The following is a 71,268-nucleotide window of genomic DNA, read 5'->3' as shown; positions in this document are numbered from 1 at the left end:
CACGTACTCCCCCATCACCTCCTGTCGGTCTGACACATCGCCTCCCCGCTGAAGGACCACAGTGAGACCGTTGGTCTTCACCAGATCATGTCTCTGAGTGGGAGACTTGTCCTGAAGCGATGGGTCGTTTTTAATCCTCATGGCCTCATCAGAGGGGTCCTGCCGCAGATGGACCCTTCCTGTTTAGCCACAAATACAACTGAGAAGCTTTCATTTAGTTCTAGAAACAATGAGCTGTACTTACGTTTGATATGTTTGTCTGTTAGTCCGAAGATAGAGCCGTGATAAAACTGTGTGTAAAGGTTGTTTACTGTAGTCTGTGTGATGCTGGGACGTTTGTCACTCAAAGGGGAAAGCAGGGTCTCCTTACTGGTATGGAAGGTGAGAAACAGCGCCCCCAAAATCACGCTTGTGGCCAGAAATATATGACACCCGTAGTGATAAGAACTACCATAGAGAATGAATGGGAAAAGTTAAGAGATTTAAGGCTTACTATTTTCGGGTCCCGGTTCACAGGTTCGGGCCAGCCGCGTATACCTGTAGAAGACATTTTCATGACCAGAAGCCCTTCCAACATGAGGCAGTTTGATTCCCACATTACCCAAACTAAACCTCCAGTATTTAGTTCAAATGATGAGCTACAGAATGTGTCCATAATACAAAAACAATGATAGTTTATTAGTAATTGCATTAATGCATAAACACAAAGTGCATTCAAATCAAAGAATCAAGATTTATCTTGAAGTAATTATGCAAATAAGATACTAATCTCCAAATATTATGCTTTAGTTTTACTGATATTAAGGCACAACAATAGTTTTACAGCTGAGCATATATAAATGTTTGAATATTTAATATTCTATGTATTACTACCCCTAAAGTAAAGACAGTCAGAGTGATGCTTTCAAGATATTTTATTGAAAACAGCTGAATTTTGAAATGCACAAAACCAAAATGCCACAAAAACATCACATATAAAAGAAATGAACAGTAAATTAAATATACAGTAGATGGTGTATCCATACACATATTTACAAGTGCTGAAACAATATACAATATATTCTAATTCAATAATAGTATTTATTCTGGTGCTTTAAATATATACATTCTAATTCAATAGTATTTATTCTAGTGCTTTAAATATATACATTCTAATTCAATAATAGTATTTAGTCTAGTGTAATAATAATCATATTTATACTAGTTTGGTGAGTTGGTGGTCACTTCCTCTCTGAGATCCATCTGTCCCTCTCAGCCTCATCAAAGTCAGACTGTGAGAAGTCTCCCCAGGTCATCTCTGTCACCATCCCCTGGTCCTTGTACAGGGAGAAGACTCTGGAGGGGCAGTAGATATACTTCCCTGACACCCCGGGGAAGCTGCTGTGCACATGAGGGCTGCTGGGGCCCTGCTTCACAGGCTGGTGACAAAACCTGCACAGGCGACCTGTTGGCAGCTGCACCGCTGACCTCTCCTCTGCCACCTTCCTCCACTCAGCCCCCCTCTGCTTGGCGGCCTCCAGCTCCCGCTCAAAGAATGGAGACGCTGCAAAGTCCTCAAAGGACATGCGGGGGTCTTTGAGGCCTTCGCCTGCATATGTCTTAAAAACTTTTGTGGAGCAATAAAAGTACTTCACCGTTGGACTCTGAAAAAAAAAAGTGAACTGAGGAACCGTCGCCAAGGTACCGTGATTTTGGCTGACCACAGGCTAAACAGTTCCTCGTCTTCTTCTGCTGCTGCTGCTTCTCCAGGATCTCTGCCACAATCTTCTCCACTGTAACCCGGCTGAGTGACTCCTCTTGAGGAGGAGCCACAGGTGGGGGAGGAGCCACAGGTTGAGGGTTTTGACAGGCACACTGACCGTTTGGCTGCCGGTGGTCAAACTCTGCCACAGCTGCTGCGTCTCCAAGACCTTCTGTGGGCTGGTGTTGAGGGAGGAGCTGGTGTTCTTTAATTGGGCCAGATGTTTGACATATCTGGAGATATGTTGGCATGTGGTCGGGTGAAATAGACTATTGGGGTCAGTGCACGCCCTCTGGACCATGGCAGCGTAGTCTTCAGCGTGCGTGCAGCTCGGTGGTGCTTCCCCAGAAGCCCGTCGATGGCAGCTCTCGTGGCCTCTGTCCACCGGCCGTGGTCCAGGACCTGGACTGTACCTCCTGTCTTGATAGGTCCGGTGCGAGTGGCCCGAGGAGAGGAAGACGACAGGACGACAGCCAGGCTCCACATAGTGAAGTCCAAACCTCTCCCCCGTGTCTCTGTTGGTTATCTGCAGAGACAAAATGTTCCGCTCTGCTACCAACAAGGGGTCGAACACGGCTGGCAGCTCCACACCAGGCAGCTTCAGGTCAACAAGCCTCTGAACGGTCCAGCGAGCCCCCCCTGTCATGGTCTGGGCCTGGAATAGTTCACAGGACACCCGGTTCCCTGTCACCCACTGGGCTTGGTGAAAGTGGAAGCCCTCCTGCTGAGAAGTGCCTCTCACAGGGATCCAAATAGGTTCAGCAGCTCCCTCGCCCTTGTTGTGATTCAGCTGAAGGGTTCCACCGTACCTAGAGAGGGTTCCCTCCCCCACCTCAGGGTCGCTCAGGCAGCCTCTCAAGATGTGGACCCGCTGAATCCTCCATATTTACAACATGGAGGCCTTGAAGAGGAGCAGGTCGTTAGCATCTTCTGCCAGGTAGAAGTGGTGTAGTACATCTCCTACTCTGTGCAGCAGCTCTCTGGGCTGTTGAAGGCAGGACCTTGAAGGCAGCACAGAAGTCCCTAAAAGATAGAAAATACATTCACAGCTGAAAACATCTCATTTATTTTGTACAACTTCAGGTTAGTTATCTTCATACTGCAAAATATATTAAGACTGAAGTTTTCCATCTATTTGTGTTTTTTGTTGTTTGGACTACGAACACGAAGAGTCAGATTACACCAATAACTGAACAATAAACAAAACTATATCATGTCCAAGTCAATAGAAACCAGTTCTTCATGCCGGTCCCTCCACTGGTATCTGGTCTTCTCAGACCCTCATACATGAGATAAAGGGACCGATCTCACTCTGACTGCAGCATCACCAGATCAGGATCATCCAGTTCTCGTTCATTATGGAGGAAGACGTGGTGCCGGACGACAACACGACTTTCCGAGGCACTTTGCGGGTGTGATCTGCCCTCAGTGCCGGTCTAAAGGACAGGTAGCAGCAGAGTGAGGTGCTTGCTGGACCAGACAATCCACCAGGTAGTGTGAAGACGTGGACGCTCCACACCAGCCGTCGGCATCAGCGTATCCACCGAATGGAGCAGGAGTACCTGCCTGTCTGAGGAGCCCAGTGATGGTTCTCTGGCCGTAGACTCCTGTCTCAGCCAAACACAATGTAGTTTATATACAGAGCTCCTCACGTTAACGTTGATCAGCATTATATAACACACACACACACACACACACACACACACACACACACACACACACACACACACACACACAGACAGACAGGAAAACAAAGTGTTCAGTGCTCACCTTTCATAGCACTTGAAACCATAAGAGACATATATTGTAGTATTTACCCATTTAAAATGCACACTGTTAATGCTGAAACACATACATACAGCAAATAAACACAACGTCACATACGTAACCTAGATGTGCTAACGCTACGTTAGCTAACAACAGACAGAGTTACAACCTGACAATGCTAAACAACAAAACGTAAATAAACTATAAAAACAGTTTAGCCACAAATACAACTGAGAAGCTTTCATTTAGTTCTAGAAACAATGAGCTGTACTTACGTTTGATATGTTTGTCTGTTAGTCCGAAGATAGAGCCGTGATAAAACTGTGTGTAAAGGTTGTTTACTGTAGTCTGTGTGATGCTGGAACGTTTGTCACTCAAAGGGGAAAGCAGGGTCTCCTTACTGGTATGGAAGGTGAGAAACAGCGCCCCCACAATCTCGCTTGTGGCCAGAAATATATGACACCCGTAGTGATAAGAACTACCATAGAGAATAAATGGGAAAAGTTAAGAGATTTAAGGCTTACTATTTTCGGCCCCCGTCCGCGAACCCGCGGAAGGTCTCCGGTTCGAGACCGGGCGGAAACATTGTTTGCTTTTCATCATAGATTTTCAAAAAATACGACTTCCAAGCACTGAAATATGCCAAATTTGTCTCTGATTATATCCTCCACTATAATAATGAGATCGTTAAATAAATATACAGAATCTTAGACCACTGTGAAAAGTAGATTTATTGTTTTGGAAAATAAAATGAAGTCACGTTAGCGGCTTTGAGCAACCAATCTACATCCTGTTTACACCGGCGCCCCCCTAATACAATGGTAGGGGAAACACTGTATTTAATTTAAGTCAATAAATAAATATCATCAGTTTTTCAATATCTTATTCTTTATTCCTGTCCTACAGGTAGCTTTCTTTCTCCAACAGTTATTCATGTTCATATTTATTACATAAATAGATCAAAATGTTGAGAATAGGGTAAAAATAAATCAGAGCGGCAGGTGTAACAGAGTTCATGATTCCACTCTCCATATTACTGTGAATTTAAGTTATTACTAATCAATACCATTTTCATATTATATTCTTCTATATTTCTGTGACTATGTCACTAACACTGTTTTATCATTAGTTTTCCGCTGAGACTCGTGTGAGCCAGAACCAGGTGGAGGTTTAAAACAGTGAGTGGGTTTCTGTACACTCTGACAGAAGCCAATCAAATCTGCTGATGAGATAAACACAGCACTAAGGCATCAGTGTCAACATCCACATGAATATTAAAGTCACCTACAATAATGACGTCATCTCTTTTATAGACTTGATGAGAACTCTGACCTGGGGCCCGGTACACTATAACGAATAGAACTGGCTCTATTGTTTCCCAGGTTGGGAGTGAAAGACTAAGAACCATGAGTTCTGATTTAGTTTAGGTTTAGGGTTAAATAATAGACTTTAGTAGCTACTTAAAAAGTAAAGAGAAGAATTGAGGCGCTCAGGAGAAGAGTTTCTGAGGGGAGAGTAACTCTCTTTGGTCGTGACTTCAGGCTTTGAACCTTTACGACCTTTTAATGTCCAAAGATATACATAAATATATATAATACACACTAAAGGACAGGGAGGAAGCAGAACAGATCATAGGTCCTCTTTAATGCTTCAATCATAATACAATAAAATAATAATACTTCAACTGTAACAGAGTACTTCCACACTGTCGTATTAGTACTTTAACTGTAACAGAGTACTTCCACAATGTCGTATTAGTACTTTAACTGTTGCAGAGTACTTCCACACTGTTGTATTAGTACTTTAACTGTAACAGAGTACTTCTACACTGTCACAGTCACAGTTACACACAGACTGCAGTAGTTCTAGTAGTAGTAGTCAGTAGCTGTACCTGCTGATGTTAACACATCTATCAGAAATAAGAAGAAGACACCGACAGCATTCATCTGATAGGAACAGCTCAGCCCGTCATGGAAACACTCCTTTAATCTGCAATCAGTCAGCAGCTTCTTGTGAAATCAGATAGAATCAGTTTTACACTCATGAAGCCCCCCCACACACTCTATGAATAACTTAGGCCTGAGTTCTACTGTTGCTTTAAGAGACAATGTTGACTCCTCTATTCTGGAGAGAGTCGTCATCAGGCTGTTGGAGAGACAGAACCTCTGCAAACACTGCTGGTAGTACTCACAGTATTAGTACTTTAACTGTAACAGAGTATTTCCACACCGTCGTATTAGTACCTTGACTGTAACAGAGTATTTCCACACTGCCGTACTTGTACTGAAGTAAAGGATGCGAGTACTTCCATCTCTCTCAGGAGAAACTTGATAAAGAGCAACAACAGAGTCAGTTTGAATCAGGAGTTCACTGAATCATCAGAAGTAATAAATCACTAGAAAATATTCAGTGAAGGAGAAACAAACTGACGACACATGATGTAAGATCACCAGAGCAACACACAGGAAGGTGCTGGATGTGCTCACAGAGATATTGATCTGTTGATTGAAGGTCAGATGGACCAATGGGTTCAGAGCTGAACACATCCTGTAGCTTCATGAAGGACTCATGATAACAAAATGACTACAGAGAGACATAATGCAACTACAGAGAGACTCAAACAACCATGAAAGTTAAAGAAAACCACAAACATGTGAAACAACTACAAGAAAATAAGAAACTACTATAATAAGACTCAAACAAACACAGAAGATTCAAAACTATAAAGAGAATGAAACTCCTATATTTCTATTTATCTAGCTCTATAGATCTATAGTTCTATGGTTCTATACTTCCATGAGCCCACATGCTGTACAGGACAATAACTAAACAGATTGGTGTCAGACCAAAGTGAGAACAAGACACCAGAGTGAAAAAGTGTCTGATCCACTGGTCACACTGGAAACATGGTGGACAGAAGAAGCTGATCATGTGACAGAGACTCTTCTCTGTAAAACTAAAGACAGATAAGCCATCAGTAAAGCTCCACCTCTTCCTGTACGCAGATATACACTGAGGACAGCACACACACACTCAGACGGACAGAGAGACGGACAGAGAGACGGACAGAGAGACGGACAGAGAGACGGACAGAGAGACGGACAGAGAGACGGACAGAGAGACGGTCTACCTGGACGTCATGGATCACCTGTTGATGCTGATGCTGTTGTTGTGGAGCTCAGGTAGGACTCTGATTAAGAGAAGATGTGTTTTATTACAATATTACTGTTGTATCTTTAAATCAGAGAACACACACACACATACATACACACACATACACATACAGACATACGCACATACACACATAAGCACATACACACCTACACACACACACAGATACGACAACACACATATGCACACACACGGACACACACACACACACACACATTCACACATATGCAAATACGCACACACGCATATTCGCAAACACACACACATACACACATACACATGCACATACACACATACACACATACACACACACATATGCAAATACGCACACACGCATATTCGCAAACACACACACATACACACATACGCATACACATACACACACGCACATATGCAAATACGTATATTCGCAAACACACAAACACATACGCACACACATACGCACACACACATACGCACATACACACATACACACACACACATACGCACACACACATACGCACACACACGTACACACACATACGCACACACATATACGCACACACACACTTACATACACACGTACGTACGCTCATACACACACACAGACATACACACACACACACACACACACACACACACACATACGCACACACACACACATACATACGCAGTATGCGAGTGAGGTCGTATTGTTGCATCAAATAAAAAAGTTTCATAATAAATGAATAATTCTTGGTGAATAATAATAATAAAGTGATTAATTATTGACTGCATGAACTGTACCAGCCTCCATGTTAAAATAAAAACTCCTCAAAAGTTTCCTCTTAGTTTATAAAACGTGATGTTTCCTCAACGAACACATTCAAGTTAAAATCCAACATGTCAATCAAATCATAAGTTCTTGATTATGTTTGTAGTAAATGAATATTCATGCAGTCAATGTGTACTCAGTAATGATCTCTGTGTGCAGTGTGTTATGCTGTTGGTGGTGGAGTCCTCCATAGATTCAGACTCATGACTAATAGACAGGAAACGATGCAGCATGTGATCAGTGAGGCTGTTTGTAGTCTGATATCAGCCTCACTGGTTCCTGTTCACTCTCCTACAGACGGATCAGAGCAGCATTGAGTTACTGCTAATGCTGACTCAGCATTTACTGCTGCTTCACATTAAAACACCTCAACAAGACAATCACAATGGGGGCTTTTATTGTGAAGCACTCACAGGAAACACAATGTGTTCATCACTGAGTACTGAGAGAGCATCATGACTCGCTGCCTCTGATTGGCTGAACCATTTTAAAGCCTTTTCTTTGCTGCCTGATAATAATCAATATAATATGTTGTTATTGTGTCTTCTTAACTTTGGACATTTCTCTGTTTTTAGCCCCTCCCCTCACGATGCTCTGCCTTCTGAAGGAAGTCCTTGTTAATAACAATTTAAATAAAAATAATGATAAATGTCTTGTTTTGTCGTATTGTCACAAAAGAATATGACCCTTTAATCTCCTCTTCTGTGATTGGCTGAAACAGAAGGAGACGTGTAAACCAGTGGCGGCTGGTCAATAGAGGGCCATGGGGCCTGGCCCCCCCTTGAGCCCCCCCAAAAAAAGAAGAAAAAAAGAATCATGTGCTTTTATTTTGAAGGGCATTTTGTATGCAGCCTGTCTGCTCATCATCTCCGCTTGTGTGCACGTTTCAGAACGCGCAGCTAGTGAGGCCGAGGCGGGTCTATGGAGCAGTTTAGCCAATTGCTGATTAACAATAGAAATGAGTGACGTACAATTTAGCCAATCAGCGTCCTCAAATAGATTCAGCCTGCGCGTTCTCGTCAGGAGAAGTCTCTACAGGCGAGCGCGAGCGCGAGCACTACTCCTCCAAGACCCGTTTGAGAAGTTTGAGGAGAAACTTCAGTTAAAGATCTGATCCCAGATCAGCCTGACCTCACAATCAGACAGCAGACTAGCGGGAAAGAGAAGCAGAACATGAAGCTTCTCTACTAGCTGCACCACACAGGTTTGGCTAGCTGGATGATGTCATGCTAACAACTTATTTATCTTTTTACAACAACGAGGACACATCCAGCAGTTAGGGAGTGAGGGAGGAGGAGGTAAGGAGACATGAGAACACCAGGGTAGGGAGTGAGGGAGGAGGAGGTAAGGAGACATGAGAACACCAGGGTAGGGAGTGAGGGAGGAGGAGGTAAGGAGACATGAGAACACCAGGGTAGGGAGTGAGGGAGGAGGAAACTTCTACATAGTTTCATCAACTTGGTCATGGAAGCATCAACATTTAATAGAGATGGTAAATTAACAGTGAAAACTCATCATAGCTTGTATCTATATGTGTGTGTGTGTGTTTTATATTATCCTGAATATTATTATATGATATATATTATACTGTGTATATATATTACACTGAGTTGCCTGTGAGCGTGACTACAATAAGACGTCCTGACGTGTTGGTCAAAGTGTTATTTTCTGCTTTTTTTCATGTTGGAATAAATGTTAAATATTTAACTGCAAAGTAGTAATGTGTGTTTGATACCTTGATGTTTTTGCATTAAATCATTCTGGGATGTTTGCTGACATTGATTGGATGGCCCTACAACATGTTCCACCAGCCTCCACTGATCTAAACACAGTCTTGTTTTTAAAGCAGGTTCAACTGTCTGAATATTAATGTAACAACATCACAATTAGTTTTTGGTGTAAATTGCAAATACATTTCTATTATATTTACTTAAAACAACAAATATGTGTCTATTTCTCCAGGACTCCAGGCTGAAGGAAATCACACATCAACAGGTAAACAGAGAAAGAAAAGAGAAATAAAGAACCAGTGAAGCAGAACCAGCATTCATGTGTTAGTTTATATTTTATTAATTAAATTCATTTCTTTACTGACGACTCTCTTGTTTCTGTTCAGAAGCTGTCAGGTTGGTGGGAGGAGACAGTCGCTGTGCAGGAACACTGGAGGTGAAACATGAAGGAGACTGGAGACCAGTAGCTGGCTATGAGTGGAGCCTGAAGACAGCAGCTGTTGTCTGTAGAGATCTGGACTGTGGCTCTGCTGTTTCTATCAGATGGAGAGAGGAGTCCTCAATGAGACCTGTGTGGAGGATCAACTCTGACTGTGTTCAGTCTGGATCTGCTCTGAAGGATTGTGTCACATCAGATTCCTTTTCCTACATCCTGGATCTCACCTGCTCAGGTAAGTCCATCAGTGACATCATCAGTGACATCATCTCTGACAGTAATGTCTGCAGGTGGACACACATGCAGCAGCTAGAATGGCAGCAGACTTGTCTGATGAGCTGCTGCCTCAGTAGATCAGGTGCTGAATGCACCAAGATATCTTTACATGTGAAACCTCCATGTCTGCTGCTTCAGGAGTCCTCTGGGCCGACCAGCAACCAGCCTGAAAGGACTCCTCCTTCAGCTCCACAGCTTTCTTATTCACTGGTTCACACCAGCAGCTTCTTTGGTTTCCACCATAACAGGAACTGACCTGTAGCGCAATCTGAAAATCTCCCCCTGACGTCTGTGTCAGTGATATCCGGTTCATCCAAAGACGAGCATTGTGACCAATCAGATGTAGAGATACACTGGAGACTGGGTCCGCCCACTTACTGTCAAAAAGAAAAACTACTCGAGAGCGAACAGGTTAAAGCTTCTCGAGCGACTTTTGCTCACGCGAGAGTGAATTTTGCTCGTGGAGTGATATAAAAGCGCTCGTCAAAGTCAAATACGCGCTCGGCTGTTTGATTTTCGTGTGCTCATGGGTCTCATTTGCTCTCTCGGATTTTGACAGTGATTTGCCTTCATAATGTGCAGTGTTACAGGTTACACTTTATTATTATTATCTTGAAAAGATATGCAGTGCAAAACAGGTTAATTGCAGCCTCAAGAAGCTATTTTTTGCCATTTTGTTACAATGTTGTTAGGGCGGTGAGGCATGAACATGTTTCTGCCTCCACAGTGGGGCTTGACAGAAAACGTTTGAGAACCACTGCCTGAATGTTTCTGAGTAAATGTAATACTGCAGGCTGAACACTGAGCCGTCCTCTTTCTGTACCTTTGTTTACGTCTCCATGCGTCCACTGGTCACCTCGTGTTCAACCAGTGGCGGCTGGTCAATAGAGGGCCATGTGGCCTGGCCCCCCCTTGAGCCCCCAAAAAACAGAAAAAAGAAGAAAAAAAGAATCCTGTGCTCTTATTTTGAAGGGGATTCTGTATGCAGCCTGTCTGCTCATCATCTCCGCTTGTGTGCACGTTTCAGAACGCGAAGCTAGTGAGGCCGAGGCGGGTCTATGGAGCAGTTTAGCCAATTGCTGATTAAAAATAGAAATGAGTGACGTACAATTGAGCCAATCAGCGTCCTCAAATAGATTCAGCCTGCGCGTTCTCGTCAGGAGAAGTCTCTACAGGCGAGCGTGAGCGCGAGCACTACTCCTCCAAGACCCGTTTGAGGAGAAACTTCAGTTAAAGATCTGATCCCAGATCAGCCTGACCTCACAATCAGACAGCAGACTAGCGGGAAAGAGAAGCAGAACATGAAGCTTCTCTACTAGCTGCACCACACAGGTTTGGCTAGCTGGATGATGTCATGCTAACAACTTATTTATCTTTTTACAACAACGAGGACACATCCAGCAGTTAGGGAGTGAGGGAGGAGGAGGTAAGGAGACTTGAGAACACCAGGGTAGGGAGTGAGGGAGGAGGAGGTAAGGAAACATGAGAACACCAGGGTAGGGAGTGAGGGAGGAGGAGGTAAGGAGACATGAGAACACCAGGGTAGGGAGTGAGGGAGGAGGAGGTAAGGAGACATGAGAACACCAGGGTAGGGAGTGAGGGAGGAGGAGGTAAGGAAACATGAGAACACCAGGGTAGGGAGTGAGGGAGGAGGAGGTAAGGAAACATGAGAACACCAGGGTAGGGAGTGAGGGAGGAGGAGGTAAGGAAACATGAGAACACCGGGGTAGGGAGTGAGGGAGGAGGAGGTAAGGAAACATGAGAACACCAGGGTAGGGAGTGAGGGAGGAGGAGGTAAGGAGACATGAGAACACCAGGGTAGGGAGTGAGGGAGGAGGAGGTAAGGAAACATGAGAACACCAGGGTAGGGAGTGAGGGAGGAGGAGGAGGTAAGGAAACATGAGAACACCAGGGTAGGGAGTGAGGGAGGAGGAGGTAAGGAAACATGAGAACACCAGGGTAGGGAGTGAGGGAGGAGGAGGTAAGGAAACATGAGAACACCGGGGTAGGGAGTGAGGGAGGAGGAGGTAAGGAAACATGAGAACACCAGGGTAGGGAGTGAGGGAGGAGGAGGTAAGGAAACATGAGAACACCAGGGTAGGGAGTGAGGGAGGAGGAGGTAAGGAAACATGAGAACACCAGGGTAGGGAGTGAGGGAGGAGGAAACTTCTACATAGTTTCATCAACTTGGTCATGGAGGCATCAACATTTAATAGAGATGGTAAATTAACAGTGAAAACTCATCATAGCTTGTATCTATATGTGTGTGTGTGTGTTTTATATTATACTGAATATTATTATATGATATATATTATACTGTGTATATATATTACACTGAGTTGCCTGTGAGCGTGACTACAATAAGACGTCCTGACGTGTTGGTCAAAGTGTTATTTGCTGCTTTTTTTCATGTTGGAATAAATGTTAAATATTTAACTGTAAAGTAGTAATGTGTGTTTGATACCTTGATGTTTTTGCATTAAATCATTCTGGGATGTTTGCTGACATTGATTGGATGGCCCTACAACATGTTCCACCAGCCGCCACTGTGTTTAACGTCACATTGCAATGACTTGTGGGTAATCCCCTGAGGCAAAGTCTGCATCTAAAGCTGACTCACAGAACGGGTTCATAAAGGACTCAAAGTGTCTGAGAGACTCAAACACTGGATGGTTGACAGTGGGACAGAACTAAACCCTCAGGGACTTCACGGAGCCTCAGTGTGTGAGTCCGTGAGGGTGGAGGTTGGGATTGGGCCTCTGCTGGTCTACAGTTCCAGGCAGATTGGTTCCGCCCTGTTTCTTTTCTGAAGACTCAGATTGTCAGTATATGAATTACTTTACTGCTTTACATGTGATTTTATTTACTAATAATATGTTTCAGTCCTTTATATTGTTTCTATTGACATAAAAGAAACATCCTGTTTGACTTGACGCTGTGTTTTCTCTCTCTTTCATCTTCTATCATCTCTGCAGACTCTGTCAGGCTGGTGGACGGGACGAGTCTGTGCTCAGGCAGACTGGAGGTGAAGTCTAACCAGACTAACCAGACTAACCAGTCTAACCAGTCTAACCAGACTAACCAGTCTAACCAGTCTAACCAGTGGTGGTCCTCAGTGTGTGAAGAGGACTTTGACCAGCAGGATGCAGAGGTGGTCTGTAGGGAGCTTAGCTGTGGGGCTCCTTCAGTCCTCCAGGGGGCGCTCTATGGAGAAGTGGAGGCTCCGATGTGGACCAAAGAGTTCCAGTGTGGAGGCCATGAGTCTGCTCTGCTGGACTGTAGAAGCTCAGGCTCAGATAGAAACACCTGCTCACCTGGTAAAGCTGTTGGACTCACCTGCTCAGGTAGAAGAGGAGCTGCAGCTTTGATCTGGTTCATTTCTGTTCTACTGAAACTCACTTTGTTCTTTACTGACTGTTAAAGAAGCCCAGACCTGTTCTGTAGGCCACTGAGGTGTCGTTCCCTCCGGAATGACCTGGTTGACGCGCTAGCGTGGGGCGTCTAGATTAGCTTTGACATACATATTCACTGACCAGTTTGTTTGATGAGAGCTTGTTTATTTTCCTTTGTTTCCACCGACATAAACACACCAGTTCGGGAAACTGTAACGCATAAAGCGGTCAAAAACCGTTTGCCCTTCCGGGGTCAAACACCTGCCAACACCAGTGAGTTACCAAAATATATAGACAGAGCACAGGACAATAATATAGCGCCACCCAATGTATACCCGGAGAATAACACCACATTTGGCTCCTACACACCGGCCCCTAATTGTTAACCCAGACAGACATAACAATTCAAACAAAATACAACAAAGGAGCCAAACATGTTAAATTATGACCAAGTGCTTTACAGACAAATCAGTTTACACTCTCTGTAGCAAAGAGAGTTTTCTGACTGGCCTTTCAATGATGTTATATTTAGTCTGTAACCTCACAGAGCACAGTAGTCCATTTTTGTCCATAAAACTTTCAGAACCTTGCCAAGTGGACATGAACCACGAGGAGCTGAAGGATGCATGATTACCATAATACCTCCAGCAACCAAACTCTTTTTCCTCTGGTTCCATTTTGCCTCTCTTGGAGCAAGGGTAAGTACCTCTTACCCATCTCTTCCAGAAAGATCTGAGAGGTACTGCATCTGCTTCCATCGTCTTCTACCATACTGGTCATGAGGCTTGAACACTTCAGGTGGCAAAGCTGAGTTACCCATAGGAAGATCTGCCATCTTTTGTTCTGCTCTTCCATTGTGGCGTCTACCAAAACTGCATTCAGCAATGATCTTTTTGACAGCAGAATTGGCCTTGGTGATCCAAAACCTCTTCCTCACCGTGGACAGTGTATGAGTCCGTCCACCATGGCCCAGATTCTGGTGTACATGCTTGAGAATGAGCATAGATCCCTGTTGATCCTTGCCGAGGATGAGTGGATGTTTGGGTTCATCATGCATTGCTCCTCTGCTCAACCTTCCTCCAACTCTCAAGAGTTCGCTGTTCAACGATGCTCCTTGGAACATGGTTCCACCGTCGAACACCACTTGAAGGGATCCCTTCCTCGGATGGTGGAAGCTATGGTGGGGGATGTACCACACCTTCCCTTTTCCACAACGCAGTTCTTGCTGAGGAACTTGTTCGGCGTAGGCCTTACTGATGAGTTTATTCATGTAACCTGCATACTCCTGGTGTAAATGCTTATTGTTAAGAAATCTTTTTCTCAACCCCTGAATCCTTTGTTTAGCCACAGCAAAGTTATTGGGCAGATAGACCTCTTGGTTCCTGAAGGGCAACTTCAAACAATATTTCCCATCCTGAAGTACTGATGAGCGCTCCATGGTTTCCAGAAACTTGAGATCTTCTCTGGACATTTCCTCTTCCTCCGCCTTTTCATTGAATTCGTGATTGTACTGATTGGTCAGCATTTTTTCCAGTTTGCACACAGTTATCCTGTTCACCGTAGCAGAGGAAATCTCTGCCCCTAAAGCACCACTATTTCCATTCAGCGGACCATTAACAACCCACCCTAGCACTGTCCTGATGGCGTACGGGCCATTTTCACGGCTGTTAATGACCTCCCAAGGTTCCAACATCTTGGGAGCATCAGTTCCAATCAACAGGTCCACGCTTGCCTTTATGCTTGGGATGTGTACTTGTGACAAATACGGCCAGTTAGTGAGGTCTTCAGGTGTCACCATGTTGTCAGCAGTGACTGGCATGCTCCTCTGAGTTAGAACATCTGGTAAAGTATAAAATTCATCACTGTCCAGACCAGATATCTCCAAACCACTCAAGGTGTACGCTGGAACAATCGCTTCCTGCCCCATTGTCTGTAGCAAGAAGTTGGTTCTTTTGCCTGTAATATTCAGCTTCTGCATTAGATGTTCTGAGCAGAATGTGGCTGAACTACCAGGATCCAGGAAGGCATACGTTTGAATAATGTGATTTCCCTTTGCAGATTTCACCTTTACAGGGAGAATCGATAGTCCACAACGGTCCTTACCGGCCCCTGTATATCCACATGTCTTCACTGAAGTTGGCTGGTCATTAGGTGGTTCCTTTAACTGTTCCAAAGCTGGTATTTGTCCTTTGATATGAAGCACAGTAGGATGAGTTTTACCACATTCTTTGCAAGACAAGCGCCTTTCGCAGTCCCGGCTCATGTGACCAACACACAAGCATGCAAAGCAAACTCTCTGTTCCTTCAGAAAGTCAAGCTTTTCCTTGTGCTTCATTCCCTTGAACTGCTTGCACTCCTCCAATGAGTGATTATGGGCACAGCACAGGCATCCAGCCTTTTCGGCCTTCCCTGTATCTGCTGTTGGTTCCATAGCTTCCTCAGGCCAGTCCATAGAGGTTACTGCGGTGGCAACAATATTTACCGTCCCTCTGTTGCTGGGTTGGGATTTACACCTGTCGTAAGTCCTTGTCCCAGTAACACCGGTTGATGGGTCCTGTATGTCACCAAACAGAGGGTCAGAAAGAATTCTGACACGACGCTCAATGAATGTGACCAGATCCATAAAGTGAGCTCTGTGGTTAGCCGTCTCTACAATGCCATGAGCTGTGGTCCTCCATTGATCCCTCATTTTGAATGGCAACTTTGCTATGATGGCTCTCATGTGTACAGGCATATCCAGTTCCTGCATGTACTGGAGCTCCTCCATGACATTGCAGCAGCCACGCAAGAATAAAGCATACGCTTGAAGTGCTTTGCCATCCTCAGATTTTATTGTTTGCCATGCCAAAGCCTTTTCCATGTATGCTGCTGCAATTTTATACTGATTTCCAAAATGTTCCTGTAGAAGTCCTTTAGCCACTGCATAGCCACGCTCCGGAGCCATATGCTGGCAGCTGCGCACCAGCTCTCTCGGCTGTCCTCCTGTAAATTGTTCCAAGTAATATAAACAATCTGCTCTTCCTGCCTTTTCCTCTACTCCTTGTTCAAAGGCTTTGATAAAGGCTCTGTACTGGAGAGGGTCCCCATCAAATGTGGGAATTTGTCGTGGTGGCAGAGATGATGAACGCTGCTGGTGCACCAGAGCTGCTGTTATGTCATTTTGCCTGTGCATGATGGCAAGTATGTCTCCAGGTGGATTTAGATTGATTTGATGGTGGTTTGTAGAATGCTTTTCTTCCTCCTTTAACTGGGCCGTCGTCAATTGGTACTGGAACTGATGCGTTCCCAGTATATTCTTATCCTGCTGTTGTTCACTGGGACTGCATTGAGGTTGCGAAGTAACTTTAAACCATTGCTCAATTTCCTTTGGTCGCACATCCGTTGATCGTGGTTTATCAGGTGGTAACGGCCAGTCTGTCAAGTCATTTTGTGTCTTTGCTTTTCCCTCCGGTTTGTATTCCTTTGCCAAAGGGTTTAAGCAGTTGACAGATTCCCTTTTCCTTTTTCCCCGTTCAAAATAGGAAGCCATGCCATCTGAAGGTCCTTGAGAACAACTTTTAAAATCAGAGGCCTGATATACTGCCAACATAGCATTGGAAGCAGCTAGTTTGGCTTCCAAATCAAGCTGCTCTCTTTTCCTCCTCAGCTGTTGCTCCTGCTCCTCCAAAGCATGTATTTCTTTTAAAGCTGATGCGCGAGCGATAAGTGCGGCTCTACTTGCCTCCACCCTTATCCGTGCAGAGGACGTGGTACCGGATTTACCACTTGTATTACTCCTTTGACTTGAGTGTTTACTACCAACATTAGAAACACTGTCATTTGGATTAATACCATCCTCAACATTACCATTTTCATACAGAGTACCTTCATTGAATGAAACCCACAGTTTTGTACCAGCAATACATTCATCATTAGACATCATTTTTTCTTTAAACCATGTTACATGTTTTTCCCTCTCATCACAAGGCAGAAAACCCAACAGAGATTCATGCATGCATTTTGCTTCATCACACACCTTAATCAGTCCTCCAAGAGCATTTGATACCTGTGTTTTATCATCCCCAGACAATAAATATTGTATTGATTTTCTTATGGTGTTTGCTTTATTTAGCTTAGCTTTTCTACTATTTTGCAACGTTTCTAATTTGTTAGCAAGCGCCTTTGCAGTGCGCTTAACTACACGTTTTTGCGTTTCAACACCACCAGACATAGAGCTGGGTTTACCCTCAATTAACACAGCAGTCCCGGTAGTATAGTCCAACACCGCCTCGCGGTTCTCCATGATAGAATGTCAAAATGCAAAGTCTATTGTTCTTGTCCGCACGCTTCGGCAACCAAGCGTTGGGTTTATGTCCAGTTGTGTGTGCACACAATGTAAATGGCTAAAAACAGAGTAGCGCTACGCATACCTCTCTGTGCGTTGGGCGCCGTGCGATGATCCGGTGGTCAGATGCTCCACGGCCGCGTTAGCATTAGCTCCGTAGCTCCGTCCTCCAACCTTGCCAGAGACCCGAACAGCTCCGAGCATCCCTCCTCGTGCTGGATTCCTCTCTGTGCATTGGGCGCCGTGCGATGATCCGGTGGTCCGATGCTTCACGGCCGCGTTAGCGTTAGCTCCGTCCTCCAACCTTGCCAGAGACCCGACCAGCTCCGAGCATCCCTCCTCGTGCTGGATTCCTCTATGGCCGCGTCCCGGACGTGCCGATGTTTTCCAAAACAACGATCCACCTTGAGCCAGGTTTTTGACTAATGTTAAAGAAGCCCAGACCTGTTCTGTAGGCCACTGAGGTGTCGTTCCCTCCGGAATGACCTGGTTGACGCGCTAGCGTGGGGCGTCTAGATTAGCTTTGACATACATATTCACTGACCAGTTTGTTTGATGAGAGCTTGTTTATTTTCCTTTGTTTCCACCGACATAAACACACCAGTTCGGGAAACTGTAACGCATAAAGCGGTCAAAAACCGTTTGCCCTTCCGGGGTCAAACACCTGCCAACACCAGTGAGTTACCAAAATATATAGACAGAGCACAGGACAATAATATAGCGCCACCCAATGTATACCCGGAGAATAACACCACATTTGGCTCCTACACTGACGACTCTCTTGTTTCTGTTCAGAACCTGTCAGGTTGGTGGGAGGAGCCAGTCGCTGTGCAGGAACACTGCAGATGAAACATCAAGGAGACTGGAGACCAGTACGTGATGGCTTTGACTGGATCCTGAAGACAACAGCTGTTGCCTGTAGAGATCTGGACTGTGGCTCTGTTGTTTCTACCAGACGGAGAGAGGAGTCCTCAAAGAGATCTGTGTGGTGGATCGACTCTCAACGTATTCAGTCTGGATCTACTCTGAGAGAGTGTTTAATGCCAGATTCCGTTTTGTACAGCCTGGATCTCACCTGCTCAGGTAAGCCCATCAGTGACATCATCAGTGACATCATCTCTGACAGCAATGTCTCCAGGATGTTCCTTCCTCTGTCACAGTGACAGTCAGTGGGTTTCCACTGGACTGAACTGTAAAGTTATCAGGACAACGACATCCTGAAGTGTAGAGAGGTGGACTTGTTTCTGGAAGCTCCAAACCTCCATAGACACACACACACACACACACACACACACACACACACACACACACACACACACACACACACACACACACACACACACACACACACACACACTGAACATGAAGACAATGGAGTGAGGTCGTATTGTTGCGATCAAATAAAAAAGTTTCATAATAAATGAATAATTCTTGGTGAATAATAATAATAAAGTGATTAATTATTGACTGCATGAACTGTACCAGCCTCCATGTTAAAATAAAAACTCCTCAAAAGTTTCCTCTTAGTTTATAAAACGTGATGTTTCCTCAACGAACACATTCAAGTTAAAATCCAACATGTCAATCAAATCATAAGTTCTTGATTATGTTTGTAGTAAATGAATATTCATGCAGTCAATGTGTACTCAGTAATGATCTCTGTGTGCAGTGTGTTATGCTGTTGGTGGTGGAGTCCTCCATAGATTCAGACTCATGACTAATAGACAGGAAACGATGCAGCATGTGATCAGTGAGGCTGTTTGTAGTCTGATATCAGCCTCACTGGTTCCTGTTCACTCTCCTACAGACGGATCAGAGCAGCATTGAGTTACTGCTAATGCTGACTCAGCATTTACTGCTGCTTCACATTAAAACACCTCAACAAGACAATCACAATGGGGGCTTTTATTGTGAAGCACTCACAGGAAACACAATGTGTTCATCACTGAGTACTGAGAGAGCGTCATGACTCGCTGCCTCTGATTGGCTGAACCATTTTAAAGCCTTTTCTTTGCTGCCTGATAATAATCAATATAATATGTTGTTATTGTGTCTTCTTAACTTTGGACATTTCTCTGTTTTTAGCCCCTCCCCTCACGATGCTCTGCCTTCTGAGGGAAGCCCTTGTTAATAACAATTTAAATTTAAAAAATAATAATTGTTTTGTCGTATTGTCACAAAAGAATATGACCCTTTAATCTCCTCTTCTGTGATTGGCTGAAACAGAAGGAGACGTGTAAACACAGTCTTGTTTTTAAAGCAGGTTCAACTGTCTGAATATTAATGCAACAACATCACAATAAGTTTTTGGTGTAAATTGCAAATACATTTCTATTATATTTACTTAAATCAACAAATATGTGTCTATTTCTCCAGGACTCCAGGCTGAAGGAAATCACACATCAACAGGTAAACAGAGAAAGAAAAGAGAAATAAAGAACCAGTGAAGCAGAACCAGCATTCATGTGTTAGTTTATGTTTTATTAATTAAATTCATTTCTTTACTGACGACTCTCTTGTTTCTGTTCAGAAGCTGTCAGGTTGGTGGGAGGAGACAGTCGCTGTGCAGGAACACTGGAGGTGGAACATGAAGGAGACTGGAGACCAGCAGGTGACCGTTACTGGACCCAGAAGACAGCAGATGTTTTCTGTAGAGATCTGGACTGTGGCTCTGCTGTTTCTACCAGACAGAGAGAGGAGTCCTCATGGAGATCTATGTGGAGGATCAACTCTCACTGTGTTCAGTCTGGATCTGCTCTGAAGGATTGTGTATCATCATCATCTTCCTCTTCCTACATCCTGGATCTCACCTGCTCAGGTAAGCCCATCAGTGACATCATCTATGTGCCAATCTACTTCATGTTGTGGTCCAGTTCCTCCCTCTCTACATCCTGGGAGTCTCTAAAACACTCTCTGAGGTGCTCTGTCCCTTCATGAGCCTTCACCTGTCTCTTCCTTATCCGGTGTACCGTTAGATTCTCATTGTCTGCTTTCAAACGTGACTTGTTGGCACGTTGAACTCTACTGGCTCAGCACCTGGTGCTGCTGAAGTGGAGACATGTTTCTTCATCAACTTCAAGGCACATCTTCTGAGGTGTGGATACTTGTGTTCATCAGTACGTCCCATAACTCTTCATTCATGCAGGTGTTTCCCTTGATTTGATCTCAGTGTGAATGTGCAGTGAGAGAATCTCTTCCTCAGCAGCAAAGCTGTCCAGGTGGAACACTGACACTATTTAGCTCTCAGTAAAGCTCTGCTGATGTTCTCGTGTTGCTCCTCATAGAAGTCAAGCTGCACAATGTCTTTGTCCTGATGTTTCACTTCCGTCTGCATGTGAGGAAAGTTCACAGCGTTAAAGCCTACTTGACAGCAGTTGTGTCTTTTGAACGTGTTTCCTTCACTGATCCTGTTGATGACATGTTCTTCATAGTCCTGCAGCTCTAAACCAGCTTCTTGACCAGTAAAGGGAGATCTGTCACACACACTGAATCCAGGAGCCACTGGTAGTCCTCTAGCTGTGCATCTTCTGCATGGAATGAAAGATTCACAAAGTCTCACTGAATGTCAACACCAATGTTCCTCTGCTCAGCCATCTTACATCAGTGTGCAGCAGCAGGTCTCTGTGTTCAGAGCCCTTCTCCTCCAAGTGAGTCCACAATACCGTTCTCTGTAGAGTCCTGGTCCCAACACAACTCACAGTCTTCAAGGCAACACCCCTCCCTTCTTTCATGTTGAACATCTTCCACCACAACGCTTGCTGGTGAATTCTACATGATGATGAAGGAAGTCGAGGAACGTTCTCTGTGTAGCACAACATGATGAACCCAGCAGCACTGATGCGTCTCTGAGCTTCTGTGCACCGTTTCATAATGACGCTCCAAAGTCTCTGCTTTGGAAAGACCACGCTCACATCGCAGACAAGACAGACGCTGTTCAGATCTCAGTGAACTAAAAAAGAATCCTCCTCCCAGTCTGACTAAATATGTTCAGTTCATGATCTTTAGATATTTGTGTTTTGAGCGAACTTAGCTAGCTGGTTACTGATTATTATTATTATTGTAAATATTATTGACTTATTGTATTATTCAATTTAATCTCTGAATTATTGTTTCATGACATCTTGTTATTTAGTGTCTGGTGTGTTTTGTCTCTCTCTCTTTCATCTTCTATCATCTCTGCAGACTCTGTCAGGCTGGTGGACGGGACTAGTGTGTGCTCAGGCAGACTGGAGGTGAAGTCTAACCAGACTAACCAGACTAACCAGACTAACCAGTCTAACCAGTCTAACCAGTCTAACCAGTCTAACCAGTGGTGGTCCTCAGTGTGTGAAGAGGACTTTGACCAGCAGGATGCAGAGGTGGTCTGTAGGGAGCTTGGCTGTGGGGCTCCTTCAGTCCTCCAGGGGGCGCTCTATGGAGAAGTGGAGGCTCCGATGTGGACCAAAGAGTTCCAGTGTGGAGGCCATGAGTCTGCTCTCCTGGACTGTAGAAGCTCAGGCTCAGATAGAAACACCTGCTCACCTGGTAAAGCTGTTGGACTCACCTGCTCAGGTAGAAGAGGAGCTGCAGCTTTGATCTGGTTCATTTCTGTTCTACTGAAACTCACTTTGTTCTTTACTGACGACTCTCTTGTTTCTGTTCAGAACCTGTCAGGTTGGTGGGAGGAGCCAGTCGCTGTGCAGGAACACTGGAGGTGAAACATGAAGGAGACTGGAGACCAGTACGTGGCTATGACTGGATCCTGAAGACAGCAGCTGTTGCCTGTAGAGATCTGGACTGTGGCTCTGCTGTTTCTATCAGAAAGAGAGAGGAGTCCTCAGAGAGACCTGTGTGGAGGATCTACTCTCACTGTGTTCAGTCTGGATCTGCTCTGAAGGATTGTGTAACATCATATTCCTTTTCCTCTTCCTCCATCCTGGATCTCATCTGCTCAGGTAAGTCCATCAGTGACATCATCTATGACATCACGTCATTATTCAGGGTCCATCTTGTTCAACGGAGGGTAAACATGAACTTTCATCATCTCTCTGTGTTTACAGAGCTGCTGCTTCAGCCAATCATCTCTGTGTCCTCCTCAATGTACGGGGTCTCCGAGGCCCAGCAGCAGGGGGCTCCGGTGCTCAGGCGCTCCACCTTCACCATCTGCTGCTCCATCCAGCCACAGTACCCAGGAGGCTCCTTCCAGCTCACCTTCACCTCCTCCAACTCAGCACACAACTACACCCAGCCAGCTGTCAATCACTCTGCCCACTTCCTGTTTCCTGCTGCAGGGTCCGCCCACCAAGGAAGCTACAGCTGTGTTTATCAGCTCTATGTTTTTAATCACACCTTCTCCTCTGAGAGCCGTCTGCTCTCCATCACTGTCTTAGGTAAGCTGACTGTTTACATGCAGGTTTGAAGATGATTGGTCCAAACTGACTGAAGGTGATCAGCTGACCACAGAGTCCATGTTGTTGTTTCTGGAATGACTCTGTGACTCCTGTCATTGTGTTACACATGTCATAGAGTAACCAAACCTAAACACAGTCTATCAAAGGCAACAGCTAACAATCTACTGTAGCACAGAGCAGGTCTGGTTACCAGGATAACTCTGGTTCTCTGAGAACTGAAGCCCCTTCTGAGGTGACCAATCACAAAGCTCCACTGCCACCACATCAGTCGTAACACCTCTTAGCCCCCAACTCACCATTTTCAAGTGTAGTTCCTCCACCAATCAGAAGCAAGAAGGGCGGTGTGCTCCGATCCCTCACTCAGAGAACCAGGGTTATCCTGGAGACCAAACGCTGAGACAGCCGTTAACGATGGCGATTACGCTTTCAATCGACTCTTCACTAAGTCCCGCCCCTCTAGCGCTGACTGGCCAATCACAGCGTAGCACGGTCCAGCTCTGACCCGGAGCTCTGGTGATGAAAACAGGACGTAGGTGATGACATCATTGTAACATGAAACCAAAAGTAACCAGATCAAATGTAACAATGTAACAAAAACACAACGCTTCGTTCTGACTGGCTCTAAAACTGAACATTTACCGCTGAAGACTTTAAACTCTGTCTGAAAAGTGACACCGTCTCTTTAGACCCTCGAGTTCATGGAAACAGTTTTTAACTGAAGTCACTTGTTGCTTCCTGTTTCTACCATCATGTTGGTCTCTTTTAACTACGAACACGATTGTTCCAGGCAGCGACATCTGCTACTGAACAGAGAAGCCAGAGCTTCATGTGTTAAAGCTGCATTCTCTCTAGTGTCCACCAGGGGGCGACTCCTCTGGTTGTATAGAAGTCTATGAGAAAATGACTCTACTTCTCTCTTGATTTATTACCTCAGTAAACATTGTAAACATGAGTTTATGGTCTCAATCTCTAGATTCAAGTCTTCTTCAATACAGCATGATGTTCATTTAGTAAATGATGGTCCATTTAGAGTCACACAGACCATAAAGCAGGGGATGCTTTAGGGGCGGGGCTACACAGTGATTGACAGGTCTCTACGTCACTCCTCCTCAGTCCAGATATGGTCACTTCCTGCTCACTGGTTGTAAATAAAACAAGATGGCGACGGCCACAGTCCACAAACCAATGAGTGACGTCTTGACGAATCCGTCCACTTCTTCTATAACGTCTGTGGTTCAAACAGTGAACAGGAAGTAAACATGAAGAGTAAAACGTGTCAGTGATTGTAGATTTCAGGGTCAATGGGAGCTGTTGGACTCATGATGTCGTGTGATGATGACTGTCCATGTGTTTGTTCAGATCCAACACCTCTGATCATCAAAGCGGTCGTCCTGCCGCTGACTCTGCTGTTGGTGACCATTGCCCTTTACGTCTACTGTAAGGTACGGACACACGTCTGTTGTTTAGACCAGCCACTGACATGAAGCTCTCGCTCTGTGTTCAGTGAACTGAAGACAGGACTGTGCTGTCATGTCTCTGCAGGAAAACAAGGGGCGGATGCCGTGCAGACAGAAGAACGCTGAGCTGGTTCGTTATAACCTGGGTGTTCCTGCAGCTGAAGAAGAAGAAGAAGAAGAAGAAGAAGAAGAAGAAGAAGAAGAAGGAGCTCAGGGAGCAGAGTAGCTCCTCCAAGGAGCTCATCTCACATCCAGATGATTTCTACCACACAACCACCACCAGCTCCCTTTGATACGCATGTTCCCTTAAACCAGAAGGCTGAATATGATATCACATTATTATGGGCTGTCTGTCTGACTCTCAACAATGTGTTGGTCTCTCCACACGTTCTGACTTCCTGTCTGTGGCTCTCAGCTCCAAGCCCATTGGTTCCTGCTGAAGACGTGAATGTTTAAAATCACCTCACAGATATAAAGTTTCATTTAAAAGTAGACTTGAGATCAGGTTTACCAGAGTCCAAGCAGGAAGCAAAGACTATGAGGAACAATGTTAATGTGAGGTATTAGAATAAACATGAAACATTGACATATCTTCTACATTCTGCAGAACGAGACTCAATGTTCACAATCTGCTGTTTGTCCTTTAAAACATAGAATGAGCTTCATGACTTCACTTTAGCTCCTTGTGGTTCACATGACTCTTTTATTGTAGTGAGCAACATTTATCTCAAAGATAATCAGAATAATACAAATATGAACAACGTCCCGCTGTGATCAGCCCCTAAAACTCATTTATTTCAGATTCAGAAGTTTTTACTATTTTGCTCATTGTTGTTCTTAATCATTGTCGTTCATTTTGTAATGAAGGATTTTGCTTGTTTTTTATAATTAGTGTTTTACTTAAATCATTTGCATTTTGCTTTGTTTTGTAATGAAGGATTTTACTTATTTCATTAGAATGTCGCTTATTGTTGTACTTCATTAATGTTGCAATCAAGGTATTTACATTTTTTCATAGTTCAGGATTTTGCTCATTTCATAAGAATATAACAAATTGTTGTACTTCATAAATTGACTTAGTTTTGTAATTAAGGAATAAAAACAAATGTAATAAAGTATTTTGCTTAAATCATGAGCGTTTCACTTTATTTTGTAATTCACGAAATTTCCTTTTTCATTAGGATTTTACAATATTATGTAATTAAGGATTTTGCTTATTTTCACAACTAAAGATTATTCTTATTAATAATTGTGTTTTTCTTATTTCATAAGTGTATCTTAATTTTCTAAATGAGGGTTTTTAATTTATTTTATAAAGATAAGGTAGACGGTGCTTAGAAACCTGAGACAGGAGAGACAGGATATGGGGCGGCAACACCAGCTAAAGGAATTAGAATCAACAGAAGAACAGCTGATAGTCTAGTTCACACAGTGGAGATGGTGAATGCTCACTGAAAGGAGTACTGAGCACAGGTTAGGGTTCTGTTAGCTTTCTTAAGGAACACGGGTTTTACAGGGTCTGATTGAAATCCAGGGATAAGGTACAAGGGCGCTGGTTAGAGTGGTTTTTTTTTAATGCTTTTTTAATTTAATTTTGTTTACTTTTATTACTATTTTGTTTTGTTTTGTTTTGGTGTAGAGATTGTACGTCTATTTTCTGATCCACACTCTGGAGCAGAAGGTGGCGGTAGGCACCTATTCAAGTTGGTTGCGACCCGCCAATCAAATTTAAAGAAGAAGAAGAAGCCTTAAGGGGGCGTGTCCCTGTGTGTTACCGTTAACCGGCGGCCCGTTGCAGCAGCTCGTGAGAAACCGTAAACTTCACCAACCCACCGGTTTGTTTCCGGTGATCGGTAAGAGCTGACATTGAGCCTCTCTGACTAGAACCCTTAAAGCTAGCTTTACTCTGAGAGGACGCTAACGTTAGCATTAGCATGTTGTGTGTTTGTAGCTAACTTCACTCTCCGTTAATCTGGTTCTAGTATCTTATTAAATGGAGTATATTGGACTAAACTGTTGCCTCAAACGGATAAAAAAGAAGCCGAAATAACATGTTTATTAGTAATAAGTCTGAATGAATGCGTAGTCACGTCTGTCCGCAAGAATACAAGAAATACACTCTTAAAACGCTTGTTTTCTGAACTGAGTCGGATCGATCAGTGCTAGGCTACATGCTAACGTTGTAGCATCAACAGTCAAAATAATGCTATCTATGCATAAATAGAGCAGTTACGTAATTGTTTATGTACCGTAGATCATTTATGGTGTATTCATATAACTATACATGTGTACACGTAGTAACGTCCGGTCTGTGTATAAATATGAAGTACTATCATAAAACTATCATGAAATACTTTCTCCTCCATTTCTGTTTCATCAGTGACGTCAGGAGGAGACGCTCATCGTTGATTGGCTGTCGCGTCACAGCGTCACGACAGTTTCCCGCTCAAGTAAACGTTTTTTAAATTAATTTCACGTCTTTGCTTCGAAATCACAAAAAATCTTTTGTAGTTTAATTAGTACTTTAGGTTAGTTTTTTTAATCCACTTTCTTTAGAGTTTATTTACCATTTTTGGTATTTTGCCAGAGTAAAATTTTCGTGTGTGTGTTGAACAGTTGTGAGCTCTAGAATGAAGCATCAGCAGCTCCTGGGTTCTAAACTGGAACATGTGGTGTGTTCACTGACAGACAGAGAGGAAGTGATGATGTCTACAGCTGCTCTGAGAGACCAGAGAAGGTTCTGTGTTTCTCTCCGTGGATCCTGAGACGTCCTACAGGAAGTCGGGCGCCGTTGATGACGACTGGCAGCGTGAGGTCAGAGGTCAGAAAGAGACGGTCTGGTTTTCAGAGAGTCAACAGGAAAGAGAAGAAGAGTTGATCAGAGACTAAACGTCTTGAGGACAAACAGCTGCTGAGTCTTATTAAACTTTACACATCTGGAGACGTGTCGGCATGTAATGCAGTACTTTTACTAGTACTGGACAAATCTGAGGTACTTTACTTCATGCTGCTTTCTACTTCCACTCCATTCATCTGACATCTTTAGTTACTTTACAGACTTGTATAGTCATAAATATATATATATATATATATATATATATATATATATATATCTTTTCAGTTTATAAAATATGTTGAGTCATGAATTAATCTCTATCAGTTAATACAAGTACAGCTGAAAATATTAATCAATTTATCATTTACAGAAACTAATATCTGAAACTATTTTGATGGAAGATGATGATTTGAAGTCGATTTTCCTACAAAAACATGTTTTAATATTAATTTATTAATAATGTATTAATGTTTTTTAGGGTTTAGTAGACGAACATTGTGACGACGTTTCTCTTTATTTTCACTATTTTAAAAACCAATCGATCAATAAACGTTAATAATCATCTTTAATCCATAATGAGTTAGATTAAAAGAAACATTTATTGATTCCAGAGATTTATTATAAATAAATAAATAATAGTTACGTAAAACAAAGAGAGAATATAATCAAAAATATACGAGAATATGGAGACAAAATGTCAAAAGTACATTTTTAAGAAATTATTATTAGTTAGTTTTAATTAATAAAATATCTCAAAACATCAAACAGTAAAATCCTATTTTTACATTAATAATCTAATAGAATATATATATCAGTACTTTTACTAAAGTATAGTTTATTTAATAAATCATCTTTCATAAAACAACATCACCAAGTGCTTCACAAGATCAAGATGTTAAGACGATGAAACAACAATAAAACACAAAGAACAGACTTTAGTTCTAAACAGTGAGTCACAGCAGGAGGCCACACGGAGCTCAAATGAGTTTGTAGCTGTTTTTAAAATAGCACATCTGAATACTTCCTCCTCCTCTGGTCATGTGGGAGGATGAAGGAGGCTGTTGGGCTTCTTCCTCTCTCAGCTTCATAGGAGTCAGACTGGATGAAGTCTTCTCCTCCACCGTGCCCTGGTCCTCTCCTTCCTCCACTCAGCCCCCCTCTGCTGAAGGCCTTCAGCTCAAAGAACGGAGACGCTGCAAAGTCCTCAGAGGACATGCGGGGCTCTTTGAGGCCTTCACCTGCGTTTGTCTTCAAGACTTTTGTGGAGCAGTGAAAGTACTTCACTGTCGGACTCTAGAAGAAGAAGTGAACCGAGGAACCGTCTCCAGGGTGCCGTGACTTGGGCTGACTGCAGGCTAAACACTTCCTCCTCCTGAGGAGGAGCCACAGGTGGGGGAGGAGCCACAGGTTGAGGGTTGTCGGTGGTCAAACTCTGCCACAGCTGCTGCGTCTCCAAGACCTTCTGTGGGCTGGTGTTGAGGGAGGAGCTGGTGTTCTTTAATTGGGCCAGATGTTTGACATATCTGGAGATATGTTGGCATGTGGTCGGGTGAAATAGACTATTGGGGTCAGTTCACGCCCTCTGGACCATGGCAGCGTAGTCTTCAGCGTGCGTGGAGCTCGGTGGTGCTTCCCCAGAAGCCCGTCGATGGCAGCTCTCGTGGCCTCTGTCCACCGGCCGTGGTCCAGGACCTGGACTGTACCTCCTGTCTTGATAGGTCCGGTGCGAGTGGCCCGAGGAGAGGAAGACGACAGGACGACAGCCAGGCTCCACATAGTGAAGTCCAAACCTCTCCCCCGTGTCTCTGTTGGTTATCTGCAGAGACAAAATGTTCCGCTCTGCTACCAACAAGGGGTCGAACACGGCTGGCAGCTCCACACCAGGCAGCTTCAGGTCAACAAGCCTCTGAACGTTCCAGCGAGCCCCCCCTGTCATGGTCTGGGCCTGGAATAGTTCACAGGACACCCGGTTCCCTGTCACCCACTGTGCTTGGTGAAAGTGGAAGCCCTCCTGCTGAGAAGTGCCTCTCACAGGGATCCAAATAGGTTCAGCAGCTCCCTCGCCCTTGTTGTGATTCAGCTGAAGGGTTCCACCGTACCTAGAGAGGGTTCCCTCCCCCACCTCAGGGTCGCTCAGGCAGCCTCTAAAGATGTGGACCCGCTGAATCCTCCATATTTACAACATGGAGGCCTTGAAGAGGAGCAGGTCGTTGGCATCTTCTGCCAGGTAGAAGTGGTGTAGTACATCTCCTACTCTCTGCAGCAGCTCTCTGGGCTGTGGCACCTTTGTCCTGCAGAGCTCTCTCGTGTGCTGCTTGGTGTTGGCAGGTTTCCAGAGGTCTCCTCTGAGGTCCTCCAGCAGTCCCACAAAACGTGCTCCAGAGCTCCAGGGTGCAGGACCTTGAAGGCAGCACAGAAGTCCCTAAAAGATAGAAAATACATTCACAGCTGAAAACATCTCATCATTTATTTTGTACAACTTCAGGTTAGTTATCTTCATACTGCAAAATATATTAAGACTGAAGTTTTCCATCTATTTGTGTTTTTTGTTGTTTGGACTACGAACACGAAGAGTCAGATTACACCAATAACTGAACAATAAACAAAACTATATCATGTCCAAGTCAATAGAAACCAGTTCTTCATACCGGTCCCTCCACTGGTATCTGGTCTTCTCAGACCCTCATACATGAGATAAAGGGGCCGATCTCACTCTGACTGCAGCATCACTGGATCAGGATCATCCAAAATTTTAATGTTTTTAATAGTGGTATTAAATCGTGGCTAAAGGATAAACAACATTGTTCTCACACCTAACACCCCTGTAACCACACTTGCACTTTGTGTATGAATCTGTATTTGTATTTGTGTATGTATCTGTGGATATATTTTCTTTCTCTGTTCCTATTTTCTATTTTAACTTTTTTATTTCCATTTTAAAACTTCTTTTTAAAAAGAAAAAAAGCCTCCTGTGGACAGGTGTTGTAAATTAGCATTTTGCTACAAACACTTAACACAGTGCATCTGGGCTTTGTGCATAAATGTATGTTACAATTCTAATGCTACTGTGATGTCCATATCAAATAAAGAGAAATTGAAAGAGAAATTGAATTGGGGCTTGTCAGCATGCCAGTGCTTCCTACAACTCTTGCAGGAGAGTCGTGAAGATAAAATGTAGTACTGACCGCTGGTGCCAGTGATCACTCTCGGCCTTCCAACGCCGGACGAAGCTATCTGAAGGTTAGGACAACTGTGAAGACAGGGCAGGGTGTAGTTGTTCCTCACCCTCTCCATGAGTGTGTGCTCAGGCTTGTTCTCCAGAGGTCCTCTGAGGTCCTCCAGCAGTCCCACTAAAGCTGCTCCTGAGCCCCAGGGTGCAGGACCCTGAAGGCAGCACAGCAGTCCCTTAAACATAGGAAATACATTCACAGCTGAAAACATCTCATCATTTATATAAATGATCTTTTAGCATATTATTTATCTTTGTATTAAATTGTGCAGATAAAACTAAAAGTCGTTATATTATCAATATATCTCAAAATGTAGATTTGTAAAACCACTCCCTGTTTTTATTTTTATTTCATTTTCACTCTTTTTTTTAAATGTATTTTCATGTTATTGAAGAGAGTAAAACAAAGACGTAAAAACGAGGTCTCTTTTAGTGAGAAACAGCGCCGCCAACATCCTGTATGTGGCCTAAAATAGTATTACATCCATAGTGCTGAGAACTACCATAGAGAATGAATGGAGAACGTTAAGAGAGTTAAGCTCTGCTGCTGAAACCGTGAGACGGGTCTTAAGAATAGGATTAATTACATCTACTTTGAAGGACTGCGGTACATGGTTATAATCTTATCATTGAAGATGTTCATGAAGTCATTACTACTGAGATCTAAAGGAACACACGGCTCAACAGAGCTGTGACTGTCTGTCCTCCGTTCACGATATCTCTTGTGTCCCTGAACGCAACTCTCCACCGAGTTTCCGTAGTGTAGTGGTTATCACGTTCGCCTAACACGCGAAAGGTCCCCGGTTCGAGACCGGGCGGAAACAGTTTTTGCTTACCAAGATATAATTAAGGCGAAAAAGCAACGAACTAAAATAAATCGTCAGTTGTCATGTTGTTCTCCAGTGGCATGTATTGATACACTACCCAGTATTTAACACCATCGTTGAGTACATTGGCAAACTGAACATTTTTTTTTAAACTGTATTAAGTACATTCAGCATGTAACCAAGATTATTTTCTGTAGCCCCAATTTACAGATGTTCCCTTAACGCCTCGCAAGCCCTTTTTATTTTTCTTAACATATTTAAGAGTGCAATACAGGAGTTTACAATAGAGCGCATGTGCAAGGGAAACGTATTAAATATCACGCAGTATGGTTTATATAAACTATATTAGATGCTGTCTGCGTGCATACGTGTTAACGGTGTCTGAACAGTGTGTCTGTTTTATATACGGTTCCTGAACGCATCACCCACAGCGTTTCCGTAGTGTAGTGGTTATCACGTTCGCCTCACACGCGAAAGGTCCCCGGTTCGAAACCGGGCGGAAACACATATTGCTTTTTTTTTATTTTTACATATTTACATCGACACCAATTTCCAAAAAACACCGTGAGAGCTACGACACAGATAAAACATGAATAAGCTCTTACGAGTATAAACATTTATTAAATTACATTCAAATATAACGTTACACGTGGGCATTAATCAAACATTTCTCAACAACACATGCAAAGACTGACATCTTACATAAGGTTAATTAAGATAAAATGTCACTAAACATGGTCATAAAGCACAATAAACACACATTACCTTGTTCCCGTCCCAGCTAAGAGCTTAGCCGTTAATAAAGGAGGAATATCTTACGAACACTTTTCTTTTCCTTACACCGTCAATTATCTTACTTTCTTATGCGAAGTCAAGTTACTGCTCTCTGACGAGATTTGTATCTGCTTCCGGTTACGCCAGAAGGACTTCAAAATAAAGGCCCCGGAACGTAAAAAGGCACTTACAATATAAAAGCTGATAGGAAGTGATTATCTTAGGTAGGCTTACTAACAGAACCTCTTCAGAGTCATTTACACCTGTTTAATAACATGTTTTCATTCTCATGGTTTAAACCTGTTTCTCTCATGGGTGTAATTTATCAAAATATTGAAACAGCGCCCTTGTCCCTTAGACCCCCATGCTCTGGCTAACAGCGGTACTGCACCCTGTATGTGTCTTGCAGTTAAATTGCATTTATTCGTTTTTCTGTTTTCTTCTTTCGGTTACTGAGATATTTACAGGTATTAAGAACCCCGAAGACCCGCTACGACCTCCACATGGTAGGACTAACTTTAAACATTGTTTATACTGAATACAAAAAACTACAGGCACGACTCAGTCAACACAATCTTCAGATATGACTCATAATACTGCAGTCTTGGGATGCATGTCCTCCAAAAAAAAACAATATTTATAATAAGAAAAAAGTTCTGAGCTAATGAAACCGTACTGAAGAAGTATTACTCTTTAATACTTGTTTATACTGATTAATGTTGCAGCTGGTAAAGATGGAGCTCATTTGAATTACTTTATATACTCGCCTATAATAATACATCATAAGTTATTCATTTATTATGTGATGTGTTAGTAATCTTTGTTACTAAATTAATGTAGAGTACAACTTCTAATATATAGTGGAGGTTGAAGTATGAAGTACTACTATACTCTAGTAAGGTACAAGTATCTCAGGAGTGGATATCACTAGAAACCTGTAAACTGTGACGTCTCACACAGACGTTGTGATTGTTGTTTATTCCGCTTGTTTTCAGGAGAGTGAAATACTACGATCATTCATCTTCAGACCTGGACTCAAAGGTGAAGCGATTAGAGTCGGTTGGTTAAAGTATGAGGTCATCGTGACCACACAACACACACAGAGTGATATGCGTTCTATCACAAATATCTGATAAGATCACATAAAGAGTACAGGAAATAAAACAAACAACAACACATGAGGTGTGGAGTCAAACCCTTCTGATGTTCAATATTAAATACGTATTGAAGGGGTCCAGCTGTGTGTAATAGAAAATGATTTATTAAAAATGATTTATTCATCTGTTTAGTTTGTTGTCTGTAGCTGCAGTAACTGTTAACTCCCGTTACGTTGTGGCTGAATTGAAGAGAAGAGACGGAGTTCTTTGAGTAGCAAACCAGCAGGAAGTGTTTTAATGAGCACACGGCGACATACAACAAGTCCAAAGGATTAGTTCTCACAGTTTATAGTCTAACTTCCACCAATCAAACCAGTCGGTTGAACAAAGCACGTCTGTGATGGCGGCTCGGCTCTCTCGGTTTGTTAAATAGACAATAACACGACACTTTAACAAAGCACCTTTTTCACTTTGAAGCCATTGATGCCTGTGTTTTATCTTGTTTTATCGTGTTTTATCTTGTTTTATCTTGTTTATTTATTTAATGTCTCGCTTTAAATCGTCTCGTCTTAATGTTTTTTATACACTTTTTAACTGTTGCTGCTGTACTGACTGATGAGTCGCCAACTTCATTTCGTTGTATGTTTTTTACGATGATGATAAACATCCTCATCCTCGTCATGTGGCGCTCTCTCATCCCTTCAGCCGAGTCAAGATGAGCTTTTGGCAGAACACACGATCCATGTTCGGGAAATGTTTGGAATGAAATTGGAGTGATATGTTTCTATTTGGTCCGGCGCCTCTTTATCTCTTTCTAGGATTGTTTTCATGAACCCTCTGTGCAGACAGAGCGGGCCTGTGGAGGGAGGGAGCGCAAGAGTTTACACTGAGCTGAGTTCACGCACACACATCTGGGCGCCCGGCACCAACACGTACACGGAGCCTCTTGCTTTGTTTCTCCTCCTGCAGACAGAATGGGATCGGGACACAATCCAGCTCGGGATACAAGCAGACAGATGGAAACAAACTATTCATTTTCACTTTACTTGAGTATTTATTTAATAACTTTAATATATTTTCAGATTTCATATTGAAACTAAAAAAAGTAAAAATGATCATGTAGATTAAACTGAAAGCAATAAATAAAGTCATTAAAACCATCTCCATCTCCACCAGCTGCAACATTAAAGTGATGACGGTATTAATAAAGCTGGAACTAGTTTTAACTACTTTATATACAGAATATTTAGTCTGTATGCTACTTAATAATACATCATAGTTTATTAGTTGATTTGAAGAAGCTACATAAACTGGAAATACTCAAGTAAAGTAGGCTACAAGTACTTCAAAATTATACTTAAGTACGAGAATAAATGTACTCAAGTCTGCAAGAAACGCTTGAAATTCGTTATCCATGTTGAAATGAATCACTGGTGACGTGATACGTGCGTGACGAACCAGGGAAGGACGCGTCGTGACTAAAAAACCATCGTTTCCCAACGACAAGACAAAGCAACGCTGCCCGTTTTCAAACTCCTCGGTGCTGGAAGACGCCGGAGTCGTGTGGACGCTCGGTGTGAACGTAGCAAAACATGCGTTTATTAATAGAAGCGTAGTCGTGTGGACGTGTCCTCGTGACTACGCTTCCATTAGTTACATTCCACCGCTTCTAACACAAAAGAGGACAAATTCTTTCATAGATCTAACCTTTTTAATTTTGCTCTCAAAAATGACGCATTTACTTTCAAAATGTACACAATGTTTCTCATCAGTGATAAAATATACGAGTACTTTTACTGAACTTCACTTGTAACGGAGCATCGTGACAGTGTTCTACTGTTTTTAGAGGATATCTTATATTAAGAGACGGTTTCAGGTCGGCTTTGATGCTTTTACAAATCAGTTAAAAAGCTTTTGGTAACATTTCTTTTCTCCCCGCTGCTTACAGAGTGAGATGAAGACTGACGGTGATCACTTCACTCACTGAATGAAACACCGGTCGGATGGGAGCGTTTGATTTGCTGAACGTAATGTAAATGAAGCGCTCCCCGTGGTCCGTGTCTCTGAGGCTCTCTAGTCCAGAGTGTAGATGTTCTCCTGGACTGGTCTCCTCATCCGGATCTCATAGATGATGTGAGGAGGCTCTTCAGAGGAGAAGCTGGAGGAGAGTCAGAGGTCACTTCACATAGCGGCCCTTCAACTAACATTGACGGAGAATAAGTATTATTATTATACCTATTCCAATCAGTATTAGTATTATTATTATACCTATTCCCATATTTTGGGATTCATCAGAGGCCAACATTTTAACGATAATTATCATTTCAGAAATATGTATTTTTTGTAAAACTGCCAATATTTTAAATCTACACGGTTGATATGATCAGAAGTGAATTAAATGCTAAGATAGGAAATTGCTAAATAAAAAATATAACTTTAAAAAATCCCGTTGTTCGGACCGGGACGCCCTCCTTCGGACTACGGGAACAAAAACTCAAGCTGCCGTCGTGGAGTCACGCTGAAGCGCCGGTTAGCATCATAGCTAGGCTAACGTTAGCAGTTAGCATGCCTGTAGCCAATCAGAGGCAGAGTACAGGGTCGGGTCTTCCCGCACACATGCAGAGTGGTAACCGCTTCACATTCTGGTAATAATGTTCGTTCATTCTTTTAATTTGTTAAAAACTAAAATCTCACATATCGCCCCTTTTTCAGTAAAATATCTGAATACTTTTTGCTTCTTGAGCTTCTTAAATCTTTAACCGTCTCCTCTCCGTTAGTCTCTCTGTCTTGGTCGACTTTTTGCTGCGATGCTCCTAAACTTTCCCACAATGCATCGCTCGTCATTACAAGCTCACAAAAGGTAAGATGGCAGCTTTAACAGCCCGTGTTTAACTCACCATCCGGTTTTTAAGGCTCTTCTGTATATTCCACCTGGAGAAGGAAACGAGACCTGAGTGTGTTTCATATTTAGTTTGAAGCAAAAGCACATAAATAACAAATATTCTTCGTTAGTTTGTATAAATCTCGTGGTGTGGAGACTTCGACTGAAGGAACGTACGTTTAAAGGCCAGGAAGAGGAAAACCGCCCCCAAGATGAACAACACACTGAGGGAGAGCGAGAGGACGGGAACGTTGATCTGGAGAGAGAGAGACGGGAGAGAGTCCTCCAACTGACATAGAGAGAGAATTTAAAGTTCCTTAAGTATCAAACTATCAATGTGATGCTATTTATGTCCAATATGATGAATAACATTAAAGCCATCAGGAGAGCAAGCAGAGAGTTGTAATGTCACGTAAAGGGAGGAAACTATTCTCTTTTTAGCCCGTGTTTATTTATATTTAGTTAAATTGTCTCCATTAAAAGTGTTCAGATGTAGCTGTTAGCGGCTCCTGTTAGCGGTGTCGTGGTTACTCACTGTGACTGTGTCGGAGCGCAGCAGGGTGGAGTTCCTCCTCAGAAGGTCCAGCTGAGACGACAACAGCGTTTTCCAGTTCACTGCATCGAGATAGACGCAAAATAAACTCACGATTTGTGCTTTAACTACCGCTGAGTGGACGGAAACTCAGTGAATCTGCAACTTATCTAAAGTTTGATTTACACCTCAGTGAGACTGCGACTTGTCGGTTCTAAATGTGTACAAACGTTAGCCCGGTACGACCATCGCCGTTGCAACATTCACGTAAAAAAATGGCCGCCGCTCTGACCATCTTGCTGTATTGATTTGAATGGGAACTGTTCGTTCTACTCTGATCTTATTTCCACGGTGGAACGTTCTGTGGCTCACCTGTGGAGGCCGACGGCTCCGTGACTCGACCGGTCGCTGCTGATGTCGTCGTCGTTGGAGGAGGAGAACTGGTGACCGGAGCTGAGAGAAGGAAGAGAACAGATTAATACTTCCTAATACACTTCCAATGTTCAGTAATGGAGGATAAACTCACCTTTGACCACTCTCAGGTTCATGATCACCTTCTTGTCGTTGAAGATCCCGTCCACGTCCACCCTGCAGCAGTACGGCCCGCTATCCGTCCGCCTCACGTTCAGGATGTCCAGGTCCATCTGTCCGTCCAGGACGTCCCCCGTCAGCCGGTAACGCTCCGCCACCTGCAGCATCGGGGGGGGGGGGGGGGGGGGGTCAGGGTCACTTTGATGATCCAGGATCATTAAAACTGGGTCCACTCTTGGGTGTGAACCACAGGCCGTATATAAGAAGTGGACGTAGTCGTCATGACGCCACTCATTGGTTTGTGGACGTTTTGAAGCCTTAAGTTCGCCATGTTGTTTTTTTACAGCCAGTGAACAGGAAGTGAGCATATGTGGACTGAGGAGGAGTGACGTAGAGACGGCGTATACGTCTCTGGTAGAGACCTGTCAATCACTGTGTAGCCCCGCCCCTAAAGCATCCCCTGCTTTATGGTCTGTGTGACTCTAAATGGACCATCATTTACTAAATGAACATCATGCTGTATTGAAGAAGACTTGAAACTAGAGATTGAGACCATAAACTCATGTTTACAATGTTTACTGAGGTAATAAATCAAGAGAGAAGTAGAGTCATTTTCTCATAGACTTCTATACAACCAGAGGAGTCGCCCCCTGGTGGACACTAGAGAGAATGCAGCTTTAACACGTGAAGCTCTGACTTCTCGACGTAAACATTTAAGATGATGTAAGTACACAACTCAACGACAAATATAACAAAGGTCTAGTCGTTTGGTTCTCCTGACCTTCGAGACGACGCCGTGCTCGTCCGTCTGCACCAGGATGTTGTTGCACCAGAAGGTTCCGCAGCCGCGGCCCCAGCAGACCCGACACAGACCGAAACGCTTCACAGAGTACTGACAGGACAGAGAGGCCACGCCCCCTTCCGCCACTTTAAATCCGCAAACGGACGAAAACTGTCCACCTGCAACACGGACGTACACACGGAGTGAACGATGGAAATATTAACTTTATATTTATAATCAAGCAGTAAATATATTTACTATATATGTATATATATATGCAGTAAATATATTCACTATATATGTATATATATGCAGTAAATATATTCACTTTATATTCATAATCAAGCAGTAAATATATTCACTTTATATTTATATATATGCAGTAAATATATTCACTATATATTTATAATCAAGCAGTAAATATATTCACTATATATTTATATATATGCAGTAAACGTCCCACTTGTTTGTTATAACACCAGTGGTGGAAGAAGTACTGATATAATTTCTAAAAGTACTATTACCACAGAGTAAAAGTACTCCATTACTGTAAAAGTACTAATACTGCACATTACAAATACTCTTTTACAGTAAAATGAATGACGTTAAACAGTAAAAATACATGATTTCAGTAAAAGAACTAATAACAAACTTTGAAAATACTCTGTTCCAGTAAAAGTACTCTGTTACACCGTTACAGTAAACATTGAGGAATGACGTCATAGTGACAGAGAGCCCAAAGTGACACCAAATGATTTTGCACGAAAAACGACTTCAACTATGAAAATAGTTTCACATTAAAGTTTCTCTCTCATGACTTCTATTGTTTCAGCTGTTTCTATTGTTTCAGCTGTTTCTATTGTTTCAGCTGTTACTATTGTTTCAACTGTTTCTATTGTTTCAGCTGTTTTCTGTGCAAAGATATAACCAAAATAAATGTAGTGCAGCAAAAAGTACATTTCCCTCTGAGATGTAGTGGAGTAGATGTAGCATGAAAAGAAAAGACTCACGCAAAGTACAAGCACCTCAAATGTGTACTTAAGTAGAGTAAATATACTTAGTTACACTCCACCACTGGTGTGTTGTGATGTCAGCAGTTTGTCTCACCTGACAGGAGGAAGAGGAAGATGATGAAGCTCTGAGGCGTTCCACAGCGGCGAGTCGAGACGGCGGCCATCCTGTGAGTGTGTGTGTTTGTGTGTGTGTGTGTGTGTGTTCATTGTCCAGTTAAACCACAACACAGTGCGTCTCTGTGACGGAGCTGAGGGAAGGGCCAGAGACACACTGTGTGTTTGTGTGACGTCTCGATGATGAAGTCTTCATTGATTCATTCAATAAGTCACTAATGTTTCATTTCAGTCTTTTTTGTGGGCCTGGAAAAGATTTGATCTGTCCGGTTCTGTTTCTGTTCATGAACACAATGACGTAGCATCTACAGTCACTCACTCTCCAGGATGGTAAAGTCACTGAAGAAAAGTTAACATAAACCACAGGGGCCACATAGGGGCCTAGTTAGCTAGCTAGCTTAACCATCTCCAGATCCAACATCTAGCGTGACCATCTTCATAGCCGGCTAGTGAGCTAGCTAGTCTCCGTAACTCCGGCCTGCTCTCTTTTTAGCGAGGTGGTCTCTGTGGAGAATTACAGTATTAAGAAGTAGAAGTAGTAGAATTTGTAGCATCCTTAGTGGTGAATAGAAGTGTCACAAGAATAAAATGTAAAATATGTAAGAGTCACAAAATATTTACTGAAGAATGAATTATGTTTGTAATATGTTTACATGAAGGATATTATATGTTACAGTATATTGACATATTGAATGTATTGAAATCATGAATGCATAAACACTGGAGGATTTAAACACTGTAAAGAATAGCCAACAGGGAAAGTTAGGGAATTCAAGGCAAGGCTTTTCAGAGACATCAAAGGGGACACCAAAGGGGACATCAAAGGGGACATCAAAGGGGACACAGAGGTGCTGGTCAAATGGCCAAGGAAGGAGGAGGAGAACCGGAGACAACTGAAGGGAAGCAGACGGCCATAAAACAACAGAGAGGACTCCTGGGTAAGACCATGCGGTCCCAGGTCAGAGGTGATGTCAGAGGTGATGTCACAAGGAACCAGCCACTGAGATGAGCAACGGATCGATGGAGGAGGGGTCAGATCAATCGGAAACCAATCACTGACCCCGGATGACGGCCTTTATGTTTTGCGACGGCTTGGGGCGCTTTCCGGCCATCAAAGGACATAAAAAGAATGTTTGAGAGAAAAAGTTTCAGTTCTCGGCAATATTCGTTTTTCAGAACCCGGCCAGGTCGGACCTGTGAGTGAAATTGCACGTGGACTCTGTTCTCGAGAACATTACCATGCATGGTGTATTTCAGATTGCATTTGTAAAACATTAGGTTGCAATTGAGTGCATCAGTTTGCATTGTTTACCTTCGTGGTTGCAGTTGTATCTGCTATCTTTTTATTAAATACTATTTTTGACTTTTAATTGGATCCAGTTCGTTTTTGATTAGTCTCCGTTGCTGGAAGTCAGCAGCGGCGAAAGTTTGCAGCCTACCTCCTCTCGTGAAGTTCCAGCCTCGACATCTCTTAGCGTAAGGCAGAGGGGCCGGACGCCCACTGTTGGGCTGATTGTCTGTAACCGGTGTAGCATTGAAGCGAGGTGCAACTACGCAGGAAGTAGATGTATGAAGTCAAGAGGCTGGTTGGATGTGAGTCCAGCCGTAATCGCCTCGACACTTTTCCAGAACTTGCCTGTTAATAATCTTCTTTTTTGTTGTTGTTTTGTTTTCAAATATAAGCTAACTAAACGTACTAATGTAAATAATCCATCAAGCATTTTCAATGCTGTTTTGTTTTGGCTACTCTGAAAATAAAAACACGCTCTACATCCGTAACTTTGAGAGGCTTTTGGACAGAAATGTTTCCTAGTTTGCATTTGACTACTTAGCTTATCGTTATATTAGACTTTTAAGGTTTTAAATTAAGTGTGTCTTTTTGCTGACGAATGAAAAGAAAAACTGAAATAAAATCATTTTAGGAACATGAACGATGTTGGAGGGAAATACTGGACTACAAAAGGACTTTGTATCTGTGACACACACACACACACACACACACACACACACACACACACACACACACTGACCCTGGCTGTGTGGAGAACTCGCAGAAACACAGGACTCATTCACACCAAATATTTCAGTTTTTTACCCTCCTACGTCTGTTTCTCCACCAAACTGGCAAACCTGAGAGGCTTTTATTTTGAAAAAACAGGCACAGTGAAATAGTTTGTACAGAGTGCTACCATGTAGGAGGAAATGGGTGTGGTTTATTTCCCACTTCACTTCTCCAAAAGTCAGAGGACAGTGAGACGGTAGGCTTGTGTCACCTGATCATGATTCGCCAAACCAACCAGAGAGGACACGATTACCATGAAGCTGAAAAACAGCACTTGAAGCTGGAGGATTTGAAAGAGACTGGAGTGAGGAACCAATACCTCTTCAAAGAAAACATCCCGCCGTACCCTCATCCAGAGTTCCATGTGTGTCGTCTGAAACACGACACGGGCAAAAAGGGATTAGATGGCATCAGGAGGGACGAGGGCTTCAAGAACCTGGGCAAAGACTCTCTGCTGTGGTGGAGTCTGGACGTGGGACCTGAAGAGATCACCTCAGCTGAGAAGAAGCTCCTGGAGACCACCTACCCAGACCTGACGGAGGAGGAGCAGGCCCAGAGGCAGCAGAGCTTCCTGGGGAAGTTCGCCACCTCTCCGGCCTTCAAGAGGACCTCCAGGCTGGGCTCGTACCGCTTCACCTTCAACCTGGAGGAGCTGCTGAAGGCCTACAGCGAGCAGGTACCGAGGGTCTCAAACATCTGATCAAACAACCAGGATGAAAGAGGTCTTATCCAGATGAGATCCATTATTATTATTATTATTATTATCTTTGAACACACAGTTATCTGATGTGATGGAGAATTGTCCCTCTGCTAGTACATTTCTACTGTGACTTAGTTTAAGTGCCTTACTCACTAACAACACTATATATGTGACATAAGACACATATGGTAACAGCACCATGTGTGTTGTCTCTGTCTTTGCTTTGATGAGAGGGAGTAACAGAACGGGGGTGCAGTTTAACCGGAGAGTGTTGAGGTGTGAAGATTCCCAGGGGTACTCAAAGGTAACAGAGGCACATGTCTTTGTGTGAGAAGGGTCAGAAGAGGAAGAGGATGACTGGAGGGCTTCAGACTGATCAATTATTATAATGTAAATACCTGATGTTACCCCCACTGTGTGCTGAGACGCCTATAAGCGAGAGAGACTCTGTCTGATTCCTCCTGCATGAAAGCCTTCTCTGGCCAGAGAATAAATACATTAAAGACAAACTTCTTTCCTCAGTGTTTCTTGTTTCAGTATTCAGTATTATAGGACTCACTCGGTACTATTGAATCGTTTTTTTTCCACCACATCGTCAACGTCAGCTCTTTCCTCAGTTCATTACGGGTGAATTTTTTAGTGGTCGTCCATCAAAACCTTTTTCATTGTCGACAGTTTTGCTCCGGTGAGCCGCCCGTCATGCGGATGTATACGACCCACCTGTACAAAAAGGAAGTGATGTATGCCGTGGTGGTGCACAGTCCGGCCAATCAGGAGAAGTTCTCAGAATATCCTTTGCTGCCCGACGACCCAAACGCTGTCTGTGTTTATAAAGATGGCTGTTTCATCTGGAGGTCTGAGGCCATGTGTGAGACACATAAGTGAGTATTAACCACAGACACTCAACTGTCCTACTGTTATTACAGACACCTGAACTAACCACAGACACTAGACTGTCCTACTGTTATTACTGACACCTGAACTAACCACAGACACTAGACTGTCCTACTGTTATTACAGACACTCAACTAAGCACAGACACTAGACTGTCCTACTGTTATTACTGACACCTGAACTAACCACAGACACTAGACTGTCCTACTGTTATTACAGACACTCAACAAAGCACAGACACTAGACTGTCCTACTGTTATTACAGACACCTGAACTAACCACAGACACTAGACTGTCCTACTGTTATTACTGACACCTGAACTAACCACAGACACTAGACTGTCCTACTGTTATTACAGACACTGAACTAAGCACAGACACTAGACTGTCCTACTGTTATTACAGACACCTGAACTAACCACAGACACTAGACTGTCCTACTGTTATTACAGACACTGAACTAAGCACAGACACTAGACTGTCCTACTGTTATTACAGACACTGAACTAAGCACAGACACTAGACTGTCCTACTGGTATTACAGACACTGAACTAAGCACAGACACTAGACTGTCCTACTGTTATTACAGACACTGAACTAAGCACAGACACTAGACTGTCCTACTGTTATTACAGACACTGAACTAACCACAGACACTCAACTGTCCTACTGTTATTACAGACACTGAACTAACCACAGACACTCGACTGTCCTACTGTTATTACAGACACTGAACTAACCACAGACACTCGACTGTCCTACTGTTATTACAGACACCTGAACTAACCACAGACACTCAACTGTCCTACTGTTATTACAGACACTGAACTAACCACAGACACTCAACTGTCCTACTGTTATTACAGACACTGAACTAACCACAGACACTCAACTGTCCTACTGTTATTACAGACACCTGAACTAACCACAGACACTCAACTGTCCTACTGTTATTACAGACACTGAACTAACCACAGACACTCAACTGTCCTACTGTTATTACTGACACTGAACTAAGCACAGACACTAGACTGTCCTACTGTTATTACAGACACTGAACTAAGCACAGACACTAGACTGTCCTACTGTTATTACAGACACTGAACTAACCACAGACACTAGACTGTCCTACTGTTATTACAGACACCTGAACTAACCACAGACACTCGACTGTCCTACTGTTATTACAGACACTGAACTAACCACAGACACTCAACTGTCCTACTGTTATTACAGACACTGAACTAACCACAGACACTCAACTGTCCTACTGTTATTACAGACACCTGAACTAAGCACAGACACTAGACTGTCCTACTGTTATTACAGACACTGAACTAAGCACAGACACTCAACTATCCTACTGTTATTACAGACACTGAACTAAGCACAGACACTAGACTGTCCTACTGTTATTACAGACACTGAACTAACCACAGACACTAGACTGTCCTACTGTTATTACAGACACTGAACTAAGCACAGACACTAGACTGTCCTACTGTTATTACAGACACTGAACTAACCACAGACACTAGACTGTCCTACTGTTATTACTGACACCTGAACTAAGCACAGACACTCAACTGTCCTACTGTTATTACAGACACCTGAACTAAGCACAGACACTCAACTGTCCTACTGTTATTACTGACACCTGTTTGTTTTCGTCAGCTATGAGTTGGTCCTGAGACGTGATGAAAAGCAGATGGCAGCTGAGCCTGTATACTACTATCCTCAGTTTTATGTCTGGGATAATGTTGCTGTCGCTCTGCATGTGGACGACCAGGTACTTTCACCACTTCTTCCCACTCTTAACAGACAGTCCCATCCTCTTTTTAGTCTTTGTTGTTTCTTCTTTTCTGTCCGGATCCACTTGGGTCGGGATGTCCCAAGTGGTTCTGCAGGTTCTGGGCAGATACATGCATTTAGACTTCAACTTAAAAAAGGTGAAGTTTATTTATGACTGACTCAAATACATTTTAGGGGTCAGTTTGATTTTATTCCTGCAGCTTTTCTCAGGTGAACTGTAGCCAACATAAGAACTTCAATGTTTTATTCCTGCTGAAAATATTCACAAGTTGTAACCTGGAGCTGAAAGTGATGTACACAAATAAATAGCTCAAGCTTTTTATTTCTTCATTTTGAATTCCAGTGACTACACCATGACTTGAATGCATCTTTAGGCATACATGTTATCAGAGCGTCATCAGAGCTGAAATGAGGGAGTGCACATGTAGATACTGATCTTAGGATATTTACTGAGCTCCACTGTAGATACACTCTGTATATATAATGTGAGTAAATTAGCCTGCAGTCATTTTCTTTTGTTCTTTTTCTGCTTTAGGTGCTGAACTTTGATGCCGGCCGACTGAGAAAGAACCTCAAGTTCTGCAAAGCAGAAAAGCCTGGACTGATGCGTGGTGTCGAATTTGAAGACTTCCCAAAAGCTGAAGAGGCTGTTAAAGGCTTGTGGCCCGACAACCCGTCACCACTGGAGAAAGACGAAGACCCAGAATAATGAACTGTCAAATACAACAGAATAAAGGAATATATTCAAATCAGAGTCAGCGCTGTTCTATTTATAGGAATTATAAGCTTGAGATACAATAGTCGGGTCGTATGTGTATAGATAGATAGATAGATAGATGTATACGGAGAAGTACAGTGCACTGACCACAACAGACTAATAGAACATCTCCAACATCTTGCTGCACACATTGAAGTTTCCTCAAGAAAAAGAGTCGACTCATCCCCTTCTTGTACACGGCGTTGATGCTGGTCTTCCAGTTCAGTCTGTTGTTGATGGAGACACCAGGAACTTGTCCTCCTCCACCATGTCCACATCCTCTCCCAGAACTCTCAGCGGTTGTGGAGCCGTCGTCTTCCTCCTGAAGTCCACCACCATCTCTCTGGTGAGCAGGTGATTTCTACCGGCCCACTCCACAAAGTCCTCCCCTCCTGCCCTGTACTCCTCCTCCCGTCCGTCCCTGATACACCCGACCACTGCAGAGGCATCAGAGAACTTCTGCAGATGGCATGACCCCGAGTTGTACTGGAAGTCAGTGGTGTACAAGGTGAACAGGAAGGGAGACAGAACAGTTCCCTGTGGGGCTCCAGTACCACTGACCACCGTATCAGACAGCACACGGCCCAGTCCGACAAACTGTGGTCTGCCTGTGAGGTAGTCAGTGATCCAGGAGACGGTGGACGCTTTAACCCCCACCACCCAGATAAAGTATATTCATTTAGGTAGGTGTGTATGAATTATTATGTATTATATATATATATATGTATGTTTATTATATATATGTATTATTTATATGTATATATATACATTACAAATAATAATATATGTCAGAAAAATAGTTAAATTCTCTTTTCTTTGGAATCTTGATTTATTGACCCCTAAAATGCAAACTTCTTTAGTTTAATTTCACCCATTTATATATTTATGCACTTGTTTATTTATGTATTGTTCATGGTTACTGTAGCGTTTCTGTTATTGTCTGTATTATTGTTATTTATTAAATCACAATGCGCTGTTCTTGTTCCTGCAACAATGTCTACGGTCAAATAACGAAGACACGTAAGAGAGACCTTTATTCTGAAGGTTGTCGTGACCGGAAGTTGTTCGCCTTATCGTAGCTAGCCTGATGCCGGTGATTTGGAGCAAAGTCCAGGAAGAGAATCGTTAAAACAAATAACGGAACAAAAAACAAACATATAAAAGATGTCAGCGACTTTAAACTGAACACAGCTTTTTTTGGAGAACTAACATATTTGGCTAAGAAACTGTTTTACAAATTAAAAGCCGACGGAAGTTCGTAGCTAACGTTAGCTATCTATGTTAGCTCGTTAGCTCCCGACGCTAAGCTAACAGAGTTATTAGCTCCTTGGGCTTAACTCGAGCTGAAGGTGGACAAATGCGCGTGAGGCGGTGCACGTGGTCGCACGAGCCTGTGGCGCGGTAAAGGTGAGTGTCTTATGTTGATAGCCTGAAGCTAACTGTTAGCTAACAATAACCTGTGGAAGATAACGTCACGTCAACTTCACGGCATCACCTGGACAGGTAAACATAACTGATGACGTAGACCAGTGGAGGAATGTACCTGACGTCATTTACTAGAGTAAAAATAAGAGGTACTTGTACATTAGTTGAGTATTTCCATGTTGTGCAACTTAATACTTCTCCTCAACTATATTGTACTTTATACTGTACTACATCTCAGAGGTACATGTTGTACTTTATACTGTACTACATCTCAGAGGTACATGTTGTACTTTATACTGTACTACATCTCAGAGGTACATATTGTACTTTTTAGTATTTTCACAGTTTGGTGTGTGTACTTTTACTTCCTCCACCACTGACATAGCCCTACTTCATACAGTATGTCAACAACAACAGCATTCACATCTGTAGAACTATCTGAGTTGTGTTTGTGTTTACCCAGGATGCTCCAGGGGCCCTACGGCAGCCTGGACCGGGACCGGCCCCTCGTCCGGCTCCCCTTCACCAGCTTCGCTGTGGGGACGGTGCTGCTCCCTCTGACCGGCCTCATCGCCTGCCTCTTCATCTCACTCGTGTACCACTTTGAGGACGCCACGTACACACACTGTCATGTGAGCGATCGCCCTGGTGTCACAGAAGAAGCCATAACGGAGCTCTGAATATAGAGTTAGTCCCTCTGATTGAAGAGGTTTAAACTGTGATGCGTTCAGCTGATGTTCCAGCAGTAACTCTGCACTAACCTTCTGTTTCTACTGTGTTCATGCCAGCTTGTTCTAGGATGCTTTTATTGTGAAACTCTTGACACTGAAACAGGAAGCAGTTCCTGTTTAAATCCTGTTTAAATCTTCTCTTCTTGTTCATCTGTTGCTCAGAGGATCTTTGTTTCTTTGAACAGAGCTTTATTCTCTGTCTACTGAACTAAAGAGACTTTCTACAAGATAACAGACATGTAGATCATATAATCAAGCGTTCTCTCTGGAGATTACTGACTTTTAAACAATACAAACCATTAAATGATGACCAGATCTAATAGTAGAAGAGATATGATCTGTGTTTCCTGTTAGAACAGCTGAAATAATCGTCCGTGTTTGTCCTTTTTGGCCCTCAGGTGTCAAACTACCTCCCGTCCATCAGCGCCGCCATCAGCCGCGTCCCCGAGCGCTACATCTGGCGCTGCTCCGTCGGCCTCCACTCGGCGCCGCGCTACCTGGTGTCCGTCGCCTATTTCAGCTTCTACCGCGGCCGCTTCTCCAAGAGGCTGCCGGAGCTGCTGCTGAGCGGACTGGCGCTCCTCAGCAGCCTCGCCGAGAACACCGGCCTGCTGCTGCTCACGTACGTGTCCTCCACCGAAACCTACAGTGAGTACAATAACCTTTTCTAAAATCTTTAGATGGCTTATTACCGTGTGTGTGTGTGTGTGTGTGTGTGTGTGTGTGTGTGTGTGTGTGTGTGTGTGTGTGTGTGTGTGTGTGTGTGTGTGTGTGTGTGTGTGTGTGTGTGTGTGTGTGTGTGTGTGTGTGTGTGTGTGTGTGCGTGCGTGCGTGCGTGCGTGAGATGAAAGTGTTCTAATAACCCGTTTGTGTGCTGCAGGTGCTCATAAAAACGGTTTCGTCGTGTTTATCGGGAGCTCGCTGCTGCACATGCTCATTACGTGCCGACTGTGGCAGGTGATCAGGAGACACTATGTGAACCCGGAGGTAAACGCACCACCTGTAACCGAGCTGCTCTGAGCTGAACGCACCACATCAACGTTCCACGTCACCGTTATTTCACCTTTCTCACCTTTTATTAACCCGAATACCTCCAACAGGCCTGTAGATCACAGACTAACATATTTATCATCATCAACTTTTGTCTTTACACTTTGTTATAATAATCTCTAGTGTTCACATTCATCAAACCCAAACAGCAGCTGCTAAAAACACTTTATATTTATACAACATTATATTTGTATTTGATCAGTGCTGAGCTTCGCCTGCAGAGGGCGCCAGCGAGCCAAAGATCCACCTCATGAGCACAGAGCCGGTCCCTTTTGAATCCACATTCATTCAGACCTTGAAGAGTGCTTGAGGACGCTCCCTAACGATTTGAAAGGTGCTTGAGGGGTTCTAACGGTTCTGGTTTAGGCCCCAGTGGTACTTGAGGAGGACCATGTGGTTCATGAGGTGGTTCTAGTGGACCCAGAAGAGTGTTCATGGTTCGTGGTGGTTTTTAGGGATCCTTGAAAAGATTCTGCGGTACTTGATTAAATGAGGACATTCTAAGAAGTACCAGGGGGGCTTCAGTTGTCCTTGAAGAGGGTTGAGGAGAGGATTGAAGAGGTCCAATGGTACTTGAGGGGGTTCTTCGGGTTCTTGAGGAGGACCATGTGGTTCCTGAGGTGGTTCTGATGCCCTCTTTAAGGTTCTAGTGGACCCAGAAGATGACTCAGGAAACGTTGGGACGGTTCTGTTGGTCCTTGAGTGCTCATGGAGGTTTTTAGGGATCCTTGAGCAGAGTTCCTCGTGGTGTTTTTGGGAAGTTTTTTTCCGTGTTTTTTGAGGAGCTTGTAGAGGAAAGCTCGTTTCTGGGGTCATTGAAGAGGCTCAAGGATTGCTTGAGGACATACTAGGAAGCACAGAGGGTGCCTCGTGGGTTCTTGAAGAGGATTTAGGAGTTGAGGAGAGGATTCAAGAGTGCTTGAAGAGGTTCTTGAGGATGTTTAATGAATATTTTACGAGGCGTTGTGGTCTTGAAGAAGAGTGCTGCACAGACCACGAGGTCCTTCAGGAGGTTCTGGGGTCAATGTTTGTCTCTTTCCTACAAACTGACGTCTTCTTGTTTGAATAAAGACGATCAGGTTTTTACATCAACAGTCATTAGAAACCACGAGTACGTTCCAGACGTAACTTCTGTCTGAAGGATTATTTCGGTGCTTCCCTGTTTCACTTAAGCTCCGGTACTTCCTGTTTGCTCGCGTCATGTGACCGCTGAGCTTCCAGGAATCCTCCACCAGCTGATTAATATTAATATTTAATGTCGTCAATGTTCCCACACATCCTGGAGAACCTTTTGATTACTTAACCCTGTGAACACTCTGCGTCATAACAACTGTTTTATGATAACAAATCTAAGTTTTATTCATCTTTACATTGAGTTAGTTGCTCGTGTGTTCTCAGGTTTTCATCACAGTAAATATCTGTGTTTTGACCGGACGATGAGACACTCTGAGGCTTAATAATTACCATTAAGTGAATTAAATTCATGCTGAATCATCTATAAGAAGCACTTCATCCTTAAATGTCGAGTCAACGATCACCGGATTACTGAAGAAAACTTCCAAACATGAAGATTCTCAGGAACCGTCTGCAGTTTAAGAAGTCGTTTATTGTGACGCTGAATCCTTTGTTTTGTTTTTACTCTCAGATATTTCTGGTTGTTAAAGAACCAAAGCGTCGCCAGATAACCGCCAACTATTCTGATCATCGATTCATTGTATAAATGTCCAGAGAATGATCGTAGAACCTGAACAATATCAACACATCACATGTGTTTTAACAGGAACATGATCCATAAACAATAATTCAGAATATACAAACATAATACGATGTTTACATGAAACACGTTAAATTCAGAATATTGTCTTATTCAGAATACTCGTGGAATATGAGTGAGCGTGTAAACGTAGTCGCTGTTTACGACATTTAATTGAGACAATAATTAGCATCTTAGTTTCTCGTCACACGTCTGTACTTAATCTATAAATCTATAAATACGTTTTTTAAAATCCTCTCTCCAGGAAGTGACGTCGTTCCGCTGGAAGCTGCGTCTCTTCCTGTTTAACGTCGGCTGCTGTCTGGCCGCCGCGTACTTCTTCAGACGCCACAACGAGTTCTGTGAGACCGGAGGTGAGCGTTCAGGATCAGCTGTTGTTTGTTGACGTGGGTGTGGGGGGGGGTGATGACTCACTGGTGATGAGTCACTGGTGATGAGTCACTGGTGATGACTCACTGGTGCTCCCTGTGCTCTCCAGTCTACACCCTGTTCGCCCTCTGTGAATACCTGGTGGTCTTCTCCAACATGGCCTTCCACATGACGGCCTTCTGGGACTTCGGGAGCAAAGAGGTGATCGTGGCCACGCCCCCCGAGGACAAGCGGTACTGAGCGGCGACCTCACCTGTGGACAGGTGACAGGAACTCTAAAAAACTCTATTTAACATAAAAGCGGCGTCATGAACATTTTTGTTATGTCAGTGCTGCAGGTGAGATTAAACTTTTTTTTATCATTCCAAAGACACTGGAGTTCTTTTGAACTCGTGACGTCGTGTTTTTTTATAATCTTCAGCAGCGACACCAACGTGTTTCATCCTGTACTTGCTGTTTAAAACATCGACTTCATAGAAGAAGTGGACGTAGTCGTCACCCGTTGGTTTGTGGACTGGGGATTTTTTTTTTGCAACCAGTGAACAGGAAGTGACCACATCTGGACTGAGGAGGAGTGACGTAGAGACCTGTCAATCACTGTGTAGCCCCGCCCCTAAAGCATCCCCTGCTTTATGGTCTGTTTGACTCTAAATGGACCATCATTTACTAAATGAACATCATGCTGTATTGAAGAAGACTTGAAACTAGAGATTGAGACCATAAACTCATGTTTACAATGTTTACTGAGGTAATAAATCAAGAGAGAAGTAGAGTCATTTTCTCATAGACTTCTATACAACCAGAGGAGTCGCCCCCTGGTGGACACTAGAGAGAATGCAGCTTTAACACGTGAAGCTCTGGCTTCACTCGACGTAAACATTTAAGATGATGTAAGTACACAACTCAACAACAAATATAACAAAGGTCTAGACGTTATTTATATTATTCCCTTTAAAAACTCAATAAATACAGAAAACTAGTTAAATGGTGTCAACAAACTGTTGTGTTCAGATGAAAACCAGGAAGAGAAGATTCTCATTTCATCCCCATGTTGTTCTCTTCGGTCTGAAACACAGCTCCCGTTTAAACAAATGGACGTTTTTATATCCGACAGCTGTAAATACGGCTCGTCTGTTATAAACGGAGGAGATTTATTTACTCCGTCAGCTGTGGTGTTTACTCGCCAACACTAAACTGGACTCGCATGTTCACGGCTCATTGTCGACATCCTGACGGGACACGAAACAAAGAGACGGGTCTGTTTCCTCACCGCTCTGTTTGGGCTTCTCCTTCAGCTTCACAACACTAAACGTGGTTAGCGTCGTTAGCATCGTTAGCATCGTTAGCAGCTCTGTGAAAATTACAGTTATAAAACACTGATGCCTATTTATATTATTTACAACCACAACTATGTCAAAACATAATTTGTTGACAACATGAGGAGGAGAAACGGAACGGTTAGCAAACACAAAAATGAAAAGACGACGACAGAAACTTCAGTAAAGAAACGTACGCAAGAGTTTCAGCGCCAGAGACAATGAAAAAATACGAAAGGAGGAAGATTTTTATTGTCAAAAATAAAGACGAAATGTCAATTTATGTTCGCGAACTCTATTAGCTTGATTTATTATCAAAATGTAAAAAATATCTTTTTATTTTTTATTTTTTTGTCCTTAAACGTGGCACCGCTAGTCTTCCGTAAAAATATAAAAATTCAACTTCAATTCAAACGAATCTACATTTTCCTCAAAGGGCTGAAACTAAATCTACATTTGGTGCCAAAATGAACTCTGCAGTAAAGTGAAGATGGTTTTAAAGCTCCTTTAATAACTAACATAACACTTCCTGCATGTGTTTCATAATAAGTGCATTTGAACGTGAAGGTCTTTTATTGTGAAACAACCAAAAGAAATGATTTATTTAACAATCAGCTGACTCGTCACTTTAAGGTTAAATTAGAAATCAGACCGGTAAAAACTAAACACGAGTCTTCTGTTAGTTTTGTCAGATACACAGAAATGTCCCGTTGTTCCCAAAATCAAAAGAGTTTCTCTCGTACGGTGGCCTTTTTGGGACATTACAGACTCATCAGAGTCATGTGGTTTTCATTCAGACTGTGGATATTTAATCATTTAATCATCTTATCATATAAAGGTTGTAATGAGCTGAAGACGTCTGTCTGAGTGTTGACATGTTTATTTGACAATAATAAACAACAACAACAACAACAACATTCCTGTTTCTGTCTCAGATTTTAGTATCTGTGTCGGTGTGTTAGAGGCAGTGATGGAGGAAGATCTTCTACTAAAGTAAAAGTACTAATACCACTACACGTAAAAGTACTAATACCACTACAAGTAAAAGTACTAATACCACTACAAGTAAAAGTACTGCATTCAAAACCATACGGCAGTAGAACTATGTGATCATTAATATTACTGCTGCATTAATGTGTATGTTGTATTTTAACGTATCTCTAAAAAGAAAAATGGCCGTTTTTCTAGCTTTTTGACGATACTTTTCTTTTTTTACCACGTTGATTTATTTATTCTGGGCTGTTTTTAAATTTTCGAAATTCTCAGGAAGCTCTGGTTCTTCAGAGTGACGTTCACTCATTTTACTGTGAAACCTCTTTCACTGAACACACGAAGCAGCAAACACCATTTACTCTTTATATACTGAGGCTAAAGGTTCAACTAAACACAATCTGTTACAGTAAAAGTACTACTACCACTCTATAAATATACTCTGTTACAGTAAAAGTACTACTACCACTCTATAAATATACTCTGTTACAGTAAAAGTACTACTACCACTCTGTAAATATACTCTGTTACAGTAAAAGTACTACTACCACTCTATAAATATACTCTGTTACCAGTAAAAGTACTAATACCACTCTGTAAATATACTCTGTTACAGTAAACGTACTACTACCACTCTATAAATATACTCTGTTACAGTAAAAGTACTACTACCACTCTGTAAATATACTCTGTTACAGTAAAAGTACTACTACCACTCTGTAAATATACTCTGTTACAGTAAAAGTACTACTACCACTCTGTAAATATAGAGCTTAACTTAGTGTTGTTTCTGGCGCCCCATGTGGCCGACGGTGGTAGTGCCTCTGAGCACCAGACTCCCTTTAGAAAGCCTCTCGTTCTGCTGCTGCTGGTCTGACGGTCTGACCTCTCGGTCCTGGTCCTGGTTGAACGGAGCTGGAGGTGCTTTGCGTATTTAAACTCAGGTGTGTTTGTGGTCTGATTCTTTTATCTGACGCCACAAGAGTCCTTTCATGGTTTAGGGAAGTTGTTCTGCACTTCCTCAAACTGCTTTTTCCTGAACATCAGAACTCTTCACAGAACAACAGAGAGAGACGTCTGTTTTATGTAAATAAGGAAATTACTGCAGATATTTTGATTAATACAATTATATCAATAAATATATTACAATATTAATAAATATAATAAAATAATATATCTTTCTGCATGAGTACTTTTAGTTTTTGTACTTTTAGTATATTTTGATACTTTTGGTGCATTTTAACACTAAGAGACAGAAAAGGTTTCAATAAAGAAGATTATATTCAAATCAATGTGCATGTAAACACTCTGCAGTAGAGTCTCAGTGTGAACAACCGTTTATTTAACTTCCTTATTTCTATTCACATCAGTTCATGACGTCACCTGAGCTGCTTCCTGTCTGACTTGATGCTGAAGAAAAGTTCAAAACAAGAAGATTCTCAGGAACTTCTGGGTCCGTCCACGGGGGACCGGTCTCTGCTGGAGGATCTGGGTCTGTCCACGGGAGACCGGTCTCTGCTGGAGGATCTGGCTCTGTCCACAGTGGACCAGGTCTCTGCTGGAGTCTGAGCTGAAGGAGGTTCTGGTGAACCTGCATGAGTTCATCTGGTTTCACCAGAATCCGACCCGGTGGCTCCGATGACGAGCATCAAGAATAACTCTATAGAAACAGAGCATCTTCTCTCTGATGGTCTCTTTGCTGATGGAGGTCTGATAGAGGATCAGGACTACACTGAGACTGGTTCAGGACCAGTTTAAAGTTCCTCACACTAACTTTAATTTACCTTAAACTTTACCACAAGAGACCAAATAATATGAGAAGTCATCAACATTTAAACCGACACATTGGAGTTTAATTTAGATTTTAATTATTATAGTTCATTACAGCATCAGAAATGCTTTAAATTAATGCCCCCCCCCCCCCCCCAAACTTAGACCCGTAAATTCTCCCGTAATTCGAACACTGAGCCCAAAACAACCAAAGATAAAATTCTAACCAAACATTAAAAAAAAACACATTTTTAGCATCGAATGTTCCCAACAGTCTCTCGGGCGGCGTTGCCACGTTAAACCCGTCGTTTCGTGGGCGCGGTCGTCTCGTTGGCTCCGCCCCTACAGCAGCACGCAGGGCTTCTTCTGCACGGCGGGCGTCGGGTTGAGGAAGGCCCTCACGGCCTCGGCGAACACGTCCTTGATGCCGTCCTGGTTCAGGGCCGAGCACTCCAGGTAGCGCACTGCGTGGATCTGGCGGGCGAGCGCGGCGCCCTGCTGGTGGCTGACGGGCATCTGGTTCTGCTCCTTCAGCTTCCTCTGGGTCTCGCCGTCGTTCCGGAGGTCGCTCTTTGTGCCGACCAGGAGGATGGGGACGCTGGGGCAGTGGTGAGACACCTGGAGACGAAGCGTACGTGTTACTTCCTCATCGTTGTGACCTTTGACCCTCTTGCCCATATATCCGCTGCACACAGGATTGTGGGTAAGAACATAAAAGCATGCTGCCTTACGGAAATAGAAGTAAGTTTTATTTTTTGATGCCTATGAAAAAACTAAATCCTGACCTGTTGAGACACACAAGACATTAGATTTGATACTTTACAATGACAGCTGGTTAGCTTAGCTTAGCTTAGCATAAAGACTGGAAACGAGGGGAAACAGCTAGCCTGTCTCCCAGCAAATAAATAATCCGGCACATAAAGCTGAACTATTGTTTTTACATTTAGTTTTTTAACGTGTTAATCAGTGTTCGTAGATGTTTTTTAATATGTTTACAGAATTATGGTGACTCATTGTGATGTCACATGACATATAAATAGTTATAAGACCACAAAGTAAATTACATTAGATCGTTTTTTAAAGATTTCATATATTTTTCAATACAAAAACTATTTACATGAAGGAGAAAATGTGCTGATGAACACAATTCTGTGTTTACATTTTGTGATGCCTTCAAGACCCTGATATGTTTTAAAACTCCAATAAATTTCCGCTCTGTTGCCAGGTAGACTTGTGACCTCTGACCTCTGGATGCCACTTGTGTTTGACGTTCTCGTAGGAGGCGGGGCTTGAGATGGAGAAGCAGATGATGAAGACGTTGGTCTGCGGGTACGACAGTGTCCTCAGCCGGTCGTACTCCTCCTGACCCGCCGTGTCCCACAGGTTCAGACTGATGGTCCTGTTGTCCAACGTCACCTGAACGCACCGCGCACACAGGTACACACACACACACACACACACACACACACACACACCTGGTCAGAGATTTGTGTCTAACAACAAGCTGAATATCAGAAACTAACAAACAGATTTTCACCAAGTTTTCCCTCAATCTTTACGTTTTAATTTGTTTAAGAAACTTCTTTAGCGATTTGTGTTTTTTAAAATATATTTATCTGACTAACTGGATATTTTTGGGATCTTTTTGTTTTTGTAGACGTCAACTTCGGCTTTAAAAAAATGGGATATTTTCAAAGATTTTTCCCTATTTTCTGGTATTTTATAGACCAAACGATTAATGAAGAAAATAAAGTTTAGGTTCTCTTATAATGAAGATAATCGTTAGTTAAAGACGGACACACACACCCACTCACTCACACACTCACTCACTCACACACTCACACTCACTCACACACTCACACTCACACACACACACACCTGGCTGCTGTAGTTGTCGAACACAGTGGGGATGTACTCTTTGGGAAACGCTCCGGTTGTGTATGAGATGAGGAGGCAGGTCTTCCCCACAGCACCGTCACCCACGACCACACACTTTATACTCTGCATGACGACCTCTGACCTCTGACCCTTCAGCAACCTGCAACACAACAAGCTCACCTTTCTTTACACGTCAACATTTTATTATTTGGCATTCTTCTAGTTTTTATGTTAATTTATACTTCTACTTTACTGAAAGTATACTTTTTACTGTACTACATCTCAGAGGTACATATTGTACTTTTTACTGTACTACATCTCAGAGGTACATATTGTACTTTTTACTGTACTACATCTCAGAGGTACATATTGTACTTTTTACTGTACTACATCTCAGAGGTACATCTGTATTGTTACCTGTCTGTTTACCTTCAGTGATTCTGATTGGTTCACTCGTTGCTCCGGCTGTCAGAGACACTTCAGTTTCCTTCAGTTAACACAGTTTGTTCAGAGACACGGGACGTCCCATCGTCTGACTGTGGGGGGGGGGGATAGAGGGGGGGGGGGGTCAGTATTTGTGTTTATGGAAATGATCGCTGCAGAAGGAAACGGTCTCCAAACAAAACAGAGATGTTAATCTGCTCACACACACACACACACAGTCAGTCAAAACTGTATTTACATTTACGTAACAGAAAGACGACTGCTTAGATTTGTATTATTTGTTTCTCCTCCAGGAGGTGGACAAAAACCTCTTGTGGTGTAGCTGTCGGGTCAGGGAACCTCGAAGTCCAGAGTCGTGCACGTTCAAGTCCAAGTCACCAAGTCATGTTCGGCTCTCTGATGATGTTCCAGTCACCAAGTCATTAAGCTAGAGTGACTTGGGTCACGTCCAAGTCACCACGTTTGTGTCTAAACCACCAAAGTCATCTCTGAGTCATCCAGATTATGTTCATGTCACTAACGCCTTGTCCGAGTCACCTGAGCCATGTCCGAGTCACTAAGATTATGTCCAAGTCACCAAGAGAGTTGTGTCCAAGTCACCAAGAGTCACCAAGAGACTTGTGTCGAAGTCACCAAGAGACTTGTGTCCAAGTCACCAAGAGAGTCTTGTCCAAGTCACCAAGAGACTTGTGTCCAAGTCACCAAGAGAGTCTTGTCCAAGTCACCAAGAGAGTCTTGTCCAAGTCACCAAGAGACTTGTGTCCAAGTCACCAAGAGAGTTGTGTCCAAGTCACCAAGAGAGTCTTGTCCAAGTCACCAAGAGTCACCAAGAGACTTGTGTCGAAGTCACCAAGAGACTTGTGTCCAAGTCACCAAGAGAGTCTTGTCCAAGTCACCAAGAGAGTTGTGTCCAAGTCACCAAGAGAGTTGTGTCCAAGTCACCAAGAGAGTTGTGTCCAAGTCACCAAGAGAGTCTCGTCCAAGTCACCAAGAGAGTTGTGTCCAAGTCACCAAGAGAGTTGTGTCCAAGTCACCAAGAGACTTGTGTCCAAGTCACCAAGAGAGTCTTGTCCAAGTCACCAAGAGACTTGTGTCCAAGTCACCAAGAGAGTCTTGTCCAAGTCACCAAGAGAGTCGTGTCCAAGACACCAAGAGAGTTGTTTCCAAGTCACCAAGAGAGTTGTGTCCAAGTCACCAAGAGAGTCGTGTCCAAGTCACCAAGAGAGTTGTGTCCAAGTCACCAAGAGAGTCTTGTCCAAGTCACCAAGAGAGTTGTGTCCAAGACACCAAGAGAGTTGTTTCCAAGTCACCAAGAGAGTTGTTTCCAAGTCACCAAGAGAGTCGTGTCCAAGTCACCAAGAGAGTTGTGTCCAAGTCACCAAGAGAGTCGTGTCCAAGTCACCAAGAGAGTCATGTCCAAGTCACCAAGAGAGTCTTGTCCAAGTCACCAAGAGAGTCGTGTCCAAGTCACCAAGAGACTTGTGTCCAAGTCACCAAGAGAGTCTTGTCCAAGTCACCAAGAGAGTCTCGTCCAAGTCACCAAGAGAGTTGTGTCCAAGTCACCAAGAGACTTGTGTCCAAGTCACCAAGAGAGTCTTGTCCAAGTCACCAAGAGACTTGTGTCCAAGTCACCAAGAGAGTCTTGTCCAAGTCACCAAGAGAGTCTTGTCCAAGTCACCAAGAGACTTGTGTCCAAGTCACCAAGAGAGTTGTGTCCAAGTCACCAAGAGAGTCTTGTCCAAGTCACCAAGAGTCACCAAGAGACTTGTGTCGAAGTCACCAAGAGACTTGTGTCCAAGTCACCAAGAGAGTCTTGTCCAAGTCACCAAGAGAGTTGTGTCCAAGTCACCAAGAGAGTTGTGTCCAAGTCACCAAGAGAGTTGTGTCCAAGTCACCAAGAGAGTCTCGTCCAAGTCACCAAGAGAGTTGTGTCCAAGTCACCAAGAGAGTTGTGTCCAAGTCACCAAGAGACTTGTGTCCAAGTCACCAAGAGAGTCTTGTCCAAGTCACCAAGAGACTTGTGTCCAAGTCACCAAGAGAGTCTTGTCCAAGTCACCAAGAGAGTCGTGTCCAAGACACCAAGAGAGTTGTGTCCAAGTCACCAAGAGAGTCTTGTCCAAGTCACCAAGAGAGTCTCGTCCAAGTCACCAAGAGACTTGTGTCCAAGTCACCAAGAGAGTCTTGTCCAAGTCACCAAGAGAGTCTTGTCCAAGTCACCAAGAGACTTGTGTCCAAGTCACCAAGAGAGTTGTGTCCAAGTCACCAAGAGAGTCTTGTCCAAGTCACCAAGAGTCACCAAGAGACTTGTGTCGAAGTCACCAAGAGACTTGTGTCCAAGTCACCAAGAGAGTCTTGTCCAAGTCACCAAGAGAGTTGTGTCCAAGTCACCAAGAGAGTTGTGTCCAAGTCACCAAGAGAGTTGTGTCCAAGTCACCAAGAGAGTCTCGTCCAAGTCACCAAGAGAGTTGTGTCCAAGTCACCAAGAGAGTTGTGTCCAAGTCACCAAGAGACTTGTGTCCAAGTCACCAAGAGAGTCTTGTCCAAGTCACCAAGAGACTTGTGTCCAAGTCACCAAGAGAGTCTTGTCCAAGTCACCAAGAGAGTCGTGTCCAAGACACCAAGAGAGTTGTTTCCAAGTCACCAAGAGAGTTGTGTCCAAGTCACCAAGAGAGTCGTGTCCAAGTCACCAAGAGAGTTGTGTCCAAGTCACCAAGAGAGTCTTGTCCAAGTCACCAAGAGAGTTGTGTCCAAGTCACCAAGAGAGTCGTGTCCAAGTCACCAAGAGAGTCATGTCCAAGTCACCAAGAGAGTCTTGTCCAAGTCACCAAGAGAGTCGTGTCCAAGTCACCAAGAGACTTGTGTCCAAGTCACCAAGAGAGTCTTGTCCAAGTCACCAAGAGAGTCTCGTCCAAGTCACCAAGAGAGTTGTGTCCAAGTCACCAAGAGACTTGTGTCCAAGTCACCAAGAGAGTCTTGTCCAAGTCACCAAGAGACTTGTGTCCAAGTCACCAAGAGAGTCTTGTCCAAGTCACCAAGAGATTTGTGTCCAAGACACCAAGAGAGTTGTTTCCAAGTCACCAAGAGAGTTGTGTCCAAGTCACCAAGAGAGTCGTGTCCAAGTCACCAAGAGACTTGTGTCCAAGTCACCAAGAGAGTCTTGTCCAAGTCACCAAGAGAGTCGTGTCCAAGTCACCAAGAGAGTCATGTCCAAGTCACCAAGAGAGTCTTGTCCAAGTCTCCAAGAGAGTTGTTTCCAAGTCACAAAAGGTCATTTCTGAGTCCTCCAGATTGTCTGAGCCAAAAAGATCACGGACGAGTCACTAGATCATATCCAAGTCATGCAGGTCAAGACCAAGACACCCGGTCTATATTCGAGTCACCAAGTCATGCTTGAGTCCTTGAGATTGTGCCAGAATCACCAAGATTGTGTCCGAATTACCCAAATTGCTCCCTGATGTCATGTCTGAGCCTCAAAAATCGGAGTAACTGAGGTAACGTTGACCCATAAAATATGTTCCTGTCAGTCTGAGTGCAACATCTTTGAAAACCAGCGAAGAAGAAAAAAAAGTGCTTCGATGCCAGTGTGTTGGATCTGTGTCCGTAAAAGTCTGTTTTCACAGTCTTAGTTTTAGTTTTCTGTGTCTTTGTGCTGCTAAAGAGGGAACGTATAATAAAGGACAAAGAGTTCTGAGTTCTGAACAGTGAAATAGTGACTCTGTCGCGTCTCTCTCCAGATGTCTGGATAGAGAAAGTGGCTCAACCCAGACTCTGGGGAGGCCGACCCCGCCCTCCTCTCTCTCTCTCTCTGGGCGGAGGTCGGCTGATCTCACTCCTGCTGGAAGCTTCAACCTGTGATCTCACTTTCTCCTGCTGACTCTTCTCTGCTTCATATCGTTGAGACGTGACGGTGTGAGGAGGACTGTGACCTCGGAGGAAATATTCAGATCCTTCACTTAAAGTACAACTCTGTCGTTGGCTCTGAGCTCCAGCACCTTTGGTTCCTTTTATCTTTAAAAACACAAATACATAGTTTCTTCAGTAATCTCCTAAAACAGCTGCTCACTGAGGGAATTTGTCGGGGACTATTTTCAGCGGCGCATTAATCCACATTTGGTGCTCAAGTGAGAAGGATGGTCAGAATAAACTGACTGAACAAGATGTGCGAGGCTTAAAATAATTAAAAGTTACAGAAAAATCAAGCAACTGCCTCCTAAAACATTGTCAACAGATAATATTCACCTGAAAGAAACGTTTCAAGTGTTGTAACGATGTCCTTTTGTAACTCACATGTAGTTTTGGGGAAAAAGGAAGCTTTCAGTAGAAAAATCTCATTGTGGTCTCGTGTTGAAATAATGCAGCAACTTCAGTAAAGAAGCTCCATGAACTTAGAGACTTGATGAGTTTCATTGATTATATTCACTGATTCCTTTAAAAGCTACTTACAGTTGAAGAAGTTTAATGTTACTCAATAACTTACGAGACAACTTCGATGCCACTTTAAGTAGCTGCAGTTCCTCTAACGTTCCCTGTGATCAAACTGTGGCTGCATTGAAGTCTATGGGAAAAGCCTACATTTCTCTCCACAATACAGGACTTCATGCTCCCAGCAAGTCATTTCTGTGTCTTTGTGGTCAAAATTATAATTCTATTCAACTCTTTGATGTCAGATATGTACAATAACTACAAACAAACAAACACATTAACATTAAAAGATAAGTAGAAACTGCACCAAACAGCATCTTAAAGCGTTATTTTCAGTCTGAAAACACAGATCTGAGGGAACAGTGTGCTGACAGAGTCAAACTGTGAGAGGAAGAAAGAATAAAACATGTTGAGACAAAAGAGGAAGAAGGATCGAGATCAGTAACCTGTTATCTGACGGCCGTTCATTGTGTAAAAGAAACCTTCCTCTCCGCGTGAGAGAGAGAAACTTAAGTGTGAATCTGAAACTAACACGTGTTTTATTTTAGCAGCTCGTTCATAACGGCCCTATTATTCGGCTCACGGTCGAGTTTGGTTGTAACTTTAGAATATCCAGCATCCAAAGTTAATATTTAGTCTAAATTGCACCAAATTCGAGAGAGTAAAACACCCACCAACACCCACATATGTGAAGGACACACAGACAGAGTTATAGACGGATAGCTAGATAACAGTTAAAGGTTCTCAATACAGTTCAGAACATATCGATTGCCTCCACACGGCTCTCAACATGGCGAAGGCTGAGCCTGCGGCTGGTAGCTAACGGTGCAAACAGCTAACGGTGCTAACAGCGCAAACAACGGCAACAGTGCTGACAGAGCTAACGGTGTTTACCTGAGGGCTCGACATTGAAACCGCTGTATGAGTGCTCACGTGCACTAACGTAAACTAAAAGGCACGCTCACGTGCACTAACGTCAACTAAAGGCATGTGCGGTATGGCCACGCCTCTTTTCCATATTAAAAAAAAGTAATGTAACAAGACACAGGAAAAGCACTCTTCAAAATTTATAATAAAATAAATACATAATAAAAAAATTATAATAAAATAAAAAATATTATAGTAAAAAAAAGTGTAAATAATCATAAAATTTAAAATATATAAAACTACATTAGTAATGAAAATAATAATTGTAATAATAAATTAAACTAATAATAATATTATAACAATAATAACTTACTTGTATAACTTCACCTACAAAATGTTCTTACCTACATATCCATGTGTTAATAATTAGCATACATTAACATACATTAATTAGCATACATTATGTATTAGAGGCATGAGAACATTTGCATGAATCGTCACTGTGAGAATGTCAAACCATGAGACACAAAGCTGAAGAAATCCTTTAAAAGAGAAGTCAAAGCTTAAATAAAGAACTCTGAGCTTCTGTTTCTGTGGGAATCAAAACTTTATCGTCTCTCTTCCGGTTGTCGTCGAGTGAATAACGATGAATTTACTGCTGGATTAAAAGTACACATCTATGAAGCCCAAAGAGCATTCAAACTAGCGTTTCTTTTCACAGCCAGACAGCAACCTCCGGTTCTCTAAAATGAAGTAAAAGCTGCATTCTCTCTAGTGTCCACCAGGGGGCGACTCCTCTGGTTGTATAGAAGTCTATGAGAAAATGACTCTACTTCTCTCTTGATTTATTACCTCAGTAATAGGGCTGCAACAACGAATCGATAAAATCGATAAAAATCGATTATTAAAAGAGTTGGCAACGAATTTCATTATCGATTTGTTGTGTCGCGCGATTATTACGTCACTCAATAAGTGGCGGAGATGTTTGAGTGTTCACAGCAGCAGGAATAACGGAACAGGACTCCGGTTCTGTAGCTGACGCTGACCGGCGTATAAACGTTGCCATGACAACACCGGAAGTTGATTTGTATTATTTTCGCGTCATTCGCGCCGGCGATCGCGTTTGTTTCGCGATCGCCGAAACACCCACCAACACCCACATATGTGAAGGACACACAGACAGAGTTATAGACGGATAGCTAGATAACAGTTAAAGGTTCTCAATACAGTTCAGAACATATCGATTGCCTCCACACGGCTCTCAACATGGCGAAGGCTGAGTCTGCGGCTGGTAGCTAACGGTGCAAACAGCTAACGGTGCTAACAGCGCAAACAACGGCAACAGTGCTGACAGAGCTAACGGTGTTCTTTATTTAAGCTTTGACTTCTTGGTGTGTTCACACACCAAGAACACCAAACGCGATGAACGCGGCCGGTATCTCCGGGGACTATTTGTGTTCATTCGCGTGCATCGCGCTGGACTCGCCGGAGAGGGGGCGTGGCTTATCGGCCTGAAAGCCGTTCACTGATGGATCAGCGCGTGTCTGCCCTTCACTGAGAGGCGTGGGTAAACCCGCTGAACCCCACTCCTGATATTAGTCCATTTATTGTTTTAAATAATGACTTTAACAGCTCAGGGATGTTCGAGCAACCTGTTTGTGCACTTTGTGAAGATGTGTTGCTCTGTGAATGTGCACTGTCAGCTCTGTTTTTGATTAAAGGGTTGGAAATGAATGCTTTTTTGTTTTTTGTATCCGATTCATCGATTAATCGAACAAATAATCGACAGATTAATCGATTATTAAAATAATCGTTAGTTGCAGCCCTACTCAGTAAACATTGTAAACATGAGTTTATGGTCTCAATCTCTAGTTTCAAGTCTTCTTCAATACAGCATGATGTTCATTTAGTAAATGATGGTCCATTTAGAGTCACACAGACCATAAAGCAGGGGATGATTTAGGGGCGGGGCTACACAGTGACGTCACTCCTCCTCAGTCCAGATATGGTCACTTCCTGTTCACTGAGTGGAAAAAAACAACATGACGACGGCCAAAATCCACAAACACTAACTGTGGGTCCGGCCTCGTTCTCGTTCACATGAACGGAGTAAAAACAATGACTCTTTATTCAGCTAGTAGTGCACTTTACAACGTTTAGGACCTAATGATTCAAAGGCTGTTTAAGTGTTCATACTGGGTTGATTAACCTAAAGAAAAGAGCTGTGTTGTTGAGAAAGAGGTGAGTATGACATGGCTCTGTTCCTATTTATAGACAAATAAAAAGCTTGTATCAACAGCTAATTAAAACAGAAGCAGATCAGAATACAGGGAAACTTTTTACTGAAATATAATCAAATATATTAAATACTAGATATAAAACAGTGAAATTAAACGTAAACGTCGGCATCTAAAAGTAACATTTTCTCTCCAAAGATGAAGGAAATATGAGGATTTATGGTGAGTTTCGTTAAGTTTGATGTCTTCTTCAGGGAGATGAGCTGAAATGTAATCAGTGCCATTGAAGCCGGTTGTCTCAGTGTTTCAGGAACTAACCAACAGCTTTGGTTTCGTCTGGTCAGCTGTGTTCTTTTTCTGTATTTTTATTTTATAATGCTGGTTTAGGAAGAGTCTCCTGACCCGCAGAGGAACCGAGTCATCTCGCAGCTGAAGTGCTGATGGGTAAATCTCTAAAATTGGAGTTTTGAGGTTTACAGAATATTTTCACATCTGTGTGGACTTTTTTCTATCTTTCAATAATCTGAAAAACTCCATCTGAGAGGAGAAACACCTGCTCTGCAAAATGACTAACCGCAGACGGTGGGCTGTGGTATTTTTAAGGACAGAAAGAGGTCATGTACATCTGCAACATCTGCACAACTTCAACCAGGTGGTGGACAGAATCTGAAGAAATAAACTGGATTTATGACTGGCTTTCCCCTCGTAGTCCTTAACACTTTAAACAACACAGAAGTTCATGTGAACACAGGAGTACAAACTGGGAGGATTTCAGACCAAACCAGGGCGAAACCAAAAATGAAAATGTCTAGAAAATATCGCACCAGACCAGCACTAAAACACTGAAATGTATCGGATCAAACCGGGACTAATACACCAAACAATATTGTCCCAAACCAGGAATAGAAAACCAGAATATGGGAACAAAACAAGACAAAAAAGCCAAAGAATATTGGACCAAAACAGGACGAAAAGGCCATAGAATACTGGACCAAACCAGGGAAACACACCAGAAAATATCGGACCAAACCAGGACTAATACACTGGATAACATTGGACAAATCTAGGGCTTGAACATCAGAGATTATTGGATCAAACTACCTAAAACACCAAGAAATATTGTGCTACACAGACCAGAGAATACGGGGTCAAACCGAGGATAAAACACCAAGGAATTTTGGATGAAATCAGGACTAAGACGGCAGAGAATACTGGACCAAACCGGAGCTTTAACACGACGCGGTTGTTCAACTCTTCAGTTCATGTTAGCGTGTTAGCATGTTAGCATGGCTAGTGTTACATACCAAACATTACAGTGTTGTAAGGGGTCACGGGTCAGACACACGAGCTGATCAGACGATCACAAAGGTTGGAAACAAACAGTTTATTGAGATTATCTAAACCACGTTGATTGAAAGTCAAACAGAGTAACGACTAACAGTCAGAAATAACCCCTCGTGTCACAGGAAGACTAACTACACGATGACAGTATGAGCAGTGGGTCAACGTTGAAGCAGGAAGTGGGTCTGCAGACAGTTTGGTTATAATGTGACTGTTTTCTCTTCCAGTTTAATCTCACACTTTGAGTTTCTTCTTTTCAGTAAAAGAGCCATGTTCCCAAATGTACCTTTACATTTGTTTTTACTGAGTCTGACAGAGTTGAAGTCCTCCACGTTTACCTTCAGCATGCAGCGTTTCCTAACCCCCCTAACAGGCCAAAGAGGAACTGGTCTGTGTTGAAACCGAAACAGGAAGGGTTTGTCCGACGCTGTGTTCATCCAGAAGAAGCCTGTGTGAAGGAAATGTGTTGACTGAGACAGTCTGACTGCTTAGTTTATACCGAAACACTCAAGACCTTCATACCAGAGCCACAGAGATCTGGTGGGTAATTCACTGGTGTCACCAAAAACATAGTTCTGGTCTTAAACTGGACCAAATCAGGGCCAAAACAACCAAGAATGTTAGACCAAGTCTAGGACTAAAACACCAAAGAATATCAGACCAAACCTGGACTAAAATATCTGTGAATATCAAAGCAGGGCTTAAACACTAGAGAATGTTGGGCCTGGACTAACATAACAGACAATATTGGACCAAAGCAGGAAGAAAGCAGCAGATAATACTGGACAAAAACCACCAAACCAAAGAAAACCAAACCAGGTCTACAAGGCCACAGAATATTGGGACAAATTAGGGCTAACATACCAAAGACTATTGGACCCAACCAGGAATAAAGCACAAGAAAATATCAGACCAAACTAGGACTGAAACACCAGGAAATATAGAAATATAGGACTATAGGAATAAAGGAATATAGGAATAAAGGAATATAAGAATATAGGAATATAGGAATATAGGAATAAAGGAATATAGGAATATAGGAATATAGGAATATAGGAATATAAGAATATAGGAATATAGGAATAAAGGAATAAAGGAATAGAAAAGCAGAATATGGGAACAAACAGAGGCAGTAAAACCAGGAATATTGGACCAAACCAGGGAAATAAAGCCTCTAACGTACCAGATCATGTTGAATCAAACCAGGACTGAAACTCAAACTCGGAGAACACTTGATATGTAACGAGTCATACTTTTATATTTAAAGCTGAATGATTCACCACATCAGCACTAACTTGGTGATCTGTGACATATCTCACTCTCTGACTTCCTGTTTCATGTCTGAGCGCGTGCGACTGCTGTGATGTCATGCCGATTAGACAATCCTAGTTATTTTCTGTTCTTTCACACAGTTCATTCCCGTAATATTGTTGTTCGTTGGTTTGTCTCTCTGGTCCTTTTAGAGCTCATTATATTATAGCTTTAACGTGTTATTTGACCCTCTGTTGCTTCATGATTATTATCACTGCAGTCATCTATTACACCAGAATGTTCATTATTCATTTTCATTTCGTTCATTTTTAAATGAATCACTGAATTTAGTCAAAACTCCTAAACGTCCAAAAACACAGAGCGTCAAGAGATCACGTGACCGAAAGCTCCAGAAGCGCTACTAAAGGACCTCGTGTTGAGATCATCTTCTCAACTTCTGTGTTTTCAACGTCAGCGACGAGCTTTAAATCTCAATCTTTCCTTTAATACAGTATAGCTGTAGTATTATCATAGTATTTATATATTCCTGTGATATTTCTTCATATTATTGTAGTTTCTCAGACTTTAATAAATGACGTTTAGGGATTTATTTCAAAGGTTATTCTTATTAATTAATAAAATATTAGTAATAAATTATTGATTTTATTTGATTTTATTGATTTTGTATCCGTCTTTGCCAATTTACAAAAAACTACAAAAATACTGCAGGTATGACAGTACTAGTACACACGTCTTGCCTGTAGGTTTGCTGTAGTATTCCTGGAGTGAAGTTAGTATTACTATGATATTACAATAGTATTATAGTACTACTATAGATACGATTTCACTTCATACAAATACTGTCCGCTGTTATATTTCTGTAGTATTTCCTATAATATTGTTAAAGTGTTCCAATATGTTAAAGAAATACTGTGTTATTCTTTAGTTATTTAGATGCCAATAATATTCCTATTTTAGATATTATGATCTACAATAGACACATTATATGATACTCATATATTTATATAGTACTGAGTAAGTATATAGTAATACTACAGTATTCTTATATAATCAGATGAAGTACCTTTAATAATACAGATACTTTTCCACGTTCTGCCTTCAACTCTCTTTAATTAAATTCTATGTGTTGATATTCTAATATTTACTTGGCCTGTGATATTTCATAATTACTAGTATATATAAGTGAGTATTCCTGTTGTACTCTTAGTAATCGTGTTGTGTTGTTGTAGTATTTAGACATGAAACATCTTTCCTGTGAGTTAAAGGTTCATGTATTAGTGTAGTACTATGATATTCTTGTAGTAATACTAGAGTATTGTGGTAGTTATTCTGACGTATCTGTGTAGTATTACTGTAGAAACTATTTCACTTCATGTCTTCTTCTCTCTTCTGTTAAACGGTTCAGTATTCTGTAATATTCTAATATTTCATTTGTCATAATAATATAATATTACTGTTTTCAGTCTTACGTTGTGTTTCTGTGATATTCTCATATTTACTCACACACATTGCTCATAATGTTACTTTAATATTTCCATAGTTATGAGTATAGATTAGCAGGTTAGTACTTCCTCTGTATGACTAGAGATAATATTTATCCTCATACTCTCCACTGCAGTATTTATATATTTATATTATGATACAACTGGAGTGAAACATATGTATGTTAGTACTCCTATGATATTCTTAGAGTACTACTACAGTATTGTGTTATATATATATGCTCATAATGTTCATGTTGTATTACAGATATGTTTACTTTGTCCACTACTCTCTTCTAATACATTCCACAGTATTTCTGTGATGTTATATTAGTTAGAAACACTTTACATTCAATTTATGTTAAAGTGCAAAGAAGAAGTGAGTGACACACACACACACACACACACACACACTGGGAGTGGTCGCACTTCATCTCTAGTTTCCTGCAGCAGCTTCAACAAACAAACAAACAGACAAACAAACAAACAAACAAACAAACAAACAAACAAACAAAGGTTATTGATCCGCTGGGAATCAATCGATCTGCTGACGGGAATTAAAGCCGAGATCAATAACGTGCCAGAAGTTTGGACAGAGAGAGGAAACACACGCACACACACACACACACACACACACACACGCACACACTCCCAGCTGATCGGTGTCGGTTGATCCCGGAGCACCGGGCGGATGAAAAAGACTCACCGGTCATCAGTCCTCCTCTCCGGGTTCACAGCTCCGCTCCGTCCCGCTCCGCGTTAGGGTGTGTGTGTTTGTGTGTGTGTGTGCGTGTGTGTGTCATTCAGTGTGTTTGTTTGTATGTGAGCGTGTGTGTGTCAGTGTGTGTGTGTGTGTGTGTGTGTGTGTGTGTGTGTGTGTGTGCAGGAGGGACAGCGGATCTCTATCTCAGTGCGAGGCAGGCGGGCGGAGCTAATGAAGAGGAGGAAGTCCGAGAGGAGAGAGAGAGGAAGTGGCGGAGCAAGTTTGAGGAAGTTTACTGTGTGTGTGTGTGTGTGTGTGTGTGTGTGTGTGTGTGTGTGTGTGTGTGTGTGTGTGTGTGTGTGTGTGTGTGTGGAAGTAACACTGGGCTTTTCTGTTTGTTCAGTCCAGAGTTGAGAAACTCTAAAAAAAAATTCTTGTGTTTCATGTTTCTACTGTAATTTAAAGAACCAATCAAAGATCAGCATGTCAACATGAAGCCCCGCCCATTATCAGATTGATTGACAGATCTGTTGATCCGTTAACAGAAACTTAAGGTTCTTAAAGGAACAGCGCGACATTTCGTGAAATCAGTGGAAACTTTTGAATGAGAATCATCGGACAAAATGTTTTCTTTGTGTTCGTTTTCTGTCCCTTTGTGTTCATTTTGTGTCCCTTTGTAGTGTCCCAAATGTTAACCGTCACTTCATTCATTAGTTTGTGTGTGGAGGTTTGAGTGTTTGGAGTCTGAAATGTGCCATTTATAGACCCTTACACTGTTGAATTAAAGTCATTAAAACGCTTTTATTTTGTTTATCACGTCATCACTTCAGCTTCAGACTCTCAGCTCTGATCTCAGATCAGCTGTGAGGATGTTCGCTCACTGAAACATCCTTTAACTGAAGCTGTGCCTGCACTTCTTCCCTCTGACCGCAGGGTGGCGCCACCACACCACTGCGACGCACATATGCTGCCTTCCAGTGCTGTCGGAAAACATGACTAATGTGTTTATTTATATATATAAATGTGTATGTACTGTATATATTGTTCTGCATTCAAATTAGAGCTGAAACTATTCATTAATTCAGTATTGTACAATAGTTCAGGTCATTTTGTACACAACATTCTCCTAAAAACAAATGTTAAATATTAAATGTTATATGTTATATCTCAATAAAGGTCTTTTTGATGACGATGCACAACTTTATTTCTGTAATTCATTTATGTGATAAAGTACGAGGTCTCTATCAACAAGAAACATCATTTTAAATGAAGTTTGTATAATGATTTGTTTTTTGTTTTTATTGGTCAAACGTTAATTTGGAAAGAATTATGTGACAATTTTCACAGTAAAATGTTTTCTAGAATGATATATATATATATATATATATATATATATATCACACATATATATCACACATATCTATCTATATATATATATAGATAGATATGTGTGAGAACATTTATTCTATGTTATTGTTGCATAACCTTGTTTAGTCTAGTTGGTGTTTTAAATGTGAGATGAAGAAATATTAGAAAATGGAAAGTAAAGAACTAGAAACCCGTTGGTTGTGTTTGTACACAGAGGTAGAAGAAGTATTCTGATCCTTTACTGAAGTAAACGTAGAAATATCACGGTTTAAAAGTCCTCAATTAAATAATATTACCTCAGTAGAAGTACAGAAGTATTATCAGCTAAATGTACTCAGAGTATCAACAGTATAACATAATATCCGGCTTTAGAGAATCAGTTTAAATAAAAGAAACATTAAATTAAAAAAGGTCAGTAAAGGAGGTCAAATAAAGCTGCAACTAATAATTATTATTTTCCTTATGTTCACATTATTTTATCGATTAATCAGTTCGTAAACATTGATCAACTT

The 71,268-nt window shown here is 42.5% G+C and overlaps 5 protein-coding genes and 1 long non-coding RNA gene across 9 annotated transcripts; 3 read left to right on the top strand and 3 right to left on the bottom strand.

Moving 5' to 3' along the window:
* Positions 1-6,647: 6,647 nt before the first annotated feature.
* Positions 6,648-23,082, top strand: LOC306705150 (scavenger receptor cysteine-rich type 1 protein M130-like; the record flags this gene model as incomplete). The annotated part of the gene is made up of 11 exons (XM_079171850.1): positions 6,648-6,690; positions 9,589-9,704; positions 9,804-9,873; positions 12,890-12,951; positions 13,027-13,251; positions 14,033-14,045; positions 21,813-21,874; positions 21,950-22,181; positions 22,274-22,350; positions 22,435-22,564; positions 22,670-23,082. 11 exons carry the CDS (start codon positions 6,648-6,650, stop codon positions 23,026-23,028), a joined length of 1,389 nt encoding a protein of 462 aa, XP_079027976.1. The 3' UTR covers positions 23,029-23,082.
* A 4,847-nt stretch (positions 23,083-27,929) lies between these two features.
* LOC306704625 lies at positions 27,930-32,245 on the bottom strand. 2 transcript variants are annotated; one of them, XR_013767315.1, is made up of 3 exons: positions 32,135-32,245; positions 30,499-30,718; positions 27,930-29,735 (listed from the first exon to the last, which is right to left on the bottom strand). It is a non-coding gene; the product is annotated as an uncharacterized lncRNA (long non-coding RNA). The 2 variants fall into 2 exon arrangements; XR_013767316.1 differs by having other exon boundaries at positions 30,599-30,718.
* A 3,068-nt stretch (positions 32,246-35,313) lies between these two features.
* timd4 (T cell immunoglobulin and mucin domain containing 4) lies at positions 35,314-39,142 on the bottom strand (the record flags this gene model as incomplete). The annotated part of the gene is made up of 8 exons (XM_079171849.1): positions 35,314-35,398; positions 36,138-36,171; positions 36,299-36,410; positions 36,657-36,736; positions 37,026-37,106; positions 37,180-37,342; positions 37,966-38,144; positions 39,073-39,142. 8 exons carry the CDS (start codon positions 39,140-39,142, stop codon positions 35,314-35,316), a joined length of 804 nt encoding a protein of 267 aa, XP_079027975.1.
* A 2,206-nt stretch (positions 39,143-41,348) lies between these two features.
* LOC306705432 (uncharacterized protein) lies at positions 41,349-45,282 on the top strand. Its single transcript, XM_079172188.1, has 4 exons — positions 41,349-41,830; positions 42,530-42,735; positions 44,424-44,538; positions 45,097-45,282. The coding sequence occupies exons 1-4, from the start codon at positions 41,372-41,374 to the stop codon at positions 45,268-45,270; spliced, it is 954 nt and encodes a 317-aa protein (XP_079028314.1). The 5' UTR covers positions 41,349-41,371; the 3' UTR covers positions 45,271-45,282.
* Positions 45,283-46,416: 1,134 nt separating this feature from the next.
* Positions 46,417-52,875, top strand: pgap2 (post-GPI attachment to proteins 2). Of its 2 annotated transcripts, none has more exons than XM_079171119.1 (6): positions 46,417-46,725; positions 47,207-47,375; positions 47,873-48,122; positions 48,355-48,461; positions 50,543-50,651; positions 50,777-52,875. In XM_079171119.1, the coding sequence occupies exons 2-6, from the start codon at positions 47,208-47,210 to the stop codon at positions 50,905-50,907; spliced, it is 765 nt and encodes a 254-aa protein (XP_079027245.1). In that variant the 5' UTR covers positions 46,417-46,725; position 47,207; the 3' UTR covers positions 50,908-52,875. The 2 variants fall into 2 exon arrangements, with proteins under 2 accessions (XP_079027245.1, XP_079027246.1); XM_079171120.1 differs by lacking the exon at positions 46,417-46,725 and adding an exon at positions 46,783-46,821.
* A 2,038-nt stretch (positions 52,876-54,913) lies between these two features.
* On the bottom strand, positions 54,914-69,584 carry rhogb (ras homolog family member Gb). Of its 2 annotated transcripts, none has more exons than XM_079171123.1 (5): positions 69,392-69,584; positions 57,039-57,157; positions 56,622-56,781; positions 55,989-56,159; positions 54,914-55,361 (listed from the first exon to the last, which is right to left on the bottom strand). In XM_079171123.1, exons 3-5 carry the CDS (start codon positions 56,748-56,750, stop codon positions 55,086-55,088), a joined length of 576 nt encoding a protein of 191 aa, XP_079027249.1. In that variant the 5' UTR covers positions 56,751-56,781; positions 57,039-57,157; positions 69,392-69,584; the 3' UTR covers positions 54,914-55,085. The 2 variants fall into 2 exon arrangements, with proteins under 2 accessions (XP_079027249.1, XP_079027248.1); XM_079171122.1 differs by having other exon boundaries at positions 57,051-57,157; positions 69,392-69,583.
* Positions 69,585-71,268: the final 1,684 nt, after the last annotated feature.

Source organism: Pholis gunnellus, assembly GCF_910591455.1.
Source record: "Pholis gunnellus genome assembly, chromosome: 13".
Lineage (NCBI taxonomy): Eukaryota > Metazoa > Chordata > Actinopteri > Perciformes > Pholidae > Pholis > Pholis gunnellus.
Note: the sequence above shows the minus strand (reverse complement) of the source record. Positions and strands in the feature narration are given on the sequence as shown.

Coding starts and splice junctions, on each gene's coding strand:
- LOC306705432 (XM_079172188.1), top strand. CDS start 41,372: ATGATTCGCCAAACCAACCAGAGAGGACACGATTACCATGAAGCTGAA. Junction 41,831..42,529: donor TGAAGGCCTACAGCGAGCAG/GTACCGAGGGTC, acceptor CATTGTCGACAG/TTTTGCTCCGGTGAGCCGCC. Junction 44,539..45,096: donor CTCTGCATGTGGACGACCAG/GTACTTTCACCA, acceptor TTTCTGCTTTAG/GTGCTGAACTTTGATGCCGG.
- pgap2 (XM_079171119.1), top strand. CDS start 47,208: ATGCTCCAGGGGCCCTACGGCAGCCTGGACCGGGACCGGCCCCTCGTC. Junction 47,376..47,872: donor CCACGTACACACACTGTCAT/GTGAGCGATCGC, acceptor TTTGGCCCTCAG/GTGTCAAACTACCTCCCGTC. Junction 48,462..50,542: donor GACACTATGTGAACCCGGAG/GTAAACGCACCA, acceptor TCCTCTCTCCAG/GAAGTGACGTCGTTCCGCTG.
- rhogb (XM_079171123.1), bottom strand. CDS start 56,750: ATGCAGAGTATAAAGTGTGTGGTCGTGGGTGACGGTGCTGTGGGGAAG. Junction 56,160..56,621: donor TCGACAACTACAGCAGCCAG/GTGTGTGTGTGT, acceptor CGGTGCGTTCAG/GTGACGTTGGACAACAGGAC. Junction 55,362..55,988: donor AACACAAGTGGCATCCAGAG/GTCAGAGGTCAC, acceptor CTTCGTCTCCAG/GTGTCTCACCACTGCCCCAG.